The sequence below is a fragment of the Fundulus heteroclitus genome, unplaced genomic scaffold (genome assembly GCF_011125445.2).
Source record: "Fundulus heteroclitus isolate FHET01 unplaced genomic scaffold, MU-UCD_Fhet_4.1 scaffold_124, whole genome shotgun sequence".
Lineage (NCBI taxonomy): Eukaryota > Metazoa > Chordata > Actinopteri > Cyprinodontiformes > Fundulidae > Fundulus > Fundulus heteroclitus.
Genome location: NW_023396536.1, coordinates 529,668 through 600,218, shown reverse-complemented (window position 1 = coordinate 600,218; position 70,551 = coordinate 529,668). Strand labels below are relative to the sequence as shown.

Below are 70,551 nucleotides of genomic sequence, written 5' to 3'. Positions count from 1 at the left end.
GAACTGACCCGAGCAGCAAGATCCAAAGAGTTGCGGATGCCATTCGCAGGTGTCAGTTGTTTCACATGTATAATTTTGCTTGTTACCTGACCCTTTGTTATTTCTAAATTACTGTTTTTTTTGTGCAAAGGAGATTATAGTCAATTTAGTTATAGTATTTTTCCCCCTATACCTGTAAAAAAGGAGAGCCAAACAAATAACATTTGATGAGCAAAGACACATTTCTTTGGATGAATAAAATGTAAAAGAGTTGGGTTGATACTTATGCATTTTATGTAATTCCACAGGTCAACAGCTATGGTTGTTGTGGCATTTATAGCTTCTGGAGACATGAGAGTCCTGTTGGAGGAGCTGGCTTTGGATCCTCCACCACCTCGCCAGTGGATTGGCAGTGAGTCCTGGGTGACTGACACATTCATGGTCAAGTACCGTTTCTGTGCAGGAGCCATTGGAGTTGCTATTCCACAGTCTGTCATCCCAGGTTTGAGAGACTTTCTGTTGGATCTCTCTCCCTCTGGAGTAGCTGCCTCCACACTGCTTACTGAGTTCTGGGAGGATGCATTCAACTGCAGCTTGAGAAAAAGTAAGAGCATTTTCCTGACTTCTAAGATGTTAATTTTGTTTAACATTAATGAAGTCCATTGCAGCTTTAAGACCAGACAAAACGTCTTCTTGTTGTTTTCATCTTTAGGTCCTGGTGTAAATAAAGGCTTGTGTGATGGAACTGAAGATCTAAAAAGGCTTGAGAACCCATACACTGAAACATCTCAGCTTAGAGTAACTAACATGGTATATAAGGCTGCTTATGCAATTGCACATGCTTTTCACAATGCACTGTGTAAGGAAATAAATGGCACAACTCAGTGTGACAAACACATCAAACTGGATGCAAATCAGGTAAGTCAAAATAAAGAAAATAAAACCCAGAGTTTTTCTTACATGATCAAATTTAGTAACCAGATGTAATAACATCTACTTGCTGTTGTTCTTTGGTTGTTCCAGATTTTTTTAGAATTAAAGAAAATAAACTTTTCTGAAAATGGTTATCATGTGTCATTTGATACTAATGGGGAACCTGTAGCTGCATATGAGGTGGTCAACTGGCAAACAAAAGACAATGGAAATACTGAGGTAGTAACAGTGGGTTATTATGATGCATCACTGCCGGCGGGCCAGCAGTTCCATATCAACAGGAACATAACTTGGATGGAGGGGGGATTGCAAGTACTGAAAATTACAATTTAAGAGATTATGAGATTGTAAATCAAAGCTACCAGCAGAAATTCTTAAATTGCTATCTTGACATTTTGTTTCTTACAGGTACCAGTGTCGGTTTGCTCTGAGAGTTGCCCTTCGGGAACACGTAAGGTGTTACAAAAAAGAAAACCCATCTGCTGCTATGACTGTGTACCATGTCCTGAAGGAGAGATCAGTAATAGCACAGGTATAATCTAATATTTTTCAGGTAAATCTGAATAATGGAATATTTAAACAATAACTACCCTTTGTAATTTAATTTTTAGATTCACCTGATTGCTTCCCATGCCCAAGAGAGTTCTGGCCAAATGCAAAAAAAGATGCTTGTTTCCCCAAACCTCTTGAGTATCTTTCTTTTGAGGAAATCCTATCAATTATCCTGGCTGCATTCTCTGTTAGTGGGGCTTGTCTAGCGATCATTACAGCAGTGGTACTCTTTCATCACAGGACAACTCCAATGGTCAGAGCCAACAACTCTGAGCTGAGCTTCCTCCTGCTCTTCTCTCTAATCTTGTGTTTCTTGTGTTCATTAACATTCATTGGAGCACCTTCTGAGTGGTCCTGCATGCTGCGGCACACAGCATTTGGCATCACCTTTGTTCTCTGCATCTCCTGTGTTCTTGGGAAAACTATAGTGGTTTTAATGGCCTTCAAAGCTACACTTCCTGGTAACAATGTAATGAAATGGTTTGGTCCTCCACAGCAAAGAATGACTGTGGTATCTTTTACACTTATACAGGTTATAATATGTATTATTTGGCTAGTAGTGAGTCCTCCTTTCCCAAGAAAAAATCTAACTACATATAAGGAGAAGATTGTACTTGAGTGTGCATTAGGCTCTGCTGTTGGCTTCTGGGCTGTGCTCGGCTACATCGGCCTGCTCGCTGTCTTTTGCTTTGTATTAGCTTTCCTTGCTCGGAAACTACCTGATAATTTTAATGAAGCCAAAATGATAACTTTCAGCATGTTGATATTCTGTGCAGTCTGGATCACCTTCATCCCAGCATATGTCAGCTCTCCTGGAAAATTTACTGTGGCAGTTGAGATATTTGCCATTTTGGCCTCCAGCTTTGGACTGATACTGTGTATATTTGCTCCAAAGTGTTTCATCATTTTGTTTCAACCAGAGAAGAACACTAAGAAATATTTGATGAACAAAAATTAAAAAAAAAATGACCAGAAATTTAAAAACAACATTAAGGAATGACCAAAATATGACATCAAGTACTATTTAATACATTTGTTGCCAGAAATGTTGCAAAAGTTTCACCAAATACATATTTTGCCTTCATGTAATTCATTGTTATTTTGATCTGTTGTTGCCCATTTGACAAATATTTGTTGTCATGACAATCAAAGAATAAAACTTAAAAAAAACCAAAAACATGTACATGTTTGGGTGGTTCCTTAAAGCAAAATCTCTACTCTCTGGTAACAGCTCCAAAACACCTTAAATATATGAGATTATCTTAAATTCCCCCTTTAGAAAGCTTGATATAAAAGAAATATGTAAATGTTTTGTACTTGTTCAGCGCCTTAACTGGTCCGACGACACCAAAGCACCTTTCACTACAATTGGTCTTTCACCCATTCACACACGCATTTACACCCTGACAGTGCTGAGCTATGTTAGTAGCCACAGCTGCCCTGGGGCAGACTGGCAGATGTGAGGCAGCCATACATCGGTGCCAAAGGGCCCTCTGACCACCACCAGCAGGTAATGCGGGTGAAGTGTCTTGCCCAAGGACACAACAACTGAGAGTGTCAGAGGGGGGATCAAACCGGCAACCCGCCAACTGCAGGACTAACTTCTTCGCAGTCATTTTAGTCAGAATTTTTTTAATCCAACTTAAATGACCCAGTAATAGTTTTCATGTGGCCTCATTGGAGAATCCCAAGCCCCCAGGCACCCCACCCAGAACCCTAAATGTCTAAAAGAGAATGGGGGCTGAGGAAGCCACAAGGGGAGAAGCCTACACAATCAGTCCCCCCTCCTCCCGCGATGCCTTTACCCCTGCCCCAATTCTTGCCCTACAAATATGTGTTTTGGTAATTTTATAAATGAAAGTCTCTAAGATGTACAATAAAATTGGGGCCAAGGACGTCACAAGACAGCGGGGCTGGAAAATCCTTCCCACTCCCCACCGACACCCCCACATCACAAGGTCCTACATGTGCAGCAGCATGTTGGAGCAGGCAGAGGGATGTGTCCGGGGATGGGGAGGAATGACTGGGGCGCAACATGCTATTGTGCTATATTACCGCCATGAAAAATAATTGAGGTCAGATTTAATTCTGACCACACACCCACAAAGGAGAGAGAGTCACAAAGGACGGCCCTCTCTCTCAGCAGGGTGCTTCTGTAAACACCCCACAGATAAAAAGGGTCAGAGTGCTTCTGACTCTCTTCTTCAGACTTCACTTCAGACTCCGACCACCAGACCACCTCTCCCTGGAGCAGACCAGGAAAGAGCTACTTTGGACAATGGGCCCTGGCCAGGCCTGACCGACACACAAACTAACACCTGGGAGAAACTTCTCGTCGCCCGGAGGACATGTCTGGGCAAATCCGAGTTAAGTCTGCTGTCTTAACCTCATCATCAGTAGCAGGAGGAAGAATAGGAAGATAGAGCTATGAGCCTTATTCCCGTATTAATATAGAATATTAATGCTGGTTTAAAGACAATTTTAATAACTTTAGACTTTAACCGATTTATCGACCGATCGCTAAAGCGACCCCAGGCGCCCGTAGGGCGAATCGCATTAATGCGATCGGCCATAAGGTAATCATTTTACTGAGCAAATTATTCCTCAAAATATTATTCCCCCAAATAATGTTTTGTGTAACTCAGGATTTGCATCGTGAATGGGTTGAAACACATGCCAAATGTTTTTTACTCCATTTTATGCTTTTTGTAATCAGATCTGCAGTGAATAAGGATTCACTGAATTATTTTGATTATGATCAACCACTTTTGTTTTGTCTTTTGTTTGTTTTGCATGTAAATAGTTCCTTAGCTTCTTTTTATCTTCATTTTGCTTAGCAGTTTAGTTAAGTTTCACTAGCCTAGTAGAGATAATTTGTTAATTGAAATATTGTGTTAATTCAGATAAACAGCATTGCATAGTGATGTTCTCTGGATGTTCATTTTATTTCTGTTATTAAATTCTTGAACTTGAAAATAAGTTGTCACTCCTTTATTCTATGTGTGTGCAGGGTTTGCTGTTTGCTAGTGCTTGAATTCATCAACCATTGTCTTGATATCAGCTTAAGAGCTGATCATCACCAGACAATACTTAACAGACAGAGGGTTATTTAATAAACATTAAATAACTTTAAACAGTGTATAATTGCACAACAATGCCCTCCCAGGAAGCCAGCTACCCCACTGGCTCCAATAGGCACCCTCGTTCTCCAAAAACCCACTCGGAGAGAGGTAGGCACCACCAGAATCTGCGGGGTCAGAGGCTAGAGACAAGCAACGAGGCCCAAAAGCCAACCTCAAACTGAAACCAACACCACAGCCCACCCCCCTTTTTAAAATCTTTTGACTTTAAAACTGAATCATCAAAGCACATCAAAATGATCTATCACAGGTTTTAAAATGCGGGTCTGTATCACCAAAATAAATAGAAAAAAAATCATTATGGTATTTGTCAAATCAAAAGAACTTTATCAACCGACCCTTGCCCTCCATTAAAAAAACTATTTCAAAAGTTTCTGAGATCATCTGAAAGAGATAGAAATTATTATACATTTAAATTTTAGCAATAACATAAATGATATCTGGTGTTTGCCTCTGTGTTGTGATAAAAGAGATGTTCCACTTCAGGTGATAGAAATAGTCTGTTTTGTCTCCTCACCACACACAGTAACGCAGATGATAGAATAATTAAAGAAAAGTGATACTTGTTAGAGAACTGCTGCAAAGAGTGTCACCTTGGGTTACCAACCCTCGATAACAACTACTGTTTACACCTCAATGGGTCACTTGTAAATCATGCCAGGAATAAGCCCTTTCTGTCCTAGTTATCTGATTTTCAAATATCTTATTATCCTTATCTACCTTCACCGTCCCATCTGAAGCTGAAATAACCAACCTTGTTTGCAAATCTAAATCAACTTGTCAACTTGATCCTCTTCCGACTATATTGGTTAAAACGTGCATTCACTCCCTGACTCCTCTTATAACTGCAATTATCCATTCCTCGCTTATCACTGGTATTGTTCCGTCAGCCCTCAAATCAGCGGCAATAACCCCCATTCTTAAGAAACCTGGGGTTGTATCCCAACAACTGTATAAAAGGCTCAGACATTCTTTGTTTGTGATGTTGGTTCGGCTGCTATCAGGAAGTGACGTAGGTGTAAGTTAAGGGCGCTATCTGCTACTTCCGGTTCTCTTCATAGCATGTCGGCTGTTTGCAGTTAGAACTATCGATGCTCCGAGTGTTAAGTTAATGAATGAACGTAAGTTACCACATTCGGTGCTTGGTTTGTTGATTACACACAGAAGTATTTTACACCTAACAGTTCCGTTGGTCTTCATAAGTTTATGTTAAAACTGTTTACTTACGGTTTGGATTTTCGCTGCGTGTGCGCTGCGTCGGGGTTGTGCATCATGTGTGCATGTTGTGATCGGGCGTGCTGCCGGCTGACGCCATGGCGAAGTTTATTTATTTGACCACATGATGGCGCCAAAAGCTACTCATTATAATTTGAGCTAGAAAACGTCTGTTTATCATGTTTCATTGAAACTGTGCTCACTTTGAGTTCTTGCAGTATTTAAGCCAAGTGATGCTATATTTACATAATTAGAACTATATCTATTATGCTGGGGAAATGTATTTCCACAGATTGATGTTTAAGTTTGCCTTTTTGGATATGTTTGTTTATTTGGTTTAAACTTCTACTGTTGCAATATATATCTGGCCTAATGGCAATTCACATGTTATTGCAGACTGTTGGCAACACTGAGTATTGAAGTGGAATAAACCCTGCTGACGGCAACAGTTAAAGGAGTGGGAGCCTCATTACCCTATTACCTGTATCCTGACCGATACACCATCTTGTTGACTGTTAAAACCTTAAAAGAACCAGCCTCTATCCTATTACCCCCCTAACAGCAACTTTATCAATTCCGACCAATTTCTAACCTCCCTTTCCTTTCAAAAATTCATTCTTTACCTTCTCCCTCTTGGCCATATTTTTCGTAAACATAACATCCAGTTCCATTGCTATGCAGATGACACCCAGCTCTACTTATCCACCAAACCTACTACATCTCTCCCGCTCACCTTCCTATCAAATTGACTTACGAAATCAGATCCTGGTTCTCATCAAACTTTCTCAAGCTTAATAGTGACAAAACTGAACTATAAATAAAATGCATTGTTTGTCATGGTTTTGACGTATTTGGCCCACATGCAGATCACACTCGGGAGGCAAAGAGCAGTTTAAGGCATTTATTATAACACACAGTTTGACAGGGGCGAGTGTGTGGACAGACCAGGACGAAGCAGCATCAGAAGGAGACGCGAGACCGGAGCTCGCTCGATCTGCAGGCGAAAAGGTAGAGGGTTAGACAGTGCTCGGGGAGTGGAAGGTGCGAGAGAGGGGGGGAGAGCTTACCGCTGAGCACGGGAACCTAGCCGAGGGGAGTGGAGCAGAGAGACGGACTCAGCAGGTGACTCCCAGTGATGGTGGCAGGTGACTGAGTGGCCGGTGGGCGGGCAGGTGGAGTTGAAGCTGGGTCCGAGCAGCACCGGTGGTGTGACCAGTGGTCCGTGGACAGCTGGAGGAACATGGGGAGATCCGGTGAGGTCCTCAGCCCGGCTTGGTAACACCAAGGGAGCCTCAGAGTGGGATCCGAGCAGAGAGAGGTGACTTGACCAGGGATGCCTTGGGTAAGAGGGAGCGGTTGGAGCAGGATACAGAGCGTGAGGCAACCTGAGAGAGACAGGAGACAAGGATTACGAAGAGAACGAGGGAGCTGTCAAAAGACAGTGGCCAACTGAGGTGTACCACACTAGGTTAACACTCTGGCATCCTCCAGCTGTCAGACCGCCGCTTAAAGCTCTGCCGAACAAGCCGCAGGTGTGCGACACGCCCACCTGCCAAACTACAGTCACCTGCGGAGAAGGGAGAAAGTGAAGGAGGCAGGGCTGGCAGTAAAGTGATCGACGCTGCCTGCTGAATCCTAACATTATTATTATTATTATTAACAACAGAAAATATGTGGATTTTTGTACACACTTCTAGGACTTTAAAAGGAACCACAATGGTAACAGTTAACCCTTATCAAGAACTTGTTCCAAATTCAGTTCAAACAGCTTAAATTGAAGGACTAATGTCCCAGCAGGATGTTGAAAACTCATCCATGCATTTATTTTTTGTCAAATTGATTAATGCAACGGTGTCCTTAGAGTTCTCCTTAAAAAGACAATTAAACAGCTGCAGTTGATCCAGAACGCTGCTGCCGTGTCCTCACTAAGACTAAGAAAGGAGAGGATATCAGCCCAGTTCCAAAGTTCTGTAAAACCTGAGTTCCTTAATAATAAAATATTAAAAACACATTTGTTTTGCGTTGCCTTTGACTGTTGTGGTTAAACTGTCAACTGAAACATCATTAGTTTACAATTTTCAAATCATTTATATTTGCTTTTAGTTTCCATTTTCCTATGTTTTATTTTGTTTCAACTTTCCTACATTTTACTACAAGTTTTTTTTACTTTATTTTATTCTGTTTTTATTTTCCTGTTTTAATCATGTAAAGCACTTTGCATTGTCCTTGTACTGAAATGTGCTATACAAGTAAACTTGCCTTGCCTTAATTGATTGTTTTTTTTTGTTCATTTCTTTTGCTAACATAAATATTAAAAAATATGTAAATATTTATTTTAAGTCACTATTCACAAGTTAGTATGTCAATTATGAAATTACCTGGCAATGCTATTTTCATCTGTTTTTCTTGCTCTGATACACAGTATTTGTATTGACCAAATTCCCAAATGATCCTGAATGCAAATGTGGTAATGTACAACACTGCCAGAGACTCTGTAGTTAATCAAATGAAACAACTATTTACCTTTTCAGCACACTCTTTCTAGGTGTTGGTGTAAGATAGCAAAGCACTTTCTGTAAACTGTTAACTGGTGAAGGATACATCATGTTGTGGACCCACTGCTTTGAAATATCTTTGAGATAACAGGACATAAAAAAACTAAATTTAAGAATAGGGTGATAGTCATTGGTGTTGGATTTGAACTATGATGCTGGAGTGGGCTCTGGAAACCAAAGATGGTGCTATGAACCATGATGCAGGAGACAAGGATGCAGCAGTTGTCACTGTAGAGGAGGCTGCAGCAGATGGCACTAAAGGTGAGGTGCTTGCTCTCTCTACAAATGATAGGGATTGCAAATGGTGTAAAAAATGTTTGCTCCCCTTCTGGTTTCGTATTCTTTTGCTTGTTTATCACACTTAAGTGTTTCAGAACATCAAGGTTCTTAATTATTTAACAGAAAATACAACCTGTCATGGCCCTGGGTGAAAAAGTGAATCCCTACCCCCGACATACATTCAATAATCCACCGTCTCTGGCCACACCCAGGTTTGATTGCTGTCACAACTGTTCTCAATCAAGAAATCACTTAAACACCTGACAAAGTGAATTACACCAATAAGATCCTCAAAAGCTGGATATCACGATGAGATCTAAAGAAATTCAGCAACAAATAAAAAAGAAAGTAACTGAGCACTATCAGTCTAGAAAGGCAAAGCCATTTCTATTGGTTTGGGAGTCCAGCAAACCACAGTGAGAGCCATTATCCACAAATGGCGAAAACATGGAACAGTGATGTACAAAATTACCCTAATAGCACAGTGAAGACTTATTTAAGAGGTTGCAAAAGATCTCACAACAACATCCAAAGAACTGCAGGCCTCACTTGCGTCAGTTAAAGGTTAGCTATAATAACCTGACAACAGCCAGCTGCATGTATCGCTCCGCCTAGCTCCACTCACATACATCTGGGACATGGCTCATTGAAAGTGATTTCCCCAACCAAATTTTTGGTCTGGCCAATCAGGACGCAGGGCGGGTGTTTCATGGATGTGACGTAGTGGAGAAGTGACCGTGAGATTCCAACAACAATGGCGGCTCGCATCGAGGAAGCAAGCGTTAGCATTGATGCTGCTATTTCTTCCGTGTTGTCCAATCTATCTGATATTGTTTCATTAAAAGAACATCAGAGAACGCCTCTGAAGGCTTTTGTTGGTGGAAACCATGTTTTCGCCCTTCTCCCGACCGGATTTGGCAAGTTTTGTTTTCCGGGGCGCGTACGCGGACGCGCAACGCGGACGCGCCCCGGAGGGGTTAGCGGTTAGCGCGAACCATATTGGGAGGCCTTTAGTCCTCGACGCGGTCGGCCCGGGATCGACTCCGACCCGCGGCGCTTTGCCGCCTGTCTTCCCCCCTCTTCCTGTCAGCTCACTGTCAATAAAAGGTGTGCCACTACAGTGTTTTCCCGCAGGAATTTGCTTATGCGAGGCGGACCGGCTCGCGGAGCGGGGGTGGACGACACGTTTTCCGCGGACCGGCTCGCCAAGATAGCGCTGCGGGAAACCCTGCACTAGAGCCGCAAACACATAAAAAAAAAAAGAAAAAAAAAAAGGTTTTTTTTTCTGCGTCGGTCTCATCAGCGTCACGGGTTAGCTTCGGTGTGAGTGGTTGAAATAGCACGTCGATAAAGATGACAGACAAGTGGCTTATCCAATCATATGCAAGGAGTTTTGATAAGGCCCAGCCTTCAGTAAAGGCAATTGCTATGGAGAGGTCCCAGATGTATGTGAGTGGAGGTAGGCGGAGCGATACATGCAGCTGGATGTTGTCAGGTTATAGCTATAATGCCTCCACAGGAAAGAGACTGGGCAAAAATAGCCTGCATGGTAGAGGACCAAGATGAAAACCACTGCTGGGCAAAAAGAGCATCAAGGCTCGTCTCAATTTTCAAATAACACATCTTGACGATCCCCAAGAAATTAAAAAAAATTGAATACCCAGGAACCACACACTCCACCACCTCCCCCTGTATGTAGAGAGGGGCATGTTTAGTCCTCCTGGATCTCCTGTAGTCTAGTATTACCTCCTCGGTCTTACTGTTGTTCAGGATCTTATTGTTCCTGGAGCTCCACTGTGTGAGATTGCTGACCTCATCCCTGTAGTGGGACACATCATTGTTGGAGATGAGACCCACTACAGTGGTGTCGTCCACAAACTTCACCACTGTGTTTGTGGCGTGGACAGCAGAACAGTCCTGGGTGAAAAGGGGAAAGAAGGTTGGGCTAATGACACAGCCCTGCACCGTTCCTGTGTTGAGGACCAGTGGAGCAGATGTGCGTTACCCTAGCCTCACAACCTGGGGTCTGTCGGTGAGGAAGTCACTGATACAGGAGCAGAGAGTTGTCGATAATCCCAAGTTGTGGAGCTTCACAGCCAGCATGTCTGGGAGCACGATGTTGAATGCTGAGCTGAAGTCCATGAATAGTGTCTTAACATATGTGTTAGGATGCTGCAGATGAGTAAGAGCTGAGCAGTGTTGTTTTCGTAAATGATGATGATGACGAAATTAATTCGTTGACGCACCTTTTTTTCATCACGATAACGAGAACTGACGAGCTAAACATAGATCTTTGATGACGAAAACATGATGAGTCGTGGGTGTGAGTTTTTGTTGGCGAAAACATTAGTGGATGGTTTGTCGGACGTTTGAAATGCATCACATTTCTACCTATTGTGCTGTAATCTGTTTATTACAAGCTAAGAAGCACCAGCCCTGCTGCTGCGTCCTGTTTGGTCACGCCCACCACTTGGCGTGCAGCGCCGCACATTCTGCATAAACACACAGCAACGAATTATGGCAGTAGGGACAACCAAGGGGCTTGGTGGTCGGAAACAACAAAATGACGTTTGGAAGCATTTTGAATATAATGAATGAGAGAAAAAAACTGAATGCCTTGTAAAGGTAGACGGCGGTGATAAATGTGGCCACAAACTCGGTGGAAAAAATACCACCAACCTCAAGCGGCACCTGAAGGCTCACCACGCTGATATTCTTTTGGAGGTAAGTTACAAGTTCTGTTAACATATAATATATATGCAATATTACTCGACAATCGGCGTGTAATACATTTTATAGTTGGCCTAAAAATTTTCTCATACCTCCAGGCGCAAATCAGCTGCCAACCTCGGACTAAAATTAGCTTTGGTTGCTAACGTAAATTCAATATCTTATGATGTAACTGTTGTGTGTAGAACAGGCAGGGATCCCTGTAGGCAAACTGCAGACTGTCTAGGCCAGCAGCGATGGCATCCTTGATGTACTTTAGGAGGATCCTCTCTAAGCATTTCATGGTGACAGGGGTCAGAGTGATAGGACGATTATCATTAAGGCAGGTGATGATTGATTTCTTGGGGACAGGCACGATAACGGATGATTTCAGGGAGAGGTTGAAGATGTCCAGAAAGACCCAGAGAGACCAACATCGAACTGAAAAGTCTTTTAAATTAGCACCAAATGTCAGCTAACATAGCGCTATTAGCTTCCCAGACAAATTAGTGCTACCATTGAGTCAACGCAACTACGGTTTGTTTTAAACATAATACTTGTTTTCATTTCACTCATCCATTGTTCGATAGTGCTATGAGTGTTATTACCACATTAATATGGAAGATTAATGTTGATTTAATGGTTTTCTGTAAAACTTTAAGATTAACCCATCGAGCTACCAGATCGCTACAGTCCCCCTAGCTTCCCAGAAGAAGAATAGCAGTAATAAAATCCAGTGTCCTATTGGTTAATGATTTACTCCGAGTAAATCATTGTTTAAAACATTATTTTCTCGAAAAATGGCAACAGGCAGGAAGTCTTGAAGGGCTTAACTTAAGACACATGGAAGGTAGGATGAGTCCTCATTGACGGAGGCAGGCGGAGACGGACCACCACCGGGTTCACTACCTTGGAGATGGGAAAGGGGCCAACAAATCGAGGTGCCAGCTTCTTGCAATCCACCTTAAGCGGAAGGTTCCTGGTAGAAAGCCAGACTTTATCCCCGGGTCGATACTGCAGGGCTGGGATCTGCTGGCGGTTGGCAGCCCGCGCCTGGGACTGGGAGGAAGCGAGAATGGCCCTTCTAGCTCTCCTCCAGGCTTGCTGACACCTCAGGGCGGACAAATGGGTCGAGGGAATCCTGGATTCTCTCTCCTCAATGGTAAACACTGGTGGTTGAAACCCGTACACAATGTAAAAAGGGGAGAGCACGGTGGAACTGGAGGGTGTTGAATTTATGGCGTGCTCCACCCAAGGCAGATTACTGGCCCACTTGGTGGAGTCGGACCCACAGATGAGGCGGAGCTTAGCCTCCACCTCTTGGTTGAGCCTCTCCATCTGGCCGTCAGTTTGAGGATGGAAACCAGAGGAGAGGCTAACTGAGATCCCTAGCATGGCACAGAACTCTTGCCAGTAACGGGCCACAAACTGGGGTCCCCTGTCTGAAACTATGTCGGAGGGCAACCCGTGAAGTCGAAACACCTCCTTCGCCAGGATGAACCCCATCTGCTTGGCCGAGGGGAGTTTCGGTAGGGGAGCCAAGTGGACAATTTTTGAGAAGCGGTCCACAATGGTCAGGATGACGGGGTTGCCCGTTTCCTCCAGAGCCATCTTGACTGCCAAGAGCTCCCGGTCTCCGACGTCATAGTTGCGCTCTGCCGGAGATAACTTTCTGGAGAAATAGGCGCAAGGGTGTAACCGATCCTGCTCAACCTTCTGACTGAGTACTGCCCCTACTCCAGAACTAGAGGCATCAACCTCCACGATGAACTGCTTTTCAGGGGCGACCAGCACTGTGGCTGAGGTAAACAGACGTTTAAGTCGCCGAAAGGCTTGATCTGCCTGGTCGTTCCAGGCAAACCTTGTCTTTACAGAGGTCAGAGTGTGGAGCGGAGATGCCACTTGGCTATAACTCCTAATAAAACGTCGATAAAAGTTAGCAAACCCCAGAAACCTCTAAAGTTGTCTCCGGTCGGCAGGTTTGGGCCACTCAATAACCGAATGGACCTTGGCGGGATCCATGGCCATCTGACCAGGAGCCAGGATAAACCCAAGAAAGGTAGTGGAGGCAACATGAAATTCAAATTTCTCCGCCTTAACATATAACTGGTTCTGTAACAGGCGAAGCAGGACTGAACACACATGCTGTTTATGGGTCGTTAGATCTTCTGAATAAATCAAGATGTCGTCGAGATAGACAAAGACGAACCTCCCGATCATATCCCTAAGTACTTTGTTCACGAGGTTCTGGAAGACGGCTGGGGCATTGGTGAGCCCGAACGGCATAACCAGATATTCATAATGACCCATGGGAATGTTAAAGGCTGTTTTCCACTCATCTCCCTCCCTAATTCGAACCAGGTGGTAAGCGTTCCTGAGGTCCAACTTGGTAAACAGCTTGGCCCCCTGATCTGGTCAAAGGCTGTATTCATTAAGGGAATGGGGTAACGATTCTTCACCGAAATGTCATTCAACCCCCTGTAATCAATGGAGGGACGGAATGAGCCGTCCCTCTTCCCCACAAAGAAAAAACCTGCCCCAGCAGGTGAGGAAGAAGGACGGATAATGCCAGCCCTGAGAGAGTCATCGATGTACCTCTGCATGGTCTCGGACTCGGGGATAGACAGGGAATAAAGGCGACCTCTGTGGGGGGGAGACAGTCCCAGGAAGCAGCTCAATGCAGCAGTCGTAAGGACGTTGAGGGGATAGACTGGTGGTCTTAGCTTTATTAAACACCTCTCTGACGTTGTGGTAGTCGGAGGGAACCTTGGATAGGTCAGGATAAATCTCATCCGGCTCTCCTTCAGGCGACCAGAGAGGTTGGGCCGACCTTAAACAGGAGACAGAGCAAGAAGGAGCCCACCCAGTGACCTCCCCTTTCCGCCAGTCTATGAGGGGGTTGTGTTTCCTCAGCCAAGAGCTGCCCAGGACAACTGGGACCTGAGGGAAGTTAATCATCATAAAGGTTAGGCTCTCTCTGTGATTACCTCCAATGAGAAGATCGACGGGTTCTGTGACGAGGTGGGAATGATGCAACTTGTGGCCGTCCAGCGCCAGGATGCTGTGAGGAGACGGACCCAAGTGGAGTCTGATGTTTAGCCTCCTGGCTAATCCCTCGTCCATGAACTCGGTGTCGGCCCCAGAATCCACAAACACATACAGGTTATGGGGCTTGGCAGAGACATAAATAGTAGCAGGTAACACAAATTCAGAGGAGGCAGAGACTCTGGTCCTGCTCAGTAGGGACTCCCCCCGCCCTACTGAGCCTGGTCTTTTAACGGACAGGTGCTAGCTTGATGTCGCTCCCCCCCACAATAAAGGCAGAGGTTCTGCTGGAACCTCTGCCTTTATTATTATTGGCAGTCAGTCGTGCTCTGCCTAGCTGCATTGGCTCAGGAGCCGCTGGACCCGGAGGGGGCAGTGGTGCTGCTGGAGTGGAAGAGGTCCAGGAAACAGAACGGCGTTCCCTCCGCCGTTCCATAAGACGGAGGTCAATACGAGTCACCAAGTCCTCTAAGTGTTTAAGGGAATGTGGGTAATCTTTGGTAGCGAGCTCGTCCTTTATTCTGTCATTCAACCCCGTGATGAAGACATCCATGAGTGCAGGCTCATTCCAGGGACTCTCAGCTGCTAGAAGGTGGAAATCAATGATATAATTGGAAACAGACCTATCTCCCTGCCTGAGAGCCAGAAGCCCCCTAGTTGACTCCTGACAGGGCAGCACTGGGCTGAATACTCTGACCAGCTCACGGGAAAAATCAAAATAAGAATAGCACAGGGGGGAATCGGACTGCAATTCAGATGTTGCCCACAACCTCACCTTTCCAGACAGCAGAGAAAAAACATATGCCACCCTAGAGCGGTCAGTGGGAGAATATGATGGTTGAACCTCAACTGAATCTCATGGGCGGGGTGAGCCGCGGCTCAGGAAGTGACGTCACCACGCGTGACGTAGTTGGAGTTGGAGATTGCGGAAGTGGCGGAGCCGAGTCCATTCTTTTGGCCAGATCGTACTGTAACATACGGGAATTAGGACCCAAGATGCACACAAACAGGTATGAGTCTTTAAGTGTTTTATTAACTCGAGCTATGAGCGTGTCAGGGGGAACGCGAAGGCAGCGCGGCACGAGGAGCGCACAGCAGGCAGCTCTCCAACTGGAAACCCCCTATGGCAGACACAACAGGTTAGTGATCGGAAAAAGGGAAAAAACTGGCAAAAAGAGAGAAGGAGGATCACTAACCTGGTAGAGGAATTCAGAGCTCGGGACTGGTTCGGGTCCGGGGCGGAGGTCCGATGGAGGACAGTGATTGTGAGGCCGTTGAGCGGCAGGCAACAGGGGAAATCCAGTAGGAAAATCCAGGTCCGTTCCAAGGTCTGTTAACTGGTGGGGGAAAGATGCAAAAGGGGTCAGGCAGATTTGGAGACTTAAACAGAGCGGGGGTCCGGTACACAAGCAGGCTATCCAGGGCAGAGACAGAATCGGCAGTCAGAAGGCTAATCAGGTCGGGCACACAGGCGGGCAGACAGGAACAATTCAGGGGTCTGGTGGGCTCGGTAAATGGTGGCGGAATCAGGTCGGCTAACAAGAAGACTGGCAGATTTCAGGAACACTGGAAAGAAACAAGGATTGGCTTGAGATGATCTGGCACTTGGGGCTGATCTGGACTGGGTATATATGGAGGTGAGACAGGTGGAACCAGTGAGGACTAATTGCAGAACGAGAGGAGTGGAGCAGGTGTGCTGAATTGTATATCAGCTCCAGTGCCAGGATCGTTACAGTAATAGCACAACACTGCTGGAAATCCTTCCAATGAGGCTGAATTACAACAAGTCAGCAAAGATGAGTGGGCCAAAATTCCTCCACAGCGCTGTTAAAAGACTCTTTGCAAGTTATCGCAAACACTTGATTATAGTTGTAGCTGCTAAGGGTGACCCAAACAGTTATTACGTTTAAATCCTTGTTTTACCTAGGGCCTTGTAGGTTTGGAGTTTTTTTCTTCCTTAATAATAAAAATCTTTTAAAAACTACATTTTGTGTTTACTTGTGTTGTCTTTGATCAATATTTAAATTTATTTGATGTTCCGAAACACTAGAAATGAGGCAAGAATAAGAAGTCAGTCAGAAGGCAAACAGTTATTCACACCACTGTACTTATCCACTTATACAGGTAGCCCAGCTTTTCAGGGGGAGCACACCCCTTTAACTTTTTACTTTAATATTTCATTTTTACTTGAGTATGCAATATTATCAATAATTGCGCAATACTTTTTTATTTTTATTCTGGGCTTTCTGATAAGTTCATTCTCTACCGCTTTAGAACAAACTATAGATTAAATTAGCTTGTTTTTTCCACTACTGATTTAGTTACTGTGTTTTTGCCACTGTCACACCAAGATTTCCTCATTGTGTGACAATAAAGGAACATTTTATCTTATCCTATGCTCTGGGTAAGGCGAAAAGATTTCTATGATCATTACTCCAAAGTCTGGAAGATGCTTGTCCTAGCTCTTCCCTGGCACCATGAATATCACAACAGGGGATGATTGACTGAGCAACACAGTACCTAATGGTTATTCTAAGCCATCAATCACATTAAAGTGTGTCTTAGACAGAAAAGGCTGAAAAAAAATGTGAACTATAATTTTGAGTGTAAATATTTTCAAATTCAGTGAAAAAAAAATCACATGCAAATTAATTTAATTTGAACAAGAACATTAATAAACCATAAGAGTATATATTATACAAGGATCCAAAAACTAGTCCTACTTATGATATAAATTAGTAAAAGAAAATTTCAATATTTGAATAAGGAAATGTATAAGATGAGCAAGGAGTCAGATGAGGGTGTCCAATTTAAAAATAAATGATCACCTGACCTATGATAGAGAAGGTTTAAAAATGTGTAAAACACACATATACCACAGCAGACTCTTGAGGAATGGAGATATGGGCTGCTTTTAATGCCCTGAGATCAGCTCTTAGTTTGTTGGAGCTGATGTCAGTGGTTAGTCTGGGTGGGTCTGTCATTAGCCTGAGACAGAAGACAGAGCCAACAAATCCTCTGACTCCGGCTGGTGTCAGTGCTAAGCCTTCATCGGTGCTGTGTACCCTGCAGGGTACACCTCGTGTGCCTGCATTCTCAAAGGATGGGGACTTTGTTATTGGAGGCATTTTCTCCATTCATTACCAACTTTTTACAGTGATTTATAGCTACACCACCAAGCCTGGGCCTCCTAGATGCACAGGGAGGTTAGTAAGGAGAGGGTCAGAAATTGAAGATCTGGAACAAATAGAAATGTGAACATTGTGCTTTAACATTTTCTATTTCTTTAACTATATTGGGAGACAATTTGTATTGATTTATTCTAACAACCTATAACATAGAAATCAGCTTACATGTTGGATGATATTGCATACTGAAACCGATTTACATACTTTTTTGTAAAATTACTTGAGAAAATGTGTTGTGAATTGACACTATATAAATAAACTGAATTGAAGCTACTGATTTAACAGTACTAAGCAACAATAATACATTTAAAACATTGTGAATTAATGACGGAACTTCTTGATGTAATCTTTTTAAAATCATTGAATTTGATAGATTGGATTAGTTTTTGACATTGGCAGATGTGTTGTGGCATCAATTATGTAATGTTTAAACTCAATGTTGACTTTGATTTGTTCTGACAGACTTCTTCATGATGTAAAGTTTTCTTCTTTTGTCTAAACATCCACACTCTGATTCTGTGCAGCTTGAACACTCGAGTTCTGCGCTTCTCTCGCACAATGATCTTTGCAATAGAGGAGATAAACAACAGCTCTGAGCTGCTGCCCGGCATCAAACTTGGATATCAGATCCATGATTCATGCATAGCAGTGCCAGTGGCTGCGCATGTTGCATTTCAGCTTTCAAATGGACAGGATCCTATGTTCTACCAAGGTAGTAACTGCTCACAGTCTGGAGTAGTGATAGCTGCTGTTGGAGACTCTGGATCCACTCCATCTATCAGCATTTCACGCATCTTCCGGTCCTTCAGCATTCCTCTGGTAAGAAATAAATTATTGTGTGCCTGACCCAGTAGCACAAGAGTGAGAAGATTTTGTTTACTTTCTAAAACCTTTTCTTTTGGTTTAGGTGAGTCCATTTGCCACTTGTGCCTGTCTATCAGATAAACAGCAGCATCCAACATTTTTCAGAACAATTCCCAGTGACCAGTTCCAAGCTGACGGCCTGGCCAAACTGGTGAAACACTTTGGCTGGACTTGGATAGGTGCGGTACGCTCTGACTCAGATTATGGAAATTATGGCATGGCGTCTTTCCTTGATGCAGCACTTAGAGAGGGGATTTGTGTGGAGTATTCTGAACCTTTCTATCGGACCGATCCACCCAGCAAGATCAAAAGAGTTGCTGATATGATCCGAAGGTGTCTGCCTCTTTTGTTGCTTCTGGATCTTTGAAAATATTCTGCAAAAACAATTTAAGCATATAATCTGATTGAAGATTAATGTGTGTTTGTGTTTGCTCATTGTCTTTATATCATTTAAAGTTTTCTTATCTAAAGTCTTATATTAATACGACTTTACAAATAAATCTCTGTGTTTAAAATCTGAACACAGGTCAACAGCCACTGTTGTTGTAGCGTTTGCAGCCTCTGGTGATATGAAAGTCCTATTAGAGGAGCTTGCCCGGGACCCTCCTCCACCTCGTCAGTGGATTGGAAGTGAAGGATGGGTTACTGATCCACACTTGATGAGCTTCACTTTCTGCTCAGGGGCCATCGGAGTTGCCATCCAGAAAGCTGTCATTCCAGGTCTGAGAGACTTCCTCCTGGATCTCTCTCCCATTGAAGTGGCTGTCTCCTCAGTGCTGACAGAGTTCTGGGAGGATGCATTCAACTGCAGCTTGACAGAAAGTGAGAAAGGTTTTGTTTAAATTAAAATATTACACATTACATATGCTAAATGATCATATTATCATTTAACTGATTCATTATTTCATAACACATTTTTATGATGACCGATATCTCATTAACAATTATTACACTGAGGCATTTTCTTTTTTATATATACGTGAAATATGTCCCATAAATGCAGAAATAAAAAATATTTTTTTCTTCATTGAATTTTGTCTGTTGGCTGTGGGATGAAAAACCCCATCTTAATTTAATTAATTAGACTTAAAACTAATTTTGAAAAACTCTAGACAATAATAATACTAGCAACAATCCTAATAATATCAATGAAGCACTGGATATATGTACAGTAAAGCGTTTCCTTTCATTCTCTCTCACAATCACAATGTTTTGGTAAAAGTAAAGCTTTTTAAAAAAGAAAATAGTACAGACTTCATAATTTATCAAGGATAAGCAATAATTAATGTCATTGAGTTTGTGCATGGATGTAAAAGGAAAATATAAAACAAATGTCCTGGATTCTTTTTATTCTTGTTCAAATGTATAGAAGCTGCATGTGATTGAAAATTCCACAGCTGCATCATTTCTACACATTTGAAATAATATCATCATTATTCCTAAATAAACATGAAGTGAAGCAGCAGTATTTAACATATTCTCAAGGCTTGAGAAGGAATTCCTACACTCACAAACATGACTGTAAAATGAGACTGCTGCAGTTAGCTTCTCTTGGAGCTGTGTGACATGTGTTTACTTAAGGCTTCTCATCCTTTCAATCCAAGATGTTTCTGCATTTATTCTTTCTAAGACAAAATATGTTTAAAATATGATTATTTGTTTTCAGATGCTGATTTGAACAAAAGAGAGTGTGATGGAACTGAAGACATTAAAAGGCTAGAGAACCCGTACACTGAAACATCCCAGTTAAGAGCGACTAACATGGTTTATAAGGCTGTTTATGCAATAGCACATGCCATTCATAATGCAGTGTGTGAGAAAACAAATTCAACTATTCACTGTGACAAAAACATCAGTTTAGAGCCCAAGCAGGTCAGTTTAAGTAAAAAGTGAATCTGTAAGCTTTTCATTATTTCTGTAAGTGAAGCCCTTGATTCTTTTCTCTTTGTGTTTCTTCTTTTTAATCACAGGTTTTTAGTGAATTAAAGAAAGTGAACTTTTCCAGAAATGGTTATCATGTCTCTTTTGATGCTAAAGGTGACCCTATGGCTTTTTATGAGCTGGTCAACTGGCAGAAAAGTGAGAGTGGAGTTATTGAGCTGGTAACAGTGGGGTACTATGATGCATCACTGCCAACGGGAGAGCAGTTCCGTATCAACGGGAACTTAACCTGGCTGGATGGTGGCACACAAGTAATCAGCCTAATGTTAAGAACTGCATGGATAAATAGTTGTTTGAAACAGTGGTAAAGCTAATATTTTTACATTCTCCCTCTTACAGGTACCTGTGTCAGTATGCTCTGAGAGTTGTCCTCCGGGGACTCGTAAAGTGTTGCAGAAAGGAAAACCCATCTGCTGCTATGATTGTATATCATGTCCTGAAGGGGAAATTAGTAATAACACAGGTAGAGTCTAATTCTTTCCATGCATATTTGCACCATGGATTGTTTCCAAACTAAAAATCTATTTTTTGGTTTATTTTTTTAGACTCTCCTGATTGCTTCCTGTGCCATGAAGAATTCTGGCCTAATGCAAAGAAAGATAAATGTGTTCTGAAACCTGTGGAGTTTCTTTCTTTTGACGAAGTCCTGGGAATCATCCTGGTTGTATTCTCTGTTAGTGGGGCCTGTCTGGCAGTTACAGCGGCGGCTATTTTCTTTCATCATAGAACAACTCCAATGGTCAGAGCCAACAACTCTGAGCTGAGTTTCCTGCTGCTCTTCTCTCTGACTCTGTGTTTCTTATGTTCATTAACTTTCATTGGAGCACCTTCTGAGTGGTCCTGCATGCTGCGGCACACAGCTTTTGGCATCACCTTTGTTCTCTGCATCTCCTGTGTTCTTGGGAAAACTATAGTGGTTTTAATGGCATTTAAAGCTACACTTCCTGGAAGCAATGTCATGAAATGGTTTGGTCCTCTACAACAAAGAATGACTGTAGTGTGTCTTGCTTTAATTCAAGTTATAATATGTACTATATGGCTGGTTGTGAGTCCTCCCTTCCCAATGAAAAATCTAACCACATACAAGGAGAAGATCATCCTGGAATGTGCATTAGGCTCTGCTGTTGGCTTCTGGGCTGTGCTCGGCTACATCGGCCTGCTCGCTGTTTTTTGCTTTGTGTTAGCTTTTCTTGCTCGGAAACTACCTGATAATTTTAATGAAGCCAAACTGATAACCTTCAGCATGTTGATATTCTGCGCAGTCTGGATCACTTTCATTCCAGCATATGTCAGCTCACCAGGAAAATTTACTGTGGCTGTTGAGATATTTGCAATTTTGGCCTCAAGCTTTGGACTGATACTGTGCATATTTGCTCCAAAGTGTTTCATTATTTTGTTTCAGCCAGAGAAGAACACTAAGAAATATTTGATGAATAAAAATTAATTCATCAGAGGTTTACAATCATGATTAAGGAATGACCAAAACGTGACATCAAGCAATTTAATACATTTGCTACAAAAATGTTTTAACATATTTTTACAAGGATAGAAAGGTATATTGTAAAAGCTTTGTAGCCATAAAATCTAATTAAAGTTGGGAACCATACGTTGGATGTATGTGGCTTCCACTGATGTCATTCTTACAAAATTATCTCATGCTGGTGCTTTTCTTGACTTATCATTTTTTATGCGCTCAAAGTAGAAAAATAAACGTAAACAAATAAATTGGGGGGAGTGGTGGCACAGTGGTTAGGCCACCACTAGTGATGATTAGAGAGCAGGGCACATGTGTCCTGGAGAGGCTGCAAGGTTCTGTGTTTGAATCCCACAGACTGGCACTTAGGTTCAGTGAGCAATACCCTTATTCCCAGAATGCTCCCCAGGTGCAGCACAGTGGCAGGCCACTGCTTCCTAATGGATGGATTAAATACAGAGGAAAAACGTCATTGCAATGTATGTTGCAATGACAAATAAAGTTAATCATTAGTTATTTTAAAAACCCAACCTAAGTAAATGGATAAAAGTAACTTTATAAGATTCTGATTGCTGTTTGTATAAAATATTTCTTCTTAAATAAAAATGTATCTAAAAACAAAAACTGTGTTCATTTAATATTGGTGTAAAATCAGTGACTTGTTAATTAGAAAGAGGTTATATAATTTTGAAACCATATTATAAACATTTGAGTGAAATTCATATTTAACGTTATAATTTTTTTTCTAGCTTTGACCTCTACTTTCCATTTCTGTACGAGTGTGTAAACAAACAGAGTAATAAGTTAGTTTTGGGAGTGGGATAAGTTTTAAGTCTTCACTGTTCCATTCTCTGTTCCTTAAGTCCTGTTTTTCTGGGTACGCCTTTAAAATCAGACCTTTTTTACAACAAGCCATTCACACAAGAGTTATCGGTGCTTTCTGGCTTCTTATTCATTTTTGGATTTCTCTTGAATTATTGTTGCAATTCTCAAATAAATTATTTGTTTATATATGGTTCATTGCAAAGATATTCATACTCATTGAACTTTTTTATATTTTGTCACATTAATACCCCAAGCATTATTGTATTTAATTTTGACTTTATGTGATACACTTACATAAAGTATTGTATTCTATTAATGAGATAGGGGCATTTTCCAAAGCTCAATGTTCTTCTTAAGCTTCTGTAAATTTTGCTTTACAGTGCACAGTAGTATTTGTAAGTATTGTAGAAATGGGATTTTTGTATAGTATTTTTATTATAAATTCCTATCTCAGCTGAAACTTCTCTTGCACAGCCAAAAGATATGGCCATTCCACTTGGTCGAAAGCCTTTTCAACATCTAAACTAAGTATTATTAAATCCTTTATCTTAGAGGAAAAATATACATTCAACAAACCTCAAAGATTGCTAAAATAACTTTTCCCGGGTATGAAGCCCATCTGGTCAGAATGTACAAGTTTACTTATGACTGTCTGACTAAGACGAGACACAAGTATTTTTGCCAACATTTTTTGATCTGAGCTTAAAAAAGTAATCGGCCTGTACGATGCCACCTGTTCCAAAGCTCTACATTTTTAATACAATATTTTTGGTTGCTTTACTGTAGGTGAAAGGCATTCTACACTACATCCATGGTTGTATAGATTAAGTAAATAAGGAGCCAGTTTGATCTTTAGTTGTTAGTAAAAACTCATCTAGGCCCAGCAAAACAACAGTCAAAGCCTCTGAAGAGACAACCTGCAATAAAGAGACTTATATTCTGAGCAGGGAAAAAAACAAGATTGTGATCTGATTTGACAAGAGGAGGTCTTGATTTAGAGATGCATGAGTCCTTGACATTTGCATAAAAACAAATACACTTTTTTTTTCTCTAGTAGAGCAGGTGACAATCTGTTGAAAAAGTTGGAAGTGTAGCAGACAGTGAGGCATGATTAAAATCACCTACTGATACTGCAAGAAAAGCATTTGACCTGACATGCAGTGTCGGCAACAGCTGGTGGTGGAACGTAGACTGTTTCTAAAATAACATTGCACTCTCTTGGTAAACAATATGGACAAAAACTTACTGTTAACACTTCTGTTTCTGTGCTGCAGACACAAAACTTCAAAGTTACATTTCCTGTTTAGGTCAATACAAAAACTACTTCAACACAAGAAAATATCAATTGTTCTGTCTCCTGCAGGAGTTCGTGGTGCAGACCAATTAGCCCTCTGTTAGGTGCTTTATGCACTGGCTACTGTCTTTGTCAGGGCAAACTCCCAGCAATCATGGAGGGTAAGACCAGTGAAAGAAACAAGATAATTATCACAAACCAAATTGGGTGTATAAAAATACACGAATGAACTAAATGTGTGCGGTTACAAAACAAACAAATGCATTTAAACCAATCAATAAATGTATTGCCAACTAATATGTTTTGTGATTGGATGCATGAATAAATGCATGAATGAAGGTTACCATCTTTGAGGTGTGGCCATGGTTTTCGCCATCTCAGGGATATAGTTGAAGTATTATTTCAGCTTTTGAGATGTTAATCAGCTGCTACCGGTTGTACAAAACCAACTGGTTGCTATGGTAATGCATCATAACAAATGTTCCAAACAATAATTAAGCAGCATAGCATCCAACACCAGTCGAGAAAAAAACACCCAAAAAAGCTAATTTTGATCCACAAAGCAGAGGAATTGAAGTTCCTTAAAAAGATTTGCAAAATAAAAACAATAAAACATGCAGCCACCTTGAACAGCACAATTCTAGAAATAATATATAAAAACAGAGCACCACGTCATTTTCAAATAGAAGGAAATATTCATGGATGCAACATTTTTCTCTAACTGCTCCACTGCTTGTTAAAAACCTCTGAGTTTTGTTTCAGAATAGTAGAGAATAAAAAGTGTTACGAAGGTACCCAATTTATGCATATAATATGATGATTATACAAAGATAATATGCTGCATAAATTATAATAAAGCTTCTTGTATGTATAAATCAAGCGGAGCACTATGGCGAAAGTGGTAAGGCTCCACTTGTGAAAGTAAAATCTGTTGGGCTCTTTTTGGCGTTAAAGGTATACTATGCAACCGGGGTTGATTTTCCAGCGAGGCTCCCCCCAGAGGGCGAAAGTAAAAGTGCACTGTCGTAAAGATGCTCAGCTGTTCTGGTTTCTCCGTCAAGCCAGGCGTGGTTGTTTTGAGCTTAGCAGACAGGCGAACGCAACAAAAAGTGGAAAAAACGGCAGTACAAACAATGACTAACACAGTGAAAGTATGAACATCAAGCTTCCCGCAGTGCTATCTTGGCGAGGCGGCCGCCGCCGCTGCCGCCTCGCCAGTTTTATTGTTATTATTATTATTATTTTTTTTATGTTAGCGAGACGCTACCGCGGCCGCCTCGCCAAGCCGCCGCCGCCGCCTCGCCAGTTTTATTATTATTATTATTATTATTATTATTATTATTATTTTATGTTGGCGAGACGCTACCGCCGCCGCCTCGCCAAACCGCAGCCGCCGCCACCGCCTCGCCACCGCGGTAGCGTCTCGCCAACATAAAAAAAAAACATTATAATAATATTAATAAAACTCAATATGCTTGCATGTTTATTTGACGTTAACACGCGGTTCTTTGTTGTTGCTTTCACGCGTGCATATAGTGAATGGCAGGGCAAAAACACATGGAGTTCTCGCCGTAAAGCAAGACCGACTCTGGGGTCTTGCATGAGACTTCTGAGCTGTGTGTGCGGGCCGAGGGCTCTTGCAATTGCAAGTGCGGTATTTCCCCCACAGACCACCAGGGTGGCCGAGAAAACCTTTGTTCGACCTGAAATGACTCATTTAATCATCCAAAACGGTATGGAACACATTAATTAACTGAAAAATGTTGCATAGTATGCCTTTAAGATAACAATTCTTATTGCCACATTGCCAGACAGGACACAGAAAAAAAAGATAATATGAAGATTATTCTGTGTTCGTCTTTGGTCAATTAAAGTGATTCGAAACAACAGCCAAAGCAACAATGGGTTCATATGGGATAGAATAGAAATACCTGTATAGTCCCAAAGCGGGGAAAATTTGGTGGCAAAAAGTAAACAGGATACACCAGAGTTACACACCCGATTACAATTTTTTTAAAGTTAACTTACAAAGCAGAAGAGAATGGACGTAATTATCAGAAAAGGGTAAGACTTAAAACATTGCAATTATTAATTGATAATATGGCATATTCAGGTGAAGATGCAGACAGAAATGCTATATTCAGTTTAAATAGAGGAAAGACAACATGTGATTTACAGAATGAGGTCACAGAACTGTAGAATATGTATAATTATACAAGCTCAACACATATTCGGGTGTTTGAGTGCCTCTGTGAAAATCCAAGCCTGATTCAGATTGAGAGTATGTGACAAAACTTTAACACTAACGTTAAAATGTGCTTTACATCCAAAGACATAGGACTTGGTAATCAATGACATGCACCAAGTAAAAAAAGTGTCCAGGGATTGCTTGGTATGGTCATATTGTTTGTGATTTATAAAGGTATGTAATCTTGTAAAAAATATTTATTCAGAAAAACAGATCACTGAGGAACAGAGACTGGGACGTTGTTATTTAGAGATAATCAGTGACATGGTAGAGTTAATGTCTGTTGTTGTTCTGTATGATCTGTTTAAACCGCAACCCAGCCCTGCAGCTCTATTAAAGCCTCAGCACCATGAAATACTATTAATTTTACCATGTAAAATTAGCTTTGCAAGGGGGTTGTGAAAAAAAAAAAAGTGTAATCACTGATGGAGGTAAGATCAAAGACCACAGGGTGAGGACAATTTGTTTGAGATCCTCTGACGTATAATAGAGAAGGCTTATAAATTTGTGATCACACACTCAAACACAGACATTTAAATAATGGAGATTTGGGCAGCTTTTTTTGGCCTGAGATTAGCAGTTAGTTTAGTGGAGCTGATCTCACTGATTGGCCTGGGTGCATGTGTGAATAGTCTGAAACAAAAGCCTGAACCTACACATTCCCTGACTCCAGCTGGTATCCGTACAGAGGCTTCTCCAGTTCAATGTATCCTGCAGGGTACCCCTCGTGTGCCTGCATTTACAGAGGACGGGGACTTTGTTATTGGAGGTGTTTTCTCCATTCACTTTAAACTTTATACAGTAGTTTATGACTACACCACCAAGCCTGCGCCTCCAAGATGCACAGGGAGGTTAGTGAGAGGAAGGGGTAAACAGAATGAATAAAGGGAAATGTTGTGATTTAATGCAATATTTTGTGCTGTTGCAAAAATTACATTTTTCTGTATTTTAAATGTTTTCACAGTTACTTCAGTTCTAAGTAATACATCTACCATGCTGTCTTTCTTAACCTCAAATTAATATTAGGTCCATGATTAGTTGCTTATTTTTAAAACATTATGTTGGGTATCCAGTTTAAGTAGAAAAGATTGTGAATTTACAATTGACAATTTTGAACTATTAGGATTGAATTTGTTGCATGTGGAACTTGCTAATTTAAAAAGTCTCTGTTGAATTTGATAATAATGATAATAATAATGATATTATTATTATTATTATTATTATTATTATTATTATTATTATTATTATTATTATTATTATTATTATTATTATTATTATTATTGTTGTTGTTGTTTTGGTGTTAAATGAATTGCCACCTGCGTTGATTTAGATGCATTTTTGTTTTATTCAGTCACATATCCTTTTGCGTATAATGGTAAGTGTTCTGATTCACCTGACTGATTCTGTGCAGTGTAAACCCTCGAGTACTGCGTTTTCTCCGCACAATGATCTTTGCCATCAAAGAGATAAATAACAGCACGGAGCTGCTGCCCGGTATCAATCTGGGATACCAGATCTATGATTCGTGCGTCGCAGTACCTGTGTCAGTGCACGTTGCGTTTCAGCTCTTAAACGGCAAGGACCCTGTGTTCAACAAAGGAGGGAACTGCTCTCAATCTGGAGTAGTGGCAGTGGTTGGAGACTCTGGGTCCACCCCATCAATCAGTATTTCGCGCATCTTCCGTTCTTTCAACATTCCGCTGGTAAGAAGTACAAAGTTCCTTCTAATTAAACTGTATTTGCACTGATATTCAATCAAAAATAACTATTTGCTTATATAGGTGAGTCCATTTGCCACTTGTGCCTGTCTGTCAGATAAGCAGCAGCATCCGACGTTTTTCAGAACAATTCCCAGTGACCAGTTCCAGGCTGACGGGCTGGCCAAACTGGTGAAGCACTTCGGCTGGATGTGGATAGGCGCGGTGCGCTCCGACTCAGATTATGGAAATTATGGCATGGCGTCTTTCCTTGACGCAGCGCGCAGAGAGGGGATTTGTGTGGAGTATTCTGAAGCCTTCTATCGGACCGATCCCCCCAGCAAGATCAAAAAAGTTGCTGATGTGGTCCGAAGGTGCCTGCATCAAAATGTTTGATCTTGCATTCAGTAATATTGAAGATTGCTATTATTTTACTTATCACGTTATTTGTAGCTTTGTTTATCAAAGATCGCCGCTGTTTATGGCTGGTCATTCTTTTATAACGAAGTTTCACTTTAAATAATGTGGTGTAACATATTCATATGTTTCTGCAGATCGACTGCCGTTGTAGTCGTGGCGTTTGCTTCCTCTGGAGATATGAAGTTCCTCTTGGAGGAGCTGGCACGGGACCCTCCTCCACCTCGTCAGTGGATTGGAAGTGAGGGCTGGATTGGTGACCCGTACTTGCTCAGTTTCAGTTTCTGTGCAGGGGCCATTGGAGTAGCCATTCAGCAATCCATAACCCCCGGACTGAGAGATTTCCTTCTAGATCTCTCTCCCTCCGACGTGGCTGCCTCTTCGGTGCTGACAGAGTTCTGGGAGGATGCATTCAATTGCAGTTTGACAACGAGTAAGAACCTGTCCATGTCTTGTAAGAATTGCAGAAATCACACATGCTTAATGCCTTATAATATATTTATTCAGAGCATTTTTAGGTTTTGTATCTTCATGCAATTCAAAACATATTTAATAAGAGAGATAATGTTTAATATATGCAATTAAATAGAAACATGTAAAAAAGGAAGAAATTACAAATTGCAAAAACATTTGCAAAATTATCTCATGAAGTATTCTTTGACAAATGGGGGAGATGCAGTAGACAAAAATGTCCTGATTTAAAGTTAAGTTTCCTCACATTTACACATCAGTAAATTCAGCAATTTGCCATAATAAATTATATTGAACAAATATATTGTAACATTTCCTTAATTCTTTCTAATACTATTTATTTTGGCACTGTCATGGAACTGAATTTCTAAAAATAAAATTTAGAATGAAATGTTTCCCCAAATAAACACATACATACAATTTCTTCTATTTACAACATTTTGAAAAAGCTATTTTCTTAATCTTACAAAACCAATTCATACTGTTTATGATCATGCTTTCATGCTTTTTGTTTTCTTGAATGTAATACAGCTTTTTAGGGTAATACACATAGGCTATCTAAATGTACCTATAGGTCAAACTATTGATATTAGATGATAACATTTTGATTGGTAAAAGTAAAGCATAAGCAGCCCTTAGATAGTCAGATGTGTTGTTCTGTTCTTTTTGACTGTTCTTTCCTTTTTTTCCTTTTAACTTTGCATTCCCGTGTGAAGTAAAAGTCCACAGCTGCATCAGGAAGAGGCCATTATTTTTTTTACTAGTTTACAACTTGACAAACACACTCTAAGGTAGCAGATTTTAAAGTGTTCTTAAGGCTTGATGTAGGGTCCTGGATACTCACATAACATTACTGTAAAATAGACTGTTTAATTTTATTTACCAATAACATTCTTATTATTAATTTGCATAAACGTAGACATCATAGACTCTACGTCTAAGGTGTTATCTTTTTTTCTGACAGATAAAACAGTTGGTGTTTTTCCTTTATTTGGTTTCAGATCCTGATCTGATCAAAAGAGTATGTGATGGAACTGAAAACATAAAAAAGCTCAGAAGCCCATACACTGAAACATCCCAATTAAGGATTAATAACATGGTGTACAAGGCTGTTTATGCAATAGCACATGCCATTCACAATGCAGTGTGTAATAAAACAAATGGTCACACTCAGTGTGACAAACACATCTTATTAAAGCCCAAGGAGGTCAGTTCAAGTAAAATGAGAACCCCAAAACCTAAAATTTAAAGAATAGTTAACCAAACATTATGTTTAGAAGCCACTGATTCCCTTTTCTCTTTGTATTTTCCTATGTCACAGGTTTTCACTAAATTGCAGAAAGTTAACTTTTCTAAAAATGGCTACCATGTGTCATTTGATGTCAATGGAGATCCAATGGCTTTTTATGAACTGGTCAACTGGCAGAAGAGTGAAAGTGGCGATATTGAACCGGTAACAGTGGGATACTATGATGCATCCCTGCCAGTGGGCCAGCAATTCCGTATCAATGGGAACTTAACATGGGTGGAGGGTGTCACACAAGTAATTAACCTAATATTAATAATATACCGGATTAAAAATTTGTCACAAATGCATGAGCCTAATATAAACAAATAACACGATTTAGTCACATATTATTTTACCAATGGTTAAACAGATATTTTAACTGTGGTTTTTATAGGTACCAGTGTCTGTTTGCTCTGACAGTTGTCCTCCAGGAACTCGCAAAGTTTTACAGAAAGGAAAACCCATCTGCTGCTATGATTGTGTACCATGTCCTGAAGGGGAGATCAGTAATATCACAGGTTGGATCTAAGGTTTTCATCCAAATGTGTTATTAAAATGTAAAATAAAGATAACAAAACTTTTTTTTTATTGTTTTTACAGATTCTCCTGATTGCCTCCCATGCCCTGAAGAGTTCTGGCCAAATTCAGAAAGGAATGCCTGTTTCCCCAAACCTGTAGAGTTTCTTTCCTTTGATGAAGTCCTGGGAATCATCCTGGCTGCTTTATCTGTTAGTGGGGCATTTTTAGCAGTCACAGCAGCGGCTGTTTTCATTCATCACAGGACAACTCCAATAGTCAGAGCAAATAACTCTGAGCTGAGCTTCCTGCTGCTCTTCTCTCTGACTCTGTGTTTCTTATGCTCATTAACTTTCATCGGAGCACCTTCTGAGTGGTCCTGCATGCTGCGGCACACAGCTTTTGGAATCACCTTTGTTCTATGCATCTCCTGTGTTCTTGGGAAAACTATAGTGGTTTTATTGGCATTTAAAGCTACACTTCCTGGAAGCAATGTCATGAAATGGTTTGGTCCTCTACAACAAAGAATGACTGTAGTGTGTCTTGCTTTAATTCAGGTTATAATATGTATTATTTGGTTGGTTGTGAGTCCTCCTTTCCCAAGAAAAAATCTAACCATATACAGGGAGAAGATCATCCTGGAATGTGCATTAGGCTCTGCTGTTGGCTTCTGGGCTGTGCTCGGCTACATCGGCCTGCTGGCTGTGTTTTGCTTTGTGTTAGCTGTTCTAGCTCGGAAACTACCTGATAATTTTAATGAAGCTAAGATGATAACATTTAGTATGTTGATATTCTGTGCAGTCTGGATCACCTTCATCCCAGCATATGTCAGCTCTCCTGGAAAATTTACTGTGGCTGTGGAGATATTTGCAATTTTGGCCTCCAGCTTTGGACTGATACTGTGTATCTTTGCTCCAAAGTGTTTCATCATTTTGTTTCAGCCACAGAAAAACACAAAAAAATTTCTAATGAACAAAAAATAATTCCATAATGTCAGAGACTTGGAAACATGGTGATTTTCCAGACTATGATGTCTTGACAAATGTGTTTCTGCTTTCTTTCCTCACTTTAATCCCTGAAAGTTCTATAGTTATAATTGATAACACATTTCATCATGGGAATTTATGTAGTAACCTAAGGTTCAGTTGTCTTCTCTGTGTAGGAGGGGCAGGCAGGATGTAGGATGGATTCCTCTCAGGGGGTTTGTTGGGGGCATGTAGTTTTCAGAAGCTTTACATGCTATATGTGACCACACTGATTTTGTGTATGTTAAAAAACAAAGTAACACAAAATTAAAAAAGCAAGCTAATTTTGCTATGAATGTGGAAAATGCTAAATAAATTAATTAATTAATAAAAAATAAAATAAGTACAATTTAGTTCTGAGTTATAGCTTACAATTCTAATGACAGTTTTCTTTGGTTAAATTTTTTCTCAGATAAATCATGTTGAGGACATTGTTTATACAAGCAAAGCTGACTGAATAAAAAGTGCTTTCAAAATGCATTTGCCTCTTGGGCCTCTGTAAAAAGGTATTTACAGCCTAGACTTAATAACCGATTGTGCCACCCTTGCCATTACCTACTGCCATTGAACTTTGGTAATAAATTACAATGAGTCTTTATCCCAGTTGAAAAATTCTGGCTCACTCCTTTTGCAAAATTGTTAAATCTTCAAACATGAACAAGTGTTTTAAAGTAATGCCACAAAATCTTAATTGCATTAATGACTAGAATATGAATATGAAACTCCAAAGCCTTCTTCTTGTCTTGTGACACATTAAGAGATAGACTCTCATGTGTAGTTTGCATCAGTCTTCTGCAGCTTAGACCAAGTGTGCTCTTGAACACGGAAAAGGTATGCACTGAAAGCATTTTCTTTTCTAAGTTCAACCAATAGGGAGGACAACAGATACACAGAGTGGTAGAAATAAACAGAGTTTGGAAAAACATGGAAGCTAATTTTATTTGCTAGACAAAGAATGATTACCAGGATAATACTAAGCAGAGTAGACCTAAGGCACAATTGTCAGTTTCATCAGAACATATAGGGAACGTCTTCTTGGGAACCTGAAAAGGCACACAGCTGTTCTCATGAGAAAGTCCAACAACAAAAAAAAAAGAAAAATACTTAAATGTGGATGAAATAACAGTTTCTGCATTATTTCAGAATGTTGTTAATCCATCCAATTCTATATACTTACATTATCTAATGTCAGGTGTTACAATATATTTATTTTTCAGAAAACTTGTCTCTGATACCCTGTATTAAAAAAACAAAAACAATGCCTTCAAAAAGTTAAATATAATCCTCTATGATCAAGACCATATAAAACAGAATCAAAGATTATTTTGATATAAAAAAGGGGGGCTTTATAAATCCAGAAAACACCTCAACGTAGACACAGGTGGAATGGAGATTTTAACATATTTTCCTGTCCTAAGATTTAACCTGTGTTTAATTGAGGTGATGTGAGTTGTATGCCTGATAGGGACTGGATATGGTCTGAAACAAAATTTTGAACCTATATATGGTGTTGGTGTAGGTACTGGGTCTTCAAGGTGTCCCTCGCGTGCCTGCATTCACAACAGACAGGAACTTTGTTACTGGAGGTTTTTATGACCAAATTTACACAGAAATTAATAACGATATCACTAAGCCTCAGTCCCTGAGATGCACGGGGAGGCTATTAAGTGTGCTAAAAAGGATAATTAAATCTATAAAAATCGAAGCTTTGAACTTGACCTGCACAGTTTGACTACAACATTGAAAGGATAAAGGTTCTTTTTATTTAGTAAGCCAAAAGTCAGCCTAACTCTAAGCATTACACATTTTAGGTTTGGCTACTGTTTTCTGGAAAATAAAAACCTTACCTATTGGTTTTGATTTCATATAAAAATGGTTGTCAGGAAATTTTCACCAGTTTGAGATGGACTCCATGTTCTGCGTTTTGGATCTGATCACAATCTATTGTTGTGCAATGTAAAATAGTGCTAATCCATGCAGCAGTGTCAATAATACTTGAGCTACAATTGTTTTGGGGAAATCTTTAGTCTTGAACTTCCTCAGCCATGCTCGACTTCTTCTTTTTTGAATGTTCATGGATGGGGACTGAATTAGAGGTGCTTACTTCATTCAATACTAAATACACACAGTGGTAAACAACTGCATCACAGAGATTCCAGGATGCACAGGACAGTTAGTTAGTGTAGGAAATTATATGATATGTACATTTGCTACATTATTATTGCAACCTCCTGACACAATAAAGACATTATGAAAATTGTAACTGAAATAACAATGGAAATGCAGAATTGCTAAAAAACAAATGGATATTGAGAGTAGTTTTGCTGAGGCGTAAGAATGTTTACTCAATTTATTTATCATCATCAGGTAACCACACATATTCCCGTAAGAAAACAATACATTTTCTGTTTACAACAATCGGCCATGTTATGCAACTACAACTGTATGATTATGAATATTATTAATTATAATTTGCTATTATAACTCAAACTCAAATGGTAGCTATAACACATTTAATTCAAATGGTTGTGATCTAAGGCTATGAGCCTGTGATGATTAACACTAACAATTTGTTTATTAATTAGCAGTCATGAACTTATTTATACTGGAAAAGTGTTACTTAACTAGTTGTTGACTGGTTAGACTTATCCATCAAACATGGATAACTCAAATTATAATTGCAATTGGAATTTTAATCCTTACCTCTTTACCACAAACCAATGAAAATGTCTGTTTATTCAGGTATTAGCTCAAAATGAGATAATTCTATTGTCATGGTACAGTTTTGGCCTGTCTGTTTCCCCACAAACTTTCCAGATCTTTCCAGCTCTCATGCAGCCCAACTCTCACGCCACCTCCTCATTAGTTCCACCTGCCATTTCTAATTAAGCCTGGATTCCTCTACTTAAACCTCTGCTCTTCCCCGCCGGATCGTCATCATTCTTCATCCAAACCTCCTCTTGCCTCATGCTTCCTATGTCTGTCAGTCAGAGATTTTCCCACGTATGCCTGTCAGAGCTCCCCACGTCTGTTAGTTAGATATTTTCCCATGTCTGCCTGTCAGAGCTCACCACGTCTGTCAGTCAGATATTTTCCTACATCTGCCTGCCAGAAGTTCCCTTCATCGACTCCTGCTACCCCAGCGCTCCAAGTAATCTCTCTGCTGTGCTGCTGGTTCTCCTGCTACCCCAGTGCTGCTCCAAGTCACCTCTCTGCTGTGCTGCTGGTTCTCCTGCTACCCCAGTGCTGCTCCAAGTCACCTCTCTGCTGTGCTGCTGGTTCTCCTGCTACCCCAACGCTCCAAGTAATCTCTCTGCTGTGCTGCTGGATCTCCTGCTACCCCAGCACTCCAAGAACTCTCTTTGCCATGTTGCTGGCTCTCTCTCTCCAGTCCTGCAGCACATGCCATCTACATCCTCCTGCTCCAGTCCGGTACAGCCTCCCTGGTCTCCTTCTCCCACAACTTCATTCAAAAAATCTCACTAAAGTGTGTGGTTGTGTTCGGGTTCATCAGAACAAACCGTGACATCTATAGCTCTTAGAGACCATTCAATTTCTGGACCAAAATAATCACAAACAACAACAATTTCACAAGTTGTTATTTATTAAACTAATAATTCCCTGTTACAGCAAATATTCTACTTAATAAAACACTAGGAAACACTACTCGCAACTCAAAATAACATACAAAAGGAAATAAATGAAAATAAAACAAGTCAAAATTGATTAAATGAGAAGTAGCAATGCATAAATCAATTCACAGTTGTTTAGGATTGATTGACATCACATTCAAGAACACAATCAACAAGTCAGCGCTTTGACATAGCAACATTGAAAGGCATGGGCTAAATAGCTTTGAGGTAGCAAACTGGAATACCGAAACAGACCTGAAGCCAGTTGGGGAACGCTTCTTGCACAAACTAGTTGCTAGCAATGTCCATACACGGTTAGCTTCTAACTCGTCCTAGTACCGGTGGGACCCGGCTACCGGCAGCTAACCGGTGTTACTTCACAACAATCCTATGGCTAACTGCTTCAAGCAACTTGGTTCCATTGACCAAGATGGAGACTATGACAACATTTGACCTACAACCTTGCGTGCGTAAGGAGGCGGTCTTGATGACGTATCTAACACACCACTCTAGAGTGGTCACATTATAGTGTCAATCCCTGGAAGATAGTGGCTTCCAGTGGGATCAAAAAATGAATTAACGTTACATTTTTAAAGTCTAGACCTCCCTGGTTTTATGCAGGGGAAAGTTGATTCGGCGGAGCTTGGACCAGCAAGGGGGTCGAATCACGTGCCACGTGCGAATCTGCGCATGGAGATCAGCTGAGATGTCTCCTCAACAAAGGCGGTTGCCTGAAAAGAAGGAAGAATATGGTGCGTCTTCGCCTTTTATGTCATTTCCATGGCAACAAGATACGGTTCCAATGGGCGGTCGGAGCGACCGTGTAGCATGCTGGGAGCTGAAGTCTGTCACGTCATAATGGCACAACAGCCACCATGCTCTGTGGTTCTAAACGAGACGTCATGATCCATTTTACGATTGTACCTTTCTGTTGCACAGGGGCATGGCTCTAAATCATTTTATTTATGCCAGAACAATGTATTTTTAAAACTGAAAAAAACATGTTTTGTGAGGGGCCAACCTGCAGACAGGTGTCTGGAAACAACCTCTTAATTTCAAATAGTTAAGCCCAACCAGTTGATGATGAACAGTGTAAATGTCATGCCCGAAAGCTCTGTCATATGCAGAAGTGTCCTACAATACAGCATTTTTTCTGAAAGGTTTCCCATTTACAAGGTAATAAACACATCTGGAACAATTCTGGCCAAATTAAGCCAAAGGCAGAGGTCTGCTAGGTTTAGGTGGTCCACTAAAACCTTTATTGGACCACTAAAGATTTTAGTGGACCACAAAGGTCCACTAAAACCTTTATGGAACAAATAAGCTTCAGACTATTCAGGCAAGATTTTCTGCAGTAATAGTCAAGGTGTGGAGCTATAAAGTCTGAGGCTCAAAAGGGTTCCCATGGTGTTTTGTAATGTTTATTTTAAAAACAAATTAGGTGAGGCTCAAAAATCTAATTTTTGTCTTTATTTAATCATGTCTAAATCAGATATAGTGAGATTACTTCCATTTTTTGTAGTCCTGTTGTTTTCATGCACAACTATACATGCACATTTTTACACCTTCAATTCCCTCGACTCAGTTTCACATTTCATTCAATCTGAGTGTGATTTTTACTAACAATACAGTATTTTTCTTCTTAATTTTTCTTACTTGCTGCTGATACACCTGAATTCCCTACTATGAAAAAATAAAAGTTTATTCTGTTCAATTAAGTTGAACAAGTAAAAATGGCATCAAAGAGCACTGGGTGATGTCATGGTTTTTCTGATAAACAATCACCTGACCTATTATGCTCTGTTAAAGACCAATAAAAACACACTTGCACCCACTCACTCTTGAAGAATGGAGATTGGCCTGGGATTAGCAGTGAGTTTGTTCAACCTGATTACAGTTGTTGCGTTACGTGGGTCTTTAGAGGATGAGAAAAGAATGATTCAGAATACTGATGCTGTTACTGGTGCTGGTCTCAGTGTTGAGGCTTCATTGGTGAAATGTACCCTGCAGGGAACTGCTCGTCTTCCTGCATTTTCCATAGATGGGGACTTTGTATTCGGAGGTGCTTTCTTCCTTCACTACCAAATGCAAACAGTGGTAAACAACTACACCACAATGCCTGAGTTACCTAGATGCACAGGAAGGTTAGTAAGAAATGTTGCAAAACATATATGTATATTTTGTGTGCTTTTTAGAGAAAAACATTATATATGTTTTGGCAATGTGTGTAAATTTAGCTTTAGATTGAAGAATATCTTTATGATGTACTCATCTTCATTGTAATTTTCTGTTTTGTAATTGTCAATCATACAGTTAAGCTCTTTTTGTCCAATTAATGTCAGTTACTTGCTCATAATGTCTTTCAGTATTTTATTAGTAATATCTTTATGCCGGATAAACATCAGCAGTCCTGATCTGATTCTGTGCAGCTTCAATGCCCGGGATCTACGCTTCTCCCGAACAATGATCTTTGCAATTGAGGAGATAAACAACAGCACAAAGCTGCTGCCTGGCATCAGACTTGGTTATCAGATCTATGACACATGTTCCGCTGTGCCCGTAGCTGTGCATGTGGCATTTCAACTATCAAATGGCCAAGACGCTGTGTTTTACAAAGGCAGTAACTGTTCTCAATCTAGTGTGGTGATTGCTGCTGTTGGAGACTCTGGATCCACTCCATCTATCAGCATGTCACGCATCCTTGGGTCCTTCAACATTCCTCTGGTAAGAAGAAGAATGTATTGCAAACTGACACTAAAAATAAATCTTTGCTGTATCACATTTTTCTTTCTTTGCTGCAGGTGAGCCACTTTGCCACTTGTGCCTGCCTCTCAGATAAATATGAGTACCCAACTTTTTTCAGAACAATTCCAAGCGACTATTACCAAGCTGCTGCTCTGGCAAAGCTGGTCAAACACTTTGGCTGGACTTGGATAGGAGCTATCCATTCAGACTCAGATTATGGAAATTATGGCATGGCAACGTTTCTTGAGACGGCACACAGAGAAGGGATATGTGTGGAGTACATTGAATCCTTTGACTGGACCCACCCACAGAGCAAAATCCAAAGAGTTGCTGATGTGATCCGCAGGTTTCTGTATCTAGTACACATATACTTTGCATAGCTGAAATTTAACAAATGATAAATATTCACTCAAAGATACAGTTTATAGTTTTTAGGATTGCATATATATATTGGTTTGAGAAAAGAAAATTCATGTTTCTTCAGGTCAACAGCAACAGTTGTTGTAGCATTTGCAGCTCCTGGGGACATGAAGATCCTCTTAAAAGAGCTGGCATTGCAACCTGGGCCATCTCGTCAGTGGATTGGAAGTGAGGCCTGGATAACTGACCCAAGTCTGATGAGCTTCACTTTCTGCACAGGGGCCATTGGAGTTGCCATTCAGAAATCTGTTATCCCAGGTCTGAGAGACTTCCTACTAGATCTCTCTCCCTCTAAAGTGGCTTCTTCGTCAGTGCTGACTGAGTTCTGGGAGGATGCATTCAACTGCACTCTGACAAAAAGTGAGAAAGCTTTATTTCTTTCTTTGCCTTTTTATTGTCCATGTTGCAACAAAATGGAAACAATGCAAGCCAAAATAATTCTACTGTAGCTTGTACATTAAATCAGACAATTCTTTTCACCTGATCATAATTGGCACCTACTTCATAAAATATATTTTTGAGACATTTATTCCACTATCTTGCAAACATTGATTCTAGCTCACAAATAAAAATAGTAAAAACACCTTTATTAGGCTGTAAATAGCACCTTTTGATATGTCAACATTTGTTTATTTCATTTAGATCAGAGCGTTGCCTTAAAAGATCCCTGGGTGTCAATTTTTTTGTGAAACATTGAATAAGGCTAACTTGGGTGTTAGAATACTGAGTCCATGTTTTATTTTTTGTTTTACCACAATAGGTTCTTGATTTTTCTTAATGTTTGCCTATTTAGTAGTGCACTTTAAACTCAACTTGTATGATAGTTACCCTGTCACAACGTGAGACTGTGGACATTAAAGTTGTTAGCATCATGTTTTTATTATTTTTTTTGACAGTTTTTTTTTAATGTTTACTTGTTTATTTCTTCTCAGCTTCTAATCCAAACAAGAGAGTATGTGATGGAACTGAAGACATAAAAACCCTTAAAAGCCCGTACACTGAAACATCTCAATTAAGAGTTTCTAACATGGTGTACAAGGCTGTTTATGCAATAGCACATGCCATTCACAATGTAATGTGCCACAAAAAAAATGCAACTGTATATTGTAACAAATACATCAGAATGGAGCCCAAACAGGTCAGTGTCAATAATAACGCATCTTGGAGTTTTTATTTAGTTGTCAATTAAAGTTTTATCCTAGAAATTACCTTTAATGACCATTGCCTTTTTTATCTCTGTTTGCTTCATAGGTTTTAACTGAACTAAAGAAAATAAACTTTTCTCAAAATGGTTATCATATTTCATTCGATAAAAATGGGGACCCTATAGCTTTTTATGAGCTAGTAAACTGGCAGAAAAGTGAAAGTGCCATTATTGAGCCAGTAACAGTGGGGTACTATGATGCATCACTGCCAATGGGAGAACAGTTTCGCATCAACAGGAACTTAACCTGGCTGGAAGATGGCACACAAGTAGTTAACTTAATGACAACAATTGATCAAATATAGAGTTTGTGGACTGGTTAGGTAAAGATCCTTGCATTGAAATGGTTTAACTGTATTTTGTCTCTGTCTCTATGGCAGGTACCAGTGTCAGTGTGCTCAGAAAGTTGTCCTCCAGGAACTCGTAAAGTGTTGCAGAAAGGAAAACCCATCTGCTGCTATAATTGCATATCATGCCCCGAAGGAGAGATCAGTAATATGACAGGTACATTTATCCTATGTAAATCACTACATCCAAAATAGTCATATAGTAATGGCTTTTTTTTTTGTTTAATTTTTTAGATGCTCCTGATTGCGTCCTTTGTCCCAGAGAGTCCTGGCCAAATACAGAAAAAAATTATTGTTTTCCCAAACCTGTGGAGTTTCTTTCCTTTGGGGAAGTCCTGTCAATTATTTTAGCTACTTTTTCTGTTAGTGGGGCCTGTCTGGCCATCATTACAGCAGCAGTTCTTTTTCATCACAGAACAACTCCAATTGTCAGAGCCAACAACTCTGAGCTGAGTTTCCTGCTGCTCTTTTCTCTGACTCTGTGTTTCTTATGTGCATTAACTTTCATTGGAGCACCATCGAGGTGGTCCTGCATGCTGCGGCACACAGCTTTTGGCATCACCTTTGTTCTCTGCATCTCCTGTGTTCTTGGGAAAACTATAGTAGTGTTAATGGCATTTAAAGCTACAATTCCAGGTAGTAATACCATGAAATGGTTTGGTCCTCCACAGCAAAGAATGACTGTGGTTTCTGTCACATTTATTCAAGTTATAATTTGTACTGTATGGTTGGTTGTGAGTCCTCCTTTCCCAATGGAAAATCTAACCACATACAAGGAGAAGATTATCCTGGAATGTGCATTAGGCTCTGCTGTTGGCTTCTGGGCTGTGCTCGGCTACATCGGCCTGCTGGCTGTTTTTAGCTTTGTGTTAGCTGTTTTAGCTCGGAAACTACCTGATAATTTTAACGAAGCCAAAATGATAACCTTCAGCATGTTGATATTCTGTGCTGTCTGGATCACCTTCATCCCAGCATATGTCAGCTCTCCTGGGAAATTTACTGTGGCCGTGGAGATATTTGCCATTCTGGCCTCCAGTTTTGGACTGATACTGTGTATATTTGCTCCAAAGTGTTTCATAATTTTGTTTCAGCCAGAGAAGAACACCAAGAGATATTTAATGAAGAAAACATAACTGCTAAATCGCCAGAAAACTTGGAGAATTAAAGTATAATAGATCTTATGGATGCAACAGCTAAAACCGCTCACATTCAGATAAATCAATTATTTTCAAATCAAACAAATTTGGAGCACTAACCTAACTGGTACTTACTTAATCCTGCACTTATTTATAATTCCATTACATATTTTTTATTTTGATTTAAAACAAATATTGTTGTGACATGAGGTACAAAAGTATTTTGTGTCAAATATTAGTACATTCTCATCACCTCAATTTCCTTTTCTTGAATATTACAACAACACATTTTTTATCTTATGGCACTGAAATATTTTTTAGATATCTATATTTATCTATGGCATATCTGTAGGGTTAGAAAGAATCAAGAATCTTATATTAGTATAGAGATTAATTGTCATCATACCAACCCTTGTTTCATTACCATGGCCAAGTAATGAAAAACCAAGCCAGACCCATTGTGTTCACAAGCATATATTTTGCGCAATTAGCTCACATTGCACTTCACTAGCTTAAAAGTGGAAAACAATTAATATGGAACCGTTTTCTTATCCATTACTCATAACATGGAGAGAGTATTTGCACATATCCCACATGACAGAAAAAAACGATTGTTTAAAATTTCCCAGCACCTAAAGAGCAACGGAAATATTTTTGAGATGTTCCGAATATGTAGCTGCGACTGGTCAGTTGATTTTATAGTCACTATACAAGCTTTTGTTTTTGGGATTGTCACTTTTACAATATTTTATGTCTTAAACACAAAAGAGCACCTTTTAATTCAGGTTTATTTTGTGTCAGATTTTTTTTTTTTTTGGAAATATCAGAAGTCTGGAAATCTTGATTCATGGAAATGCAAAATCAGAGAACATATACCATTAACAGCAGCACCTATATTAACTTTGATAAAAAAATATTTTTGCATGTCAACTCAAAAATCCTGGTATTGGTAATTATTTATTTAATTTTTATTTCTTGTAACATTCATAAAATCCATCTACTACAAATCTATTCTATTCACTCCTATCTTTTCTGAAGTACAGCATCCATAGTTGCAACAATCAAGTTCCCAAATATTTTGCCTGAATCTTTTTATTTTCCCAAACCTATATATGAAAATATGTGGTGAAAACATTAATATCAACTGAGAGGATCAGGCGATTTTTAATAGAAATTCCCCACAAAACAAACAACTGGAATGGCAACATTACCTCTGTGTGGTCTGCATCCTCAGAGAGGGTCAAAGCTGTTTTCCCCAAACCAGCTTGGATGAGCTCAAGTTCCTTAGCTGACAATGGTGTGTGTGGAGTATTTCTTGGTAGCAGATAAAAATTAACTGTTGTGGTCTCTGCTGACGTATTAGTTATTATTTTGACATTTTGCGCTTTGTTTTTGCTCAATCTGTTAGTAAATAAAGCCTTTCGAAGTACAACATTGTGCATGTGGAGCAGTGGATAAACAAGGGAACGGCTAACAACTATTAAAATCTCCCAGAAAAACAATGCAGAACAAAACTATATGATTCCAAGAGGGAAAAGACTGGAATGTCGCTGGGAATACAATATGACCTTTGGCGTTCACTGAAGCGGATGCTAAACCTGCTGAACCGGCTCTTAAAGTTGCTGTAGATGGGTGTATTTAGTTAATAACGGAGGGTCAGGCTCAGTCCGGCATTATTTAATAGTGTTTTATTAATTAACCAAACCAGAATTGTGATAGTTCTGTGATTCTGCCGAGGAGATGGTGCCATGTCTGTTTATATCTGGTTGTCACGCCCAATGCTGATGCCATTTCTATCCACAAAAAGGACCATCAAAACACTATCAGGATGGATGTTTGGTGTATGTAACTTTATTTTATCATGATTAAATGGTTTTGGTCTTTTTTCATAAGCATATAACGCCTTAAAGGCTATATACCTTTAAGGCGTTATCAAAGATCACAGAATGTGGTCATGATGTTTCTAATTAATAATCACCTGATATATCATAGATCTTTACAGGCCAATAAAAACATACTCCCTTTCTAGTATAGACACTTGGAAAATGGAGATTGACCTTAGATTAACAGTGAGTTTCTTTGAACTAATCATTGTTCTTGTATTGGGTGGGACTTTGGATGATCTGAAACAAAAGATTCACCCTGCAGAAGATGTGACTCTTACTGTTCGCAGTTTCCATTCATCATCAGTGCAATGCACTCTGCAAGGTACTCCTCCTCTACCTGCATTCTCAATGGATGGGGATTTTGTAATTGGAGGAACTTTCTTCATTCACTACAAAATGCAAACTGTGATTAGTAACTACACCACCAAGCCTGAACTTCCAAGATGCACAGGAAGGTTAGTTATTTTATATTTTATTATTATTTTATACCATATTTTCTATCTTTAGAAATAAATACGTTTGGATGTATGCTTTTTAATGTTTCACATTAAGCAGAATTGTAGTGACATTTATTGGCCATTATATTTTGCTATCAGATAATGTTCTGATTATAAATACTCTTGTAGTTTTCTAATTACTTGATGTATCTGAAATTGCTGCAGTTATGCAACTTTTTGAGGAAATATTCTGGAGTACTAGCATCAGTTATTGTGCATTGTCTAACTACACATAGTATTTTTCATTGTGTGACAGCTACTGTGTCATAATGTCTTTTACTATTTTATAATAAACATTTTTGTTATGTTGGCTGAATGTTTGTACTCACCTGACTGACTAATACTCTACAGCTTTAATGCCCGGGAGCTGCGCTTCTCCCGTACAATGATCTTTGCAATTGAGGAGATAAACAACAACACAAACTTGCTGCCAGGTGTCAGACTTGGTTATCAGATCTATGACACCTGCGCCTCTGTGCCAGTTGCTGTGCATGTTGCGTTTCAACTATTAAACGGACAGAACCCTGTGTTCTCTAAAGACAGTAACTGTTCACAGTCTGGAGTGGTGATGGCTGCGGTTGGAGACTCTGGATCCACTCCATCGATCAGCATGTCACGCATAATGGGGCCCTTCAACATCCCCCTGGTGAATAGTCTGAATCTATCATAATGTGTAAATTTATGCTACCTCTGCTAATATTTCTCCTTTTGTTTTTGCTCTAGGTGAGCCACTTTGCCACTTGTGCCTGCCTTTCAGATAAACAGCAATTTCCAACATTTTTCAGAACAATTCCTAGTGACCAGTTCCAAGCTGATACCCTAGCCAAGCTGGTGAAATACTTTGGTTGGACTTGGATAGGTGCTGTCCACTCAGATTCAGATTATGGAAATAACGGCATGGCATCCTTTATTAAGACAGCAAACAGAGAGGGGATCTGCGTGGAGTACATTGAATCATTTTATCGGACTGACCCACAGAGTAAAATCAGAAGAGTTGCCGATGTTATCCGCAGGTCTACGCATCTTTATTTCAGCTCATCCTTTTCATGTATTGATGCTGCCCCTCTATGGAAAACACTTAATAAATTGGTTTTGATGACATCATTTTATAATATGAACAAGAAGAGTTTTCTATTTTTTAAAGTAAAACAATGATTTGCCTTTAAATTTGTGTTGACAACAGCTCACATAAAATGCAGTTTATTACATAGGCTTATTTGTTAGTTTAAGTTCAGTTCAAATGTCTCTACAGGTCATCAGCTGTAGTTGTGGTGGCATTTACAGCTGCTGGTGATATGAAGTTCCTATTGGAAGAGTTAGCTCGGGACCCTCCTCCACCTCGTCAGTGGATTGGAAGTGAAGGTTGGATAACTGATCCACACTCAATGAGCTTCAGTTTCTGTGCAGGAGCGATCGGAGTTGCCATTCAGCAATCTGTCATCCCAGGTCTGAGAGACTTCCTTCTGGATCTCTCTCCATCTAAAGTGGCTGCCTCCTCAGTTCTTACTGAGTTCTGGGAGGATGCATTCAACTGCAGCCTAAGAAAAAGTAAGAAAGCGTAATGTGTTTTTATGTTTACATACAATAGATGCAATACATTCCAAATGCAACCATATTTGGCCAAATTTTTTTTAAAATATTGTTGTTTTTAAATTTTGTTGTAATATTTACTAATTCAGAATTTGTTTTTTTTCACAGTATTTATGCTAACGTATAATAGGCTGTCAAAATAATGTTTATAATAAATTTCAGTAGTGTCATACAGTGACGTAGTTCTTAAGATTCATCATCTCTTTGTCACATTATTTTGTCTCTTTTCATGTCATATGGAACATATTTGTTATTTGCAAAAGAACAAATACAGATAACTCAGTTTTATGAGACTAAATTATTTGTATTTTACCTTGCTATGTTCCATTCCAACTTAGTATTTGCTCGTGTGTTATTGTCTCGTCAGTAAGTTATCTCTGTTATTACTTTCAGAAGACATTTTTACTTTTTTTGCAACATACAAAAAAGATTGATAAAACAATCTGCTTATGTATTTATTTCCATTTAGATGTTCATCTAAAGAAGAAAGAATGTGATGGGACGGAAGATATTAAAGGGCTTAAAAGCCCATACACTGAAACATCTCAGTTTAGAATTACCAACATGGTCTACAAGGCTGTTTATGCAATAGCACATGCCATCCACAATGCTGTATGTAAGGAAACAAATGATAAGAATCAGTGTGATAAGCACATGCGTTTGGAGTCTAAACAGGTCAGCTTAATTGAAAAGTAAATCCTAGAGTTTTTCCATGAGATTTAAAAGATATAATCTGAGCATTTGTTTTACTGGTTATCAAATTGTTTCCCTCTGTGTTTCTTTTATTGCTTAGATTTTTGCTGAATTACAGAAAGTAAACTTTAATCAAAATGGGTACCATGTCACATTTGATGCCAATGGAGACCCTGCAGCTTTTTATGAGCTTGTAAACTGGCAAAAGAGCGAAAGCGGAGTTAATGAATTGGTAAAAGTGGGGTACTATGATGCTTCCCTGCCAGTAGGCAAGGAGTTTAGTATCACCAGGAATTTAACCTGGATGGAAGGTGGCACACAAGTAATTACTTAAACGATAATATTTATTGATTACAAGGTTTTAGGACTAATTAGTCAAAGCAGCTTGTAAAAAAGAAAAATCAAAGTATCATGTTGTTGTTTTTTTCTGTGAAAGGTCCCGGTGTCAGTATGCTCTCAAAGTTGTCCTCAAGGAACTCGTAAAGTTTTGCAGAAAGGAAAGCCCATTTGCTGCTATGATTGCACACCATGTCCTGAAGGAGAGATTAGTAATATGACAGGTACATTTCAGATATGTTCATGTTTGTATTACCAAATATCTTGACACATGAATAAATTGTTATTTCTTTCTTCAATTTATTTTAGATTCTCCAGATTGCTTCCCATGCCTCAAAGAGTTTTGGCCAAACCCAAGGAAAGATGCTTGTTTTCCCAAAGCTGTGGAGTTTCTTTCCTTTGATGAAGTCCTGGGAATTATTCTGGAAATATTTTCTGTCACAGGGGCCTGCCTGGCCATCATAACAGCAGTGGTTTTCTTCTATCACAGAACAACTCCAATTGTCAGAGCCAACAACTCTGAGCTGAGCTTCCTGCTGCTCTTCTCTCTGACTCTGTGTTTCTTATGTTCATTAACTTTCATTGGAGCACCTTCAGAGTTGTCCTGCATGTTGCGGCATACAGCATTTGGCATAACCTTTGTTCTTTGCATCTCCTGTGTTCTTGGAAAAACTATAGTGGTTTTAATGGCCTTTAAAGCTACACTTCCAGGTAGTAATGCCATGAAATGGTTTGGTCCTCCACAGCAAAGACTCACTGTACTGACTTTTACATTTATTCAAGTTATAATATGTACTGTATGGTTAGTTCTGAGTCCTCCCTTTCCTGTAAAAAATCTAACTACATACAAAGAGAAGATCATCTTGGAATGTGCATTAGGCTCTGTTGTTGGCTTCTGGTCTGTGCTCGGCTACATCGGCCTACTGGCTGTTTTTTGTTTTGCGTTAGCTGTTCTAGCTCGGAAACTACCTGATAATTTTAATGAAGCTAAGATGATAACTTTCAGTATGTTGATATTCTGTGCTGTCTGGATCACCTTCATTCCAGCATATGTCAGCTCTCCTGGGAAATTTACTGTGGCAGTTGAGATATTTGCCATTCTGGCCTCCAGCTTTGGACTGATACTATGTATCTTTGCTCCAAAGTGTTTTATCATTTTGTTTCAGCCAGAAAAGAACAACAAAAAAAGTTTGATGAATAAAAACTAAGGGCAAATTACCAAAAAATTGGCAGCAAAATTACAGAATAACTATAATATTTAAGGGATTTAAAATCCTCACAATCCTCAAATCCTGTTTTTTCTGCCTGCTTCTCTGTGAAAGTGGACACTTTTCTTTTCTTTCCCCTTCTCCGTCCCCCACTTCCCTGCTTGCTTCCATCAATTCTATCAATCAAATTTGTTCAAAATTGGATTTATGATAACAGGATTTCTGCTTTTTGGAGTTGGAGATACCTGGAGTATCGAGAAATTGTGAAAACGTTGGCAGCTATATCGGCCAATGTCAAGACTCCCTGAACTATGTGAGGGATATGACTGCTACCAGCACTCAGACTGAAATGCTGTGTAAGCAGAACTGTAGGACAGCTGCAGTTTCTGAATTTGCTGGCAGAATGGGAACGATCTTGGAAAAAGCTGGAAGGTGGACCCTGGCAGAATGCCCACAATTTTGGCTGTTTGGAATCGCTATTCAGTACAACCAGCGAGACTTTAAGGCAGAAAGAAAAACAAGAGTCTGCCTGCCCAAATCAAATGATGTCATCCAAACTGGCTCCCCTGCAGTCTTAATTTCTCCTGGATATTATGTAAACAAGACGTCCTGTGACATCTTACATATGTGACCTTGAAACAGAGTGCACAGAACTGAACTGCCTCACTATCTAAAGACTGATGGCTGCAAGTGTTATCTTCTTCAGTTTACAGACAAACAGACACAGACACACATACACACACGATTACACTAAGACACACAGGCGCACACACACCGCTACTACTGTGCTTTCCCCTTACTCCGCTGCTTTCTGTTTTAGCTGTAGTGTCAGAAAGGTCACATCAGAGACTTCAAACTGTAGCTTTCTTGGAATTTTTAGTGATGAATCTAATTGTTTCTGTATGTTTGTTAATGTTGAAAGAATTCTAGTTGAGGATTTATTTATCTTATTCCTATGTGTCTGTAATGCTTTTCATTTCATGTACAGCACTTTGAATGTCTTGTTACTTACATGTAGCTACTTCAAGTGGTTCTGTAATTTTGAAATCAAAAGAACAATTTGAAGCAGGCATTCAGTCATTCATTTTATAGTTCTACTGATGTTATGTTTTTCACCTACATTTTTTGGCATCTTTTTTCACAAAACTTCATGTGCCATATGCATAAAATATATTCCTCACAAAATCCGATCAACCACTAAAACATGGTTCTAGTCTAGTTCAAATCCAACTAATCATTCGACTGTCAAACAACTTTTATTAACACTAAAACTCAAACGATTTTGTTTTTTAAATATAAATACCATACTCTGTTCATGTATTTGGGAAAAACTTAACACATATTGGTGACAAGGAAAATTTAATTAATCTCTGAGATTTGCTCTCTGATAAATTTAGCAGTTAAATATGGAAGGTAATAGCAGCTCTCCCTGCTCTAAATATTTCTGAATGCTTTCTTGAGATAAATTATTAATAAATCCTATTTTAATGACAGGGTAATTACCAAGGGGAAATGTACTGTATTTGACCGTTTAATGTAAATGTGCTTTTAAATCTTGTTTTGTGTTGCATTTGGTTTTAACACATAACACATGTTTTATTCATATCAGAAGACTTAACTGCAGTCTTGTCTAAACCTTCTAAATGCAACCATCTGTGATGTGGTTTGTTTTTTACAATGTAATACTTTCAATAAAAAATATATTTGATGAAAACATATGATCCCATTGTTTTAAATAAATTTCACTAAAGTCTTGTCAATAACTTCTAAAGATGTCTCTTACTTTCTAATTTCTGGAAGAGCACTTGACTGATTCAAATCTACTTAAAGGCAAGGGAGGAGCGATCAAAGCTTTGCACACAGCTTCAGTTGTCAGCACCCCCCCCCCCTCCCCAAAGTAGCTGGTGCTAGCACACCCCCTTACCAAGCAACCTACCCAGAACCCTCAATATCTAAATGAGAGTGGGGGCAGAGGATGCCACCAGGGGAGAGGTCTACACAATAAGCCCCCCTGATGTCCATTTTGCATTAGTATTGATTTCAAGCCACTATGATAACGCTTTATAACAAACTCAATCATTGTACCTCGGATAGGAAACTCACTGCTTTTTAACAATATCGTCTACATCACAGTCATATGTACGTATGTTTAAAATATTTTTTATAGCTTCAATAAATCTGTTTGTTTTCTTATTAGTATTGTTGTTTTCATGCACAACTATACACGGACATTTATTACTCCTTCAATTCACCCAACTTAGTTGTGTATTTCATTTGGTCTAAGTGTGATTTTTAATAACAGTACAGTATTTTTCTTCTTAATTTTTCTTCCTTGCTGCTGATACACCTGAATTCCCTACTATGAAAAAATAAAAGTTTATTCTGTTCAATTAAGTTGAACAAGTTAAAATGGCATCAAAGAGCATTGGGTGATGTCATGGTTTTTCTGATAAACAATCACAAATCAACAATCAGTGGTAAATAACTACACAACACAGCGTCTCTGACTCTGTGTTTCTTATGTGCATTAACTTTCATTGGAGCACCATCGAGGTGGTCCTGCATGCTGCGGCACATGGCATTTGGCATCACCTTTGTTCTCTGCATCTCCTGTGTTCTTGGGAAAACTATAGTAGTTTTAATGGCATTTAAAGCTACAATTCCAGGTAGTAATACCATGAAATGGTTTGGTCCTCCACAGCAAAGAATGACTGTGGTCACATTTATTCAAGTTATAATTTGTACTGTATGGTTGGTTGTGAGTCCTCCTTTCCCAATGAAAAATCTAACCACATACAAGGAGAAGATTATCCTGGAATGTGCATTAGGCTCTGCTGTTGGGTTCTGGGCTGTGCTCGGCTACATCGGCCTGCTGGCTGTTTTTAGCTTTGTGTTAGCTGTTTTAGCTCGGAAACTACCTGATAATTTTAACGAAGCCAAAATGATAACCTTCAGCATGTTGATATTCTGTGCTGTCTGGATCACCTTCATCCCAGCATATGTCAGCTCTCCTGGGAAATTTACTGTGGCTGTGGAGATATTTGCCATTCTGGCCTCCAGTTTTGGACTGATCCTATGCATATTTGCTCCAAAGTGTTTCATAATTTTGTTTCAGCCAGAGAAGAACACCAAGAGATACTTAATGAAGAGAACATAACTGCTAAATCGCCAGAAAACTTGCAGCAAAATTAAAGTATAATAGATCTTATAGATGCAACAGCTAAAACCGCTCACATTCAGATAAATCAATTATTTTCAAATCAAACAAATTTGGAGCACTAACCTAACTGGTACTTACTTAATCTTGCACTTATTTATAAGTGCAAGATTAAGTAAGATTAAGATTCCATTACATATTTTTTTACTTTGATCTAAAACAAATATTGTTGTGACATGAGGTACAAAAGTATTTTGTGTCAAATATTAGTACATTTTCATCACCTTAATTTCCTTTTCTTGAATATTACAACAAGACATTTTTTATCTTATGGCACTGAAATATTTTTTAGATATCTATATTTATCTATGGCATATCTGTAGGGTTAGAAATAATCAAGTATCCTATATCAGTATAGAGATTCATTGCCATCATACTAACCCTTGTTTCATTACCATGGCCAAGTAATGAAAAACCAAGCCAGACCCATTGTGTTCACAAGCATATATTTTGCGCAATTAGCTCACATTGCACTAAAAGTGGAAAACAATTAATACAGAACCGTTTTCTTATCCATTACTCATAACATGGAGAGAGTATTTGCACATATCCAGTTGGAACTCATGCCTGCTGACAAGGGGGGACATATGGAGGACATATCCTGCCATAATTAAAAATACATGCAGAAATATATGAAGGACATAATAATATAAAATTGCTTGAAAAAGTAGCTAATATGAATTTGTGTGCCATTAAATGTGACAAAATAATAAAAAGAAGATATTTCTTCAACAACTGATCAATTATTCATCTAAAAATATATATTTTAACTTCCACTTTTATTTTTACTCTTCTTGTTTTTACGCTGACTTGTTTTTTACCCACTTATTTTCTGTTATACATTTTTGTCGAAGTCTTTATTTTGTGTTTGTGTATATATTGCAAGTGGGGTTTTCTTTTTCCACTTGGTTCGTCTGACTGTAGCCGGTAATGTTAAAACAACGCCAGGGAGGGGAAGGGGGTGGAGTCACGGGCAAAGCTTCACAACTATTGGCCAAGGCCTAGCTCCCTGGATCAGAGCAGACTTGTGCGTTCTTCAGACTGACCGCTTTCCCAGAATGCACCGCGGCCACAGCTTGATTCTGGACAGCGCAAACAGAACTCACAGTGGTAAGTTAAAAATTCCCTTTTCTGCTGCTGTTGTTCTTTAAAAGTACGTTTTCAGGTCATTTGAGGCAAGAACATTATACTTTTAAGCTTCCTTATATGACCCATTTACAGAGTTAGTGGGTAATAAAAAAAAAAAGTCTGACGTAGAACGGACCAGAGTGACCCGCAGACTTCCGAAGCTGATCGCAGCCAGGGCTAATGTTAGTCCGTCTGTAGTACCCTTCTATCGGCCTAGTCGCGTGTGAAGTACCACTGGTTCTGACGGCATTTTTTTTTTCTTTTTAATTCTGCAAAACGTTCATTTGTTTTGTGTTTATCTGACTGACTTGTGTTGCTTTAGTAACTTAATACTTGCTGGAATAAATTTTAAATGTTTCCCAGGGACGACAACAGCATCCAGACCATCATGGTTAAGGACAAAATGCATAACTAAGCAGAAGAAGCAGTTAGTTATCAGCTATAGACCAGTTCAATGTTATTGTTTTCATCCGGGTTTTCGTGCATGCGCGCCGGACTGGTAGGCAAAAGGCGAACAGAATGGCGGACGCAAACAGAGAAACTGACGAGTTCTCCACGTATTTTTCTTCTTTAGATAACGTATCACAAGATCCTTTTAAGAGTAAGTTGATGGTTGATGTATCAGATTGCCAGATCCACATAGCAAAAGCCTGAAGGGACGGAGCGAGTCCATGAAATGCTGGCCAACTGCAACATATACAGCTGCCTTATAAACATGCAGGCCAGTACACACGAGAGCATGAAAGCCCTGAAACCACTGGACGGCTACAATTATTTTATATTGGGACATAGGCACCAGCAACCTCCGCGACCCCATGAGGGATTAAGCGGATCAGAAAATGGATGGATGGATGTTCAGACATGTTTGTGTAACATATAAAAACGGAGTCGGACACAGACCGCGCCTCAGCAGAGAGGAAGACCCGCTCGGTAGGTTAAAAAAAACATTGTTCACTACGGATTATTTTGGTGTTTTTGTCTTGTTAAAATGGGTGGGGGTGTCGGCAACGTTGCAGCGTAAACTCAGACATATCAGCGCGCGTGAACAGGGGCGTAATGCAGCCACTGTCTGGTGCACATTATTGCACACTGATTGCACGAAGAAAACTAAAATGATGCGGAGTGCTGCTGCTGCAGCACATCGACTCCGCTTCTCCCGGCCCCGTCTAGCGATCGCCACCTACCCTCCGCCGCTATTTAAGTAGAACAATGACTAGTGCAGAATTAAGTTGTTTTTACCGGCGATGAAGTGTAGACTGCAAATTCTGTCGTGGTACGACGGCTCCCAAAAACGTTTGGGATTGCCTGCCCGTATCCTTTTTATAGAAACGATCCATTTCTTTCTTCTTTCTTGGTCCTTCGGTAAACGAAAGAAACGTATATCCGACGATTTGGAATGCCTCTGTGTGCAACCGGGAGCACAACAAGTTGTAGGCATTGTTTAGATTTCGAAAATAAACGAGCTAAAAGCACGCTGTAATTCACCCGTTTTGTAACTTTGTTTAGCGAGAACAGTCCTGCTTTGGCCTACCAGCGGGACCCGGATGTAGCGCTGACGTCACGCATGAACTGGTCTATTATATAGGTTACAAAATATGTTCAGTCTGCGAGTGTGATGTTAGCTAAACATAGCAGAAGCAGTCGTAAAATGGGCTTGCTTTTAGGTTTAACATGGGTTCTATTGTCTGTTCCTCTTTTGTTTATTATAAAGTAATACATAATTGACATATTTTAAACAGGGACCACAGAAGGAACCCAGGCCCTCATCAACTGGCGTATTCTCAACGAGGACCTATTTACTGGCAGGAGGAACTCCTCCAAAACCGGACAGCAGTAAGTAATTTTTATTTATGTATGCCTAAATGTTTATGCTCAGCTCTTGTGACAACTCTAGTGTTTTCTATTCAACTAGTGATTTTGTGAGAACTTCTGGCCTGCAGATCACACCAAAGCAGGCCAAAAAAAAAGTGCCGCCATTTTTTGGAAAAATATAAGGTAAAAAAACAAATCTCCCTGCATAATATTAGCTCATTATTTTTATTTATTATTTACACCATATTTCTGGTATTACCAGAGAAAATTCAGGGTTAAAGGATATTGTACAGATCAACTAAAATGACAAACCATTTGACTTGATAGTCTCAGCTTGACTTCTTGAAGGACCAAGCTGAGAGCAATGAGGAGAGAGAGAGGGCAGCCTTGGCTACAGAGGAAGCAAGGGAGAAGGAGGCTACCGAAAAACTTGTTGACAAGTTCTAAATAAAATCTATACATGTTTTTCCTATCTAAGTGAGTTTCTTGTCAGTGAGGACACAAAGAATTGAGAGGAGAAAGAGAGAGAAAGAAAACAACAGTAACAGTATATAAAAAGACATTTATTTTATACAAATGATTTAACTTTGGAACAGAGTCAAGATGTAAAATGTTCAAAAAAATTATTAACATATGATTTAAAACAAATAATTAACTTTTATAAACACCTTAGTCAAATAGGCATCATACAATTGAAAAATAACAGGAATGAAAATTAATTTACTGATTATTTAATGTAGTCTAGTGAAAAAATAAATAAATGAAGCTGAATGTGTACATACTACAACTGATCTAGGTTAGGTCAGATGTAGTTATGTTCGCTTAAACATGCAACCACCTCTGCTGAAGCAGAGCTGGGCTGCCAGTCTGGCTCGGAGGCAGATTCAAGACATCCTCTACTGGGTCGACCTCCTCCTCCTCCACGTCAGGCTGGTCTCCTGCCTCTATACAAATATTTTGGAGGATAAAGCAGGCACTGATTACTTTTGGGACCTCCAGCGCCCTAAAGAAAAATGAACGCCACCGCTTCTTTAGAGCACCAAAGGCAACACTGTTGCTGTTGTTGCTGTTGTAGCGTGCCTCCACTTGGACTGTCCCAAATATAAAACAACTTGTAATTTAGGTAATATGCTGATATGTCTTAATCTTCAATCGAGTTCATATAATCTATGTATCAATTGTGTGTCATTGTTGGCTCTATTTAAGGACAAGAAGGTTACTGACAACTGGTTGGTGATAGGGTGTCAGGTGGGTGATTGGGTACCGGAGGCATGGGAACCCACCATCCCAGAGTAGAAAAAAGCCCTCAGGTGGGTGTAACACATTTTTATTAGTGTTGCGCCGATACCATTTTTTGGCCCCGATACCGATACCCGATACCTGGCTGTGCAGTATCAGCCGATACCAATACCATACCGATACCATCTGTTTGAAATTGATGTATGTATGTGTATATATGAAGAACTGCATACTACATGGATGTAAAATAATTGCCATCAATGCTTTGTCAAGCTGCTGCGTACCTTTGTGAAGCAGGAAAAAAAGACTAATACAAAGTGAATCCAGTAGAACTTTTTATTGCCTACCTGGAACGGGTGACAATAGTTTAATAAACTTTTTGCCAAAAAAGTGCAACATGAAATTGAAATTATAACATGTATAATGGTAGTGCAACAGTAACGAAGTTAAAATTATATTAATAATAGAATAAACTATTAAAAGCCCTGAATTTTGGCTCCCAAATGCCAAAAAGTGCAACTTTCATAAAATTGTAACATTTAAAATACTAGTGCAACAGTAAGAACGTATAATTATATTAAAATAAGAAATAATATACATATGAGGTATATTTGAGAGATAGCTGCATTAAGGAGTATCTGAGGTAAGAATAAATAGGATTAATCAGAAATGACAGAAATAAATAAACGACCATTTTAAGTGCTAGTTTCCTCACAACAAGTTCCAATTGCAAAATCCACACTGAACAAACTAAAACAAGCAATGGAAAAAACTAAATTTCACATTAGTGACAGATCTGTCACACAACACCTAGTAGTGTTTACTCACTCCTCTTGAGGATTCAAGTCCTTGGGGTTCAAGCTCAGGTACATTGGCAGATTTTTCTTGAGGAAGATCAGCGTTTCTACATGATCTCCTGACAGCCTATTCCTCTTCTCATCAAGTATGTTAGAGGCTGTGCTGAAAAGCCTCTCACTATGTACGCTGGTGGAGGGAGCGGAGAGAAACTTTGCAGCTGTAGTAGCCAGGGAGGGGAACCGTTCTTTATTCTTTCCCCAGTACTCGAATGGGCTCTCTGTACGGTGGATTGTTTTCTCAGCCAGATATGTCTCTATCTGTACCTGTGTAGCTGTGCTGCAGGCCCCACCTTGTTCAGCAGCATGCTCTTGCAGGAATTCCTCATACAGCCCCTTAAAGCAGCTGCTTGTGTTGGGCTCTGCTGTCATCCGTGGGGTCTTACTGGCTGGGTCTGCTGCCTCAGTGGTGGTTGTCTGCAGTGAGGACTCATTTTTCTCCACCTCTTGGGTCAGTGCACTTCTTGCAAGCTTACTACTCTCTGCACTTGTGAAGTATCTGCAGTAACAAAGTAAACAGAATGGTATATTATAGCTGTTAGCTCATATATGCTGTTATTTAGCACTGCATTTAATTACACACTAACACAAGATGTTTAAACTAACATACCTGTCTTTGTAACGTGGGTCTAATATGGTTGCAACAGAGTACAAGGGCTCCGCCTCAACGGTCTGGAATCTTGTGCCCATAGCTGCTAGAAGTGTCGCCTTCATTGTCTTTATCCCGCTGTCCTCTGTGGTCTGTTTGGCCAACAGACGCTTCAGGACGACCACTGAGGGGATGACCTCTGAGGTGGTGGAGGTGGCGATGCTGATCTGTTTTGTGATCTCTTCAAATGGAGCCAGAATAGCATTGATTTTCTCCAGCAAGGTCCAGTGACTTGCTGTCAGTGTTTCTGGGAGCTGGTAGTCTGCAGCATAGAGTGAGATGGCATTCTTTTGCTCCAGCAGGCTCGCAGTCATATAAAAGGTGCTGTTCCAGCGGGTGGGAACATCTTGGATGAGACGTTTGACTGGGATTCCCAGTCCCGTCTGAACAGTTTCAAGTCTTGATGTGGCCAATGGGGAATGTTTAAAGTGCCCAATTATTTTTCTCCCACTGGCCAGCGCATCGCTCACATTTTTCAGGGACAGCAGTCCATCGTGCACCACGAGTTGAATCATGTGCGATAAACATCCCAGGCTGGAGACTCCCAGGTCCCTCATTGCCTTCTTCATATTGCTTGCATTGTCCCGAAGCACGGCATGGACCTTTAATAATAATAATAATAAGAAGAAGAATATTATTAATAATAATGTAATTATAGTAAAAATTAACCGCAACATTCTGTCTTTGTATCAGCCTCCCTATCTTTGTGCACCAGCAGCAACATCACTCAACTCCATCGTCATAGCAACACACAAATACAAGTTGCGCATGAGTCTCTCCCTCTCTCACACACACACACACACACACACACACACACACACACACACACACACACACACACACACACACACACACACCTTTACTTCTACGGCTCAAATTATTGCCACAAATTACTACAGCATTTCTTTCAAAGTCTAGACCAGAAAACATATGTTACCTTTGACTTCAGGATGCTCCAGTTGAGCAGCATGCTCTCTATTGCTCCTGCAATTGCTTTGCCCGTGTGTGATCCCTTGAATTCATTGGCATGAAAAATGACGCTTTCCGGTGTGAATGTTTCCACGTCTACCCAGTGGGCTGTCAAGCTAAGCAGGGAAAGTGGGGAGACTTGGCTGGTCCAGAGGTCGGTTGAAAAGCTTATGGCCCCTGCCTCCGCTAGCTTTCCTAAAACATACTCCGTCACTTTATTTTTTAGTGCAGGGATATAGTCCCTGTGACGTATTTGCGACTTGAGACTTTAAACTTAGGTACTGCGTGAGCCATAAAAAGCCGGAAGCCCACACTTTCAACGAAGGAGAGGGGCAGGTTACAGAGAAACTGCCCTGTTTAACTCCACCTCTCGAAACTTTCAGGTCACAGATCTTGCATTTCGCCAATGTACTCGACGGCGTTTCTATCACGAAGTACTTCCAGACCGCAGACATTTTCTCCTTTTTTTCTTCTTCTGGTTTGTTTTCCCACCGCATGAAAAAGCTGCCCCGGCATTGGTTAAGAGCGGCTATTGGCCCGCTCTCATTGGTCTGGAGCAGGCCAATAGCGATAGTTAATACTAGTGAGTATCGGGGCAGAGAAGGCTGCATCGGGAGAGAGAAGGCTGCGTTCAAGTGACATACAAACATTAAAATGGTATCGGTGCCCTATTTGTTGGTACTTGCCGATGCCGATACCACCATTTTAGTGCGGTATCGGGGCCCCGTCCGACACTGGTATCGGTATCGGTGCAACACTAATTTTTATACAACGGAAAGCGCCGCAATACCAGTGACATTTTCCCGTGCGTCGCGCACACCGTGCAGGATGATTGAGGGTAACAGTTTTCTGTTTAAATAACATTCATTTTGTGGCTCTGCAGGTGGAACAATTCGCACATGGCACTAATCAATGGTACCGACTGCTGCTTTGAAGGCCTCGTTCCCAGCAAGGCGGGCAAAACCAGCACCCGCTCCCTCAAAATCTTGTCTTTTTGAGAAGAAAATAATTTTTTGAATGATCCCCATCAGGGAGTTCACATCTCTGTGCACCACCTGGCACACAAGGGCATCCCAAAGATGTCGGCTGTTGCCCTATAGGATGCACCGCAGGCCAGCCAGGAGAGCAGACCTGGGCATTTATGGCCTGCGGGCCACATCCGGCACACGAGATGTCCATGTCCGGCCCACGGACCATCAGTCCGAAAAACAAATACTTTAGTGTGGCTGCGACGCAACGATATTTTATTTTGAAAGGGGTTGACGCATTTTTGACACGCGCTTAGCACGTACATGCTCACACGTGCACGCTGCTATCTGTCCACCCCGGTGTGCCCAGTGACAGGTCAGGTCAAGGCAGCGAGCAAATTTTCCGCCCAAAATGTCGACGCATAAAAAAAGAAGTTGATTCTGAGAGTCGCGTATTCAACAAGGCATGGACAGAGAAATATTTGTTCACAGAAGTCAAAGGTAAAGCCCTATGTTTAGTTTGTGGCGCACAAGTGGGTGTGTTAAAGGATTACAATCTGAATCGTAAACTGTAAACTTCATAAGAGCAAGAGCTCTTAATCATAGACAATTTATTTTACTTTTAGAAGAATGTGAGACTGAGCACCGTGACATTAGCTACCATACAGCTGTGAGGTGGCTCAGTTTGGGAAAAGTGCTGAAAGGCTTCTGGGACCTGAGAGCTGAGATTCAGGAGTTCTGTGAGAGGAAGGGAAAGAACATCCTCCAGCTTTCAGAGGCAGACTGGTTGGCAGATCTTGCTTTTACTGTAGATGTGACTGCTCAAATGAATAACTAAATGTTAAACTGCAAAGCAAGGGACTTTTTGTATTTCAAATGTACAGTGCAGTCAAGGCTTTCAGGGGGAAGTTGCAGCTTCTTTCAAGCCAACTGAGGGATAATACTCTCACTCACATCCCAACACTAAAGCAAGCTACATCATCAGCAGATCAGCTCCTCACGTACTCATCCATGTTGCAACTCATAATGCACTGCATTATGAGTTTTCAAGGCGATTTCAAGGCGATTTCAAAATAGTTGAGAGTGAGATGAACATGGTTTATTTTCCCTTCACTTGTATTGTTGATGGTGCATGTAGCGATGTTCAGATGGAACTTATTGATCTGCAGGCTGACACACTTTTGGCAGAGCACTTTAATTCAGTCTCACTGCTTCAGTTATACTCTTCACTAAAATAGGTGAACTTTCCACACCTGAGGAGACATTCTCAAAGATCCTTGTACTTTTTGGATCTACATATGTGTGTGAGCAAACATTTTCATTGATGAAGCTCAACAAATCCAGATACAGGTCTTCCATTACAGATGACCACCTTGCAGCTGTCCTGCGTATAGCTGTGTCAGACATTGAACCAGCTTTCAATGCACTTGTTGAAGCACAGGAGAGATTGGACTTTTCTCATTGAAAATTTAACTGAACTACAACAATGATTCCAATAATTTTGTGCTAATGTTGATAAGCTGTTCATCTTTACATTAAGACTTTATTGTTCATGGTGGAGACGTTCACGTTCTGAAATAATCACACTTTTATTTGTGAAGAGATTAAAATAATTAAAATCTTATGGTATGATTGTGTTTCTTTTAAACCATTACTTTTTTTAATACTTATACTTATATATACATATTTACAGAATATGTTTAATTTCTTATTACCTAAAAAATTAAAAGGCCGAATGAGCATTATAAAATTATTCATTTTGGTGGTGCGGCCCTCTAGCACATTTCAGATTTGTCATGTGGCCCCCTGAAGAAATTAATTGCCCAGGGTCACCAGCACCTCTATGTCCTGTGGCCATCCATGGGCCTTCTGGATGGGTAGCAGCTGAAGGAGGAGGACGATGGTGGCCTTGTTTAGCCTGAAGGCTAAACATAGTAGTTCTCAAGAAAGAAAAAGTAAAATGTATTGTACTGTAAAACTAGTCAAGTATAGTAAATGTAACAAATGGCTTCCCTTCTCTGGTATTAACTATAGTGTTTTTATAATGTAAACATTCTCATTGTAAGATGTATTGTTTATTTTCGACATTTCACTAAAAGAATTAACTGAACTAACTGCCCATAATTTATAGATTAATCACTGTAAAGGTGTGCAGACATAGAAATTTCTTTTCCTTTCTTAATGATCAATGCTGTGAAGGTCAGTAGGTGCAACAAAATAGCTTAACCCTACTGCCATACTGTTACTAATATGTTAAAACTCTGTTTTCATTTCAATGATTTATAGAGAAATAGTCACAATTTCAACCTTATCACTTGTTTAATAACATCCTCAATGTTTATTTTAAAGATAAAAGTAGGAAATAGGCTGTCAATCTTAAAATGCCTACCAGTTGGCACAGATGGGCTAGCAAAGCAACACGAGTCAGTCAGATAAACACAAAACAAATGAACATTTTGCCGAATTAAAACAACAACAAAAACAACGGCATCAAAACCAGCGGTACTTCACACACGACTAGAGCGATAGAAGAGAACTACAGACAGTCTAACATTAGCCCTGGCTGCGGTTAGCCTCGGAGGTCTGCGGTTCACTGGTCCGCTCAACGTCTGACTTGTTTTTTAAACTACGCACCAACTCTATGAACGGGCAATATTGGGAATGTTAGGCCAGTTGTCTGCTCTGCTGCAGGCTGGTTTCTGGGGAGTCAGGCCTTGGCCAATAGTTGTGAAGCTTTGCCGGTGACGCCGCCTCCCCTCCCCCCCTCCCTCCCTGTCATCGTTTTAACATTAACGGCTGCAGTCAGACGGACCAAGTGGAAAAAGAGGAAGTAAAAAAATTTGAAGTAGAAATAGACAAAGTGGAAAAAGGGGAGAAGGAAATAAAAAGGGCAGGCAAAAATTATGTGGGTAAAAAAACAGTTAGAAAAGTTAGAGGTAGAAATAAATCATTGTTTCAGAAATAGAAGGATGTTAAAATAAAATTAAAATAAATATTTATGGTGGAGTAAAAACATGCTTTAAAACAGGGGTGTCAAGCTCCGGTCCTTGAGGGCCGGTGTCCCGAAACTTTTAGAGGTTCCCTGGTACCACACACCTGAATCAAATGGCACAATTAGCTCCTCAGTATGCAGTCAGGTTCTTCAGAGTCCTACTAATTACCTGATTATTTGACTCAGGCATGTCAGACCAGGGACACATCTAAAGGTTGCAGGACACCGGCCCTTGAGGACTGGACTTTGACACCTGTGCTTAAAAATGTTGTGGTGTAAATCAGTATGAAACAAAAATAAAACCATATTTTAAAAATGGTGTGAATAAATATGAAACAACAAAAAAGGTTGCAGTGGAAATACGGAACAAAGAAAACCCCACTTACAATAAATACACAAACACAAAATAAAGACTTCAATAAAAATGTATAACAGAACATAAGTGGGTTAAAAATAAGTCAGCATAAAAGCAAGAAGAAAAGTAAAAATAAAAGTGGAAGTTAAAATATATATTTTTAGATGAATAATTGATCAATTGTTGAAGAAATATCTTCTTTTTATTATTTTGTCACATTTAATTGTACACAAATTCATATTAGCTACTTTTTCGAGCAATTTTATATTATTAAGTCCTTGATTTATTTCTGTATGTTTTTTTAATTATGGCAGGATTGGTACTCCATATATTTCAAACACAGGGGGTCGAAAATACAAAGCTACATAGGGAGTTCAGAGTGGCTGCTTATGCAGAAATAGAAACTATATGCGGTTTAATGAAAAACAGCCATCCACAATCAAAAAATTAAGCAACTCAGACAAGAGAAGGATTGGCGGCATCCCTGGGCGAAGTTTAAAAAAATAGATATTCATCATATGAAACCTTCATCATGATGAAGTCAGCATCTGGCTAATGAGAAAATGGATATTTGTAAAAGTTTTCAAAGCCATGCAAAATATACAGAACGCACAATACAAAATGAACCATGGAAATAGGTCAAAGCAAGTTATTTAAAATAAAGGTTACTTCGGTAATTGTCCCTGGAACAAACAGCGGTCGACTAGCCTCAGCATTTGCATCCATCTGGCTAACCAGACCATAGAGATCCAGGCCATTCCTGAGTTGTTGCAGCATTGGAATAAGTAAAATAATTAGTAAAATAAATTAAAATAATAATAAAATGTCTAAATTAATTTACATTAACTGAAATTGTAAAGCTTTTCCAACAGAATCAAATACTTTTCTTACTTTTCTTTGTTATCCTGTCACATCAGCTGCTGTGACCCTCACACGTGCAGGTCATCCTCTGATCAGCAGTGGTTCCCATATAAGGGTGGAGCCTCCACCTGTTTGGCGTCAGAATAATGTCTAACCCCTAGTGGCAAACACTCTCAGGCCATCTGTTCGCTTACGTCAAGCTTTGACTAAGCCACGTTTGTTCCCTCTCCTAACTCGCCTGTTTCTCTCCCTTGTCCAGTCTCGTCTGATTTCCTGAACCCTCGCCCGCTGTCTTGGACTCCCTGGTGACGACCTCCTGCCTGCCTGACAACTGATTCAAGGATAGCCCCAAACTCTGACTGACGCCACGGATCTGACCCTTGCCTGCCTGACCAAGAATTACCAATAAACACCATCTAACTGTGCCAACTGCTCAGTTTCTGAGTCCATCCGTGCCTGAAGTGTGTGACATATCCATCCTGATCTGGGTGGTGTATCTACAGTTTACTATGTCCTCCACCAACAACATTAGAGACTCTGCATCTGCTGCATTTTCAACCCAATAGCACATAGTTTAAAAAAATTGAGCTGACAAGTGATATAATTAATTTACAGTTAAGCCAATAACTATTCCTCCTACTAGAACATTTTGATTTTAATTATTTTAATTACATTTTTCCTTCAACTAAGATATCAATTGCTGGTGGTACATTACAAGCGTGTAACACAAGGGAACAATACTATGTACATAGGATATCAATATTCGTCACAAGTTCCAAGTCTTTGTGGTTGGAAGACAACTTTTCTATCACAAACAATTTTTAGCTCCTTCCAAGGATTCATATTCAAGTTGGGACTCCAGCTGTGCATGCCAATGCATAAAATTTAAATATTCTCTGAATCTCTGGGTTGAATATTTTTGAGATTAACTGTATGTCTGAGATTAACAGGTTTACCCTGCTGAGTCCAAATCTGCCACATCTTCTTTATTAAGAGGGCCAAAGTCCACTTCTCCACTGCAGAAAGTGTTGTAGCACCAGTCTTTTGAAAAACGCTGGAGCTGGGCCAAATTGGGCAAGGCAAACATCAATGATTTCTCCAAAGGTTCTGTATAAAAACAAATTTAAATTAGCATATGGAAGAAAAACAGACAGCAGAAATAGAGTAAATGTCACTACATGTGACCAACCTGAAGTTTTCACCATTGCGGTCCGTAAGAGAGATTTTTACCCTAGCTTTCAGACCCTTCAAAGAGTCTTTCTACAATACCTCAAATCATATCTTTTAGCACAAAATCTCTCATTCATTTGGTGTAAACAACTGCTACAGATTTAGACTGTGACAATATAATTTATTAATTACCTGTTAGAAACTCTTACCTTAGTGCTTCTGTATCTATACCTGTCTCTCCAATATAGGCCACCTTGAGAACACTTGCAGGGATTGCAATTTTTTTTCCTCTGCCACTGGAGAATGCCCATGTCTAGAAGGTCTTATCTGGTCACACACAACTCAAACTTCTTTGTAGTGTCAACTTGTTGTTCAAGAAGTGTAATACATCTTCCATACTAAAAGAAGCAGCTAGAAATATATTAGTACGGCGCTTTATGTAGCATGGGTTGCTAAAGCGCTTCACACTACATTCAGTCACTCGCTGACAAGGCAAGGCAGGCAAGGCTAGGCAAATTTATTTATATAGCACAATTCAGTACAAAGACAATGCAAAGTGCTTTACATGATTAAAATATAGCAAAATAAAACAGAATAAAAGCAAGTAGGAATAAAATATAGATAGAAAATAGAACAAAAAAGTGAACAAGCTACATTATAGCCACAGCAGACCTTTCGGTAGACTGACAAAAGCAGGGCTGCAAGACAACTTGCACCACCAGGCCTTCTGACCACCACCAGGCAAAGTGGGTGAAGTGTCCTGCCCAAGGACAAAAAACAACTGAGATGCATGGAGCAGGGGTTCAAACTAGCAACATGTCGGTTACAGGACAAACTCCCTAATTCCTGCGCTACTGTCATCTCTTGAAACATAGGCCTACACTGAAATGTGTGCTTTTAAAAGTTAAAATTTCATGGAAGGAACTGTAAATGGTAACTGTTAATGTTGGTGAACATTTTACAATCCTTTAGGCATGCAAATATTGACTGTAGTTGTTAAATACATACCTTCTTGGTTTGCATTCAGGAGTTTCAAGAGACACACACCATTGTCTTTTGCAGAAGCCGTAGAGTCGAAGCTGTCTATGGAACACAATATCAAAAATAGATAAAGCATATATGTATATGGAGAATATTTTAATAAAGACATAAACTGAGTAAATCTCACATCACCTATCTCCACACAGACTAGCTTGAACTGCAGTTTCATCTTCAGAAGATTCCCTGTTGCAAATTGGGCAAACCACCTGAAAATGTAAATGAAAATGATAAAAATAAATGAAAGATTAATTTAGGTTGTGAAAAAACTTGTACTTCAAATTAGGGGTGGGCGATATATCGAGTATACTCGATGTATCTCAAGTTTCCCTCTGCGCGATAGTTAAAATTACTTTATCGCAACCATCGCGTGTAAATTTTCGCTGTAATTAATTCACTGTGAATTTAGTTTTTCCCACACACTGTGAACACATCACTCGGTCCTCCTCCAAACCAGTAAGCGCTCTGGCATGCACACACAACAACCAGCACGTACGCTTACCTGCGTTGATGAGACAGGGAGAGCTATGGCGACAGTGGGCGTTTCAGGCCGTGGTTTGGATTTCACAAGAAGGAGGTTGAACAAAATGCGGTAATTTGCAAAACCTGCGGTAACGTCATTGCCACAAAAGGTAGCAGTAGCACAAATTTGTTTCACCACCTAAAACAAAATCCAGTGCAAAATGAAGACTCTTGTAAACTCTTGTCGACCCCCCCCACACACACACACACATACACACACACACATACGGCTGGTTTAATTAAAGGGAACTTTAATTAAACCAGCCGTAAAACTGTTGAAACTGGCGTCTTCTTTTGCTAAATCCCATATGACGGAAAAAAAACGATTGTTTAAAATTTCCCAGCACCTAAAGAGCAACGTAAATATTTTTGAGATGTTCCGAATATGAAGCTGCGACTGGTCAGTTGATTTTATAGTCACTATACAAGCTTTTGTTTTTGAGATTGTCATATTTACAATTTTTTATGTCTTAAACACAAAAGAGCACCTTTTAATTCAGGTTTATTTTGTGTCAGATTTTTTTTTTTTTTGGAAATGTCAGAATTCTGGAAATCTTGATTCATGGAAATGAAAAATCAGAGAACATATACCATTAACAGCAGCACCTATATTAACTTTGATAAAAAATTATTTTTGCATGTCAACTCAAAAATCCTGGTATTGGTAATTAATTATTTTATTTTTATTTCTTGTAACATTCATAAAATCCATCTACTACAAATCTATTCTATTCACTCCTATCTTTTCTGAAGTACAGCATCCATAGTTGCAACAATCAAGTTCCCAAATGTTTTGCCTGAATCTTTTTATTTTCCCAAACTTATATATGAAAATATGTGGTGAAAACATTAATATCAACTGAGAGGATCAGGCGATTTTTAATAGAAATTCCCCACAAAACAAACAACTGGAATGGCAACATTACCTCTGTGTGGTCTGCATCCCCAGAGAGGGTCAAAGCTGTTTTCCCCAAACCAGCTTGGATGAGCTCAAGTTCCTCAGCTGACAATGGTGTGTGTGGAGTATTTCTTGGTAGCAGATAAAAATTAACTGTTGTGGTCTCTGCTGACGTATTAGTTATTATTTTGACATTTTACGCTTTGTTTTTGCTCAATCTTTTAGTAAATAAAGCCTTTCGAAGTACAACATTGTGCATGTGGAGCAGTGGATAAACAAGGGAACGGCTAACAACTATTAAAATCTCCCAGAAAAACAATGCAGAACAAAACTATATGATTCCAAGAGGGAAAAGACTGGAATGTCGCTGGGAATACAATATGACCTTTGGCGTTCACTGAAGCGGATGCTAAACCTGCTGAACCGGCTCTTAAAGTTGCTGTAGATGGGTGTATTTAGTTAATAACGGAGGGTCAGGCTCAGTCCGGCATTATTTAAAAGTGTTTTATTAATTAACCAAACCAGAATTGTGATAGTTCTGTGATTCTGCCGAGGAGATGGTGCCATGTCTGTTTATATCTGGTTGTCACGCCCAATGCTGATGCCATTTCTATCCACAAAAAGGACCATCAAAACACTATCAGGATGGATGTTTGGTGTATGTAACTTTATTTTATCATGATTAAATGGTTTTGGTCTTTTTTCATAAGCATATAACGCCTTAAAGGCTATATACCTTTAAGGCGTTATCAAAGATCACAGAATGTGGTCATGATGTTTCTAATTAATAATCACGTGACATATCATAGATCTTTACAGGCCAATAAAAACACACTCTCTTTCTAGTATAGACACTTGGAAAATGGAGATTGGCCTGAGATTAACAGTGAGTTTCTTTGAACTAATCATTGTTCTTGTATTGGGTGGGACTTTGGATGATCGGAAACAAAAGATTCACCCTGCAGAAGGTGTGACTCTTACTGTTCGCAGTTTCCAGTCATCATCAGTGCAATGCACTCTGCAAGGTACTCCTCCTCTACCTGCATTCTCAATGGATGGGGATTTTGTAATTGGAGGAACTTTCTTCATTCACTACAAAATGCAAACTGTGATCAATAACTACACCACCAAGCCTGAACTTCCAAGATGCACAGGAAGGTTAGTTATTTTATGTTTTATTATTATTTTATACCATATTTTCTATCTTTAGAAATAAATATGTTTGGATGTATGCCTTTTAATGTTTCACAATAAGCAGAATTGTAGTGACATTTATTGGCCATTACATTTTGCTATCAGATAATGTTCTGATTATAAATACTCTTGTAGTTTTCTAATTACTTGATGTATCTGAAATTGCTGCAGTTATGCAACTTTTCGAGGAAATATTCTGGAGTACTAGCATCAGTTATTGTGCATTGTCTAACAACACATAGTATTTTTCATTGTGTGACAGCTACTAAGTCATAATGTCTTTTACTATTTTATAATAAACATTTTTGTTATGTTGGCTGAATGTTTGTACTCACCTGACTGACTAATACTCTACAGCTTTAATGCCCGGGAGCTGCGCTTCTCCCGTACAATGATCTTTGCAATTGAGGAGATAAACAACAACACAAACTTGCTGCCAGGTGTCAGACTTGGTTATCAGATCTATGACACCTGCGCCTCTGTGCCAGTGGCTGTGCATGTTGCGTTTCAACTATTAAACGGACAGAACCCTGTGTTCTCTAAAGACAGTAACTGTTCACAGTCTGGAGTGGTGATGGCTGCGGTTGGAGACTCTGGATCCACTCCATCGATCAGCATGTCACGCATAATGGGGCCCTTCAACATCCCCCTGGTGAATAGTCTGAATCTATCATAATGTGTAAATTTATGCTACCTTTGCTAATATTTCTCCTTTTGTTTTTGCTCTAGGTGAGCCACTTTGCCACTTGTGCCTGCCTTTCAGATAAACAGCAATTTCCAACATTTTTCAGAACAATTCCTAGTGACCAGTTCCAAGCTGATGCCCTAGCCAAGCTGGTGAAATACTTTGGTTGGACTTGGATAGGTGCTGTCCACTCAGATTCAGATTATGGAAATAACGGCATGGCATCCTTTATTAAGACAGCAAACAGAGAGGGGATCTGTGTGGAGTACATTGAATCATTTTATCGGACTGACCCACAGAGTAAAATCAGAAGAGTTGCCGATGTTATCCGCAGGTCTGCGCATCTTTATTTCAGCTCATCCTTTTCATGTATTGATGCTGCCCCTCTACGGAAAACACTTAATAAATTGGTTTTGATGACATCATTTTATAATATGAACAAGAAGAGTTTTCTATTTTTTAAAGTAAAACAATGATTTGCCTTTAAATTTGTGTTGACAACAGCTCACATAAAATGCAGTTTATTACATAGGCTTATTTGTTAGTTTAAGTTCAGTTCAAATGTCTCTACAGGTCATCAGCTGTAGTTGTGGTGGCATTTACAGCTGCTGGTGATATGAAGTTCCTATTGGAAGAGTTAGCTCGGGACCCTCCTCCACCTCGTCAGTGGATTGGAAGTGAATCCTGGATAACTGACCCACACTCAATGAGCTTCAGTTTCTGTGCAGGAGCGATCGGAGTTGCCATTCAGCAATCTGTCATCCCAGGTCTGAGAGACTTCCTTCTGGATCTCTCTCCATCTAAAGTGGCTGCCTCCTCAGTTCTTACTGAGTTCTGGGAGGATGCATTCAACTGCAGCCTAAGAAAAAGTAAGAAAGCGTAATGTGTTTTTATGTTTACATACAATAGTTGCAATACATTCCAAATGCAACCATATTTGGCCAACATTTTTTTTAAATATTGTTGTTTTTAAATTTTGTTGTAATATTTACTAATTCAGAATTTGTTTTTTTTCCACAGTATTTATGCTAACGTATAATAGGCTGTCAAAATAATGTTTATAATAAATTTCAGTAGTGTCATACAGTGACGTAGTTCTTAAGATTCATCATCTCTTTGTCACATTATTTTGTCTCTTTTCATGTCATATGGAACATATTTGTTATTTGCAAAAGAACAAATACAGATAACTCAGTTTTATGAGACTAAATTATTTGTATTTTACCTTGCTATGTTCCATTCCAACTCAGTATTTGCTTGTGTGTTATTGTCTCGTCAGTAAGTTATCTCTGTTATCACTTTCAGAAGACACTTTTTACTTTTTTTGCAACATACAAAAAAGATTGATAAAACAATCTGCTTATGTATTTATTTCCATTTAGATGTTCATCTAAAGAAGAAAGAATGTGATGGGACAGAAGATATTAAAGGGCTTAAAAGCCCATACACTGAAACATCTCAGTTTAGAATTACCAACATGGTCTACAAGGCTGTTTATGCAATAGCACATGCCATCCACAATGCTGTATGTAAGGAAACAAATGACAAGAATCAGTGTGATAAGCACATGCATTTGGAGCCTAAACAGGTCAGCTTAATTGAAACGTAAATCCTAGAGTTTTTCCATGAGATTTGAAAGATATAATCTGAGCATTTGTTTTACTGGTTTTCAAATTATTTCCCTCTGTGTTTCTTTTATTGCTTAGATTTTTGCTGAATTACAGAAAGTAAACTTTAATCAAAATGGGTACCATGTCACATTTGATGCCAATGGAGACCCTGCAGCTTTTTATGAGCTTGTAAACTGGCAAAAGAGCGAAAGCGGAGTTAATGTACTGGTAAAAGTGGGGTACTATGATGCTTCCCTGCCAGTAGGCAAGGAGTTTAGTATCACCAGGAATTTAACCTGGATGGAAGGTGGCACACAAGTAATTACTTAAACGATAATATTTATCGATTACAAGGTTTTAGGACTAATTAGTCAAAGCAGCTTGTAAAAAAGAAAAATCAAAGTATATTGTTGTTTTTTTTCTGTGAAAGGTCCCGGTGTCAGTATGCTCTCAAAGTTGTCCTCAAGGAACTCGTAAAGTTTTGCAGAAAGGAAAGCCCATTTGCTGCTATGATTGCACACCATGTCCTGAAGGAGAGATTAGTAATATGACAGGTACATTTCAGATATGTTCATGTTTGTATTACCAAATATCTTGACGCATAAATAAATTGTGATTTCTTTCTTCAATTTATTTTAGATTCTCCAGATTGCTTCCCATGCCTCAAAGAGTTTTGGCCAAACCCAAGGAAAGATGCTTGTTTTCCCAAAGCTGTGGAGTTTCTTTCCTTTGATGAAGTCCTGGGAATTATTCTGGAAATATTCTCTGTCACAGGGGCCTGTCTGGCCATCATAACAGCAGTGGTTTTCTTCTATCACAGAACAACTCCAATTGTCAGAGCCAACAACTCTGAGCTGAGCTTCCTGCTGCTCTTCTCTCTGACTCTGTGTTTCTTATGTTCATTAACTTTCATTGGAGCACCTTCAGAGTGGTCCTGCATGTTGCGGCACACGGCATTTGGCATCACCTTTGTTCTATGCATCTCCTGTGTTCTTGGAAAAACTATAGTGGTTTTAATGGCCTTTAAAGCTACACTTCCAG

At 39.7% G+C, this 70,551-nt stretch overlaps 6 protein-coding genes across 7 annotated transcripts in view; all 6 read left to right on the top strand.

The window, feature by feature from the left end:
• LOC105920879 (extracellular calcium-sensing receptor-like) overlaps positions 1 to 2,422 on the top strand; it is a 3,550-nt gene extending 1,128 nt beyond the window's left edge. Inside the window, 6 exon segments of the mRNA XM_012856524.3 lie at positions 1 to 49; positions 288 to 583; positions 692 to 897; positions 1,003 to 1,224; positions 1,321 to 1,444; positions 1,524 to 2,422. The exon segment at positions 1 to 49 is cut by the window's left edge and continues 241 nt beyond it. Of these exon segments, the coding sequence (XP_012711978.2) occupies positions 1 to 49; positions 288 to 583; positions 692 to 897; positions 1,003 to 1,224; positions 1,321 to 1,444; positions 1,524 to 2,422 (1,796 nt within the window).
• Positions 2,423 to 18,138: 15,716 nt separating this feature from the next.
• On the top strand, positions 18,139 to 22,354 carry LOC105920878 (extracellular calcium-sensing receptor-like). Its single transcript, XM_036128914.1, has 7 exons — positions 18,139 to 18,414; positions 18,503 to 18,792; positions 18,986 to 19,290; positions 20,126 to 20,331; positions 20,430 to 20,651; positions 20,740 to 20,863; positions 20,946 to 22,354. The coding sequence occupies exons 1-7, from the start codon at positions 18,154 to 18,156 to the stop codon at positions 21,842 to 21,844; spliced, it is 2,307 nt and encodes a 768-aa protein (XP_035984807.1). The 5' UTR covers positions 18,139 to 18,153; the 3' UTR covers positions 21,845 to 22,354.
• A 4,654-nt stretch (positions 22,355 to 27,008) lies between these two features.
• Positions 27,009 to 30,799, top strand: LOC105920877 (vomeronasal type-2 receptor 1). The gene is made up of 6 exons (XM_036128915.1): positions 27,009 to 27,092; positions 27,653 to 27,944; positions 28,023 to 28,312; positions 28,493 to 28,788; positions 30,509 to 30,632; positions 30,715 to 30,799. Exons 2-5 carry the CDS (start codon positions 27,687 to 27,689, stop codon positions 30,529 to 30,531), a joined length of 867 nt encoding a protein of 288 aa, XP_035984808.1. The 5' UTR covers positions 27,009 to 27,092; positions 27,653 to 27,686; the 3' UTR covers positions 30,532 to 30,632; positions 30,715 to 30,799.
• A 6,410-nt stretch (positions 30,800 to 37,209) lies between these two features.
• Positions 37,210 to 41,136, top strand: LOC118558373 (extracellular calcium-sensing receptor-like). The gene is made up of 8 exons (XM_036128902.1): positions 37,210 to 37,431; positions 37,717 to 38,011; positions 38,089 to 38,378; positions 38,517 to 38,812; positions 39,385 to 39,590; positions 39,704 to 39,925; positions 40,037 to 40,160; positions 40,238 to 41,136. The coding sequence occupies exons 1-8, from the start codon at positions 37,223 to 37,225 to the stop codon at positions 41,134 to 41,136; spliced, it is 2,541 nt and encodes an 846-aa protein (XP_035984795.1). The 5' UTR covers positions 37,210 to 37,222.
• Positions 41,137 to 43,398: 2,262 nt separating this feature from the next.
• LOC118558371 (extracellular calcium-sensing receptor-like) lies at positions 43,399 to 47,349 on the top strand. Of its 2 annotated transcripts, XM_036128899.1 has the most exons (8): positions 43,399 to 43,480; positions 43,874 to 44,168; positions 44,246 to 44,535; positions 44,775 to 45,070; positions 45,582 to 45,787; positions 45,906 to 46,127; positions 46,242 to 46,365; positions 46,451 to 47,349. In XM_036128899.1, the coding sequence occupies exons 1-8, from the start codon at positions 43,422 to 43,424 to the stop codon at positions 47,347 to 47,349; spliced, it is 2,391 nt and encodes a 796-aa protein (XP_035984792.1). In that variant the 5' UTR covers positions 43,399 to 43,421. The 2 variants fall into 2 exon arrangements, with proteins under 2 accessions (XP_035984792.1, XP_035984793.1); XM_036128900.1 differs by lacking the exons at positions 45,582 to 45,787; positions 45,906 to 46,127 and having other exon boundaries at positions 43,424 to 43,480; positions 46,451 to 46,565.
• Positions 47,350 to 66,946: 19,597 nt separating this feature from the next.
• Positions 66,947 to 70,551, top strand: part of LOC118558368 (extracellular calcium-sensing receptor-like) — a 3,976-nt gene continuing 371 nt past the window's right edge. Inside the window, exons 1-8 of the mRNA XM_036128893.1 lie at positions 66,947 to 67,179; positions 67,573 to 67,867; positions 67,945 to 68,234; positions 68,474 to 68,769; positions 69,283 to 69,488; positions 69,607 to 69,817; positions 69,941 to 70,064; positions 70,150 to 70,551. The exon at positions 70,150 to 70,551 is cut by the window's right edge and continues 371 nt beyond it. Of these exons, the coding sequence (XP_035984786.1) occupies positions 67,073 to 67,179; positions 67,573 to 67,867; positions 67,945 to 68,234; positions 68,474 to 68,769; positions 69,283 to 69,488; positions 69,607 to 69,817; positions 69,941 to 69,987 (1,452 nt within the window). The 5' untranslated portion in view covers positions 66,947 to 67,072 and the 3' untranslated portion in view covers positions 69,988 to 70,064; positions 70,150 to 70,551. The remainder of the gene's footprint in view (positions 67,180 to 67,572; positions 67,868 to 67,944; positions 68,235 to 68,473; positions 68,770 to 69,282; positions 69,489 to 69,606; positions 69,818 to 69,940; positions 70,065 to 70,149) is intronic.

Excerpts from the sequence above, each read along its gene's own strand:
- LOC105920878 (XM_036128914.1), top strand. The coding sequence starts at position 18,154 with ATGATCTTTGCAATAGAGGAGATAAACAACAGCTCTGAGCTGCTGCCC. Across the intron at positions 18,415-18,502 it reads GGTCCTTCAGCATTCCTCTG|GTGAGTCCATTTGCCACTTG; the intron begins GTAAGAAATAAA and ends CTTTTGGTTTAG. Across the intron at positions 20,652-20,739 it reads GGCTGGATGGTGGCACACAA|GTACCTGTGTCAGTATGCTC; the intron begins GTAATCAGCCTA and ends TCCCTCTTACAG.
- LOC105920877 (XM_036128915.1), top strand. The coding sequence starts at position 27,687 with ATGATCTTTGCCATCAAAGAGATAAATAACAGCACGGAGCTGCTGCCC. Across the intron at positions 27,945-28,022 it reads GTTCTTTCAACATTCCGCTG|GTGAGTCCATTTGCCACTTG; the intron begins GTAAGAAGTACA and ends TTGCTTATATAG. Across the intron at positions 28,313-28,492 it reads GTTGCTGATGTGGTCCGAAG|ATCGACTGCCGTTGTAGTCG; the intron begins GTGCCTGCATCA and ends ATGTTTCTGCAG.
- LOC118558373 (XM_036128902.1), top strand. The coding sequence starts at position 37,223 with ATGATTCAGAATACTGATGCTGTTACTGGTGCTGGTCTCAGTGTTGAG. Across the intron at positions 38,813-39,384 it reads CAACTGCACTCTGACAAAAA|CTTCTAATCCAAACAAGAGA; the intron begins GTGAGAAAGCTT and ends ATTTCTTCTCAG. Across the intron at positions 39,926-40,036 it reads GGCTGGAAGATGGCACACAA|GTACCAGTGTCAGTGTGCTC; the intron begins GTAGTTAACTTA and ends TCTCTATGGCAG.
- LOC118558371 (XM_036128899.1), top strand. The coding sequence starts at position 43,422 with ATGCAAACTGTGATTAGTAACTACACCACCAAGCCTGAACTTCCAAGA. Across the intron at positions 44,169-44,245 it reads GGCCCTTCAACATCCCCCTG|GTGAGCCACTTTGCCACTTG; the intron begins GTGAATAGTCTG and ends TTTTTGCTCTAG. Across the intron at positions 46,128-46,241 it reads GGATGGAAGGTGGCACACAA|GTCCCGGTGTCAGTATGCTC; the intron begins GTAATTACTTAA and ends TTTCTGTGAAAG.